The sequence below is a fragment of the Quercus suber genome, unplaced genomic scaffold (assembly GCF_002906115.3).
Source record: "Quercus suber isolate HL8 unplaced genomic scaffold, Cork oak 2.0 scaffold_209, whole genome shotgun sequence".
NCBI lineage: Eukaryota > Viridiplantae > Streptophyta > Magnoliopsida > Fagales > Fagaceae > Quercus > Quercus suber.
This window is the reverse complement of record NW_027069667.1, coordinates 689,575-761,663: the sequence shown is the minus strand read 5'-3', so window position 1 is coordinate 761,663 and position 72,089 is coordinate 689,575. Positions and strand designations below refer to the sequence as shown.

The 72,089-nt window shown below is 33.9% G+C and overlaps 3 protein-coding genes, 3 long non-coding RNA genes and 2 pseudogenes across 6 annotated transcripts in view; 2 read left to right on the top strand and 6 right to left on the bottom strand.

The window, feature by feature from the left end:
- LOC112010900 (nudix hydrolase 16, mitochondrial) overlaps nucleotides 1-7,559 on the top strand; it is a 62,075-nt gene extending 54,516 nt beyond the window's left edge. The window contains exons 2-4 of the mRNA XM_065779473.1: nucleotides 4,571-4,685; nucleotides 6,411-6,494; nucleotides 7,036-7,559. Coding sequence (XP_065635545.1) covers nucleotides 4,571-4,685; nucleotides 6,411-6,494; nucleotides 7,036-7,281 — 445 coding nt within the window. The 3' untranslated portion in view covers nucleotides 7,282-7,559. The remainder of the gene's footprint in view (nucleotides 1-4,570; nucleotides 4,686-6,410; nucleotides 6,495-7,035) is intronic.
- Nucleotides 7,560-17,188: 9,629 nt separating this feature from the next.
- Nucleotides 17,189-29,858, top strand: LOC112019970 (mannosyl-oligosaccharide 1,2-alpha-mannosidase MNS1-like; annotated as a pseudogene).
- Nucleotides 29,859-31,025: 1,167 nt separating this feature from the next.
- On the bottom strand, nucleotides 31,026-32,100 carry LOC136070102 (G-type lectin S-receptor-like serine/threonine-protein kinase SD1-13; the record flags this gene model as incomplete). The annotated part of the gene is made up of 3 exons (XM_065779490.1): nucleotides 31,026-31,511; nucleotides 31,617-31,767; nucleotides 31,859-32,100. Coding segments are annotated over 3 exons (702 nt in total), but the record flags the coding sequence as incomplete, so codon positions are not given.
- A 3,796-nt stretch (nucleotides 32,101-35,896) lies between these two features.
- On the bottom strand, nucleotides 35,897-39,534 carry LOC112026034 (G-type lectin S-receptor-like serine/threonine-protein kinase At1g11330). Its single transcript, XM_024058707.2, has 7 exons — nucleotides 38,154-39,534; nucleotides 37,846-37,953; nucleotides 37,570-37,763; nucleotides 37,284-37,494; nucleotides 36,833-37,070; nucleotides 36,591-36,741; nucleotides 35,897-36,485 (listed from the first exon to the last, which is right to left on the bottom strand). The coding sequence occupies exons 1-7, from the start codon at nucleotides 39,415-39,417 to the stop codon at nucleotides 36,177-36,179; spliced, it is 2,475 nt and encodes an 824-aa protein (XP_023914475.2). The 5' UTR covers nucleotides 39,418-39,534; the 3' UTR covers nucleotides 35,897-36,176.
- A 22,331-nt stretch (nucleotides 39,535-61,865) lies between these two features.
- The window catches only part of LOC112026035 (agglutinin-like), a 16,007-nt pseudogene continuing 5,783 nt past the window's right edge, over nucleotides 61,866-72,089 (bottom strand).
- Nucleotides 63,482-63,879, bottom strand: LOC136070093 (uncharacterized). Its single transcript, XR_010631335.1, has 2 exons — nucleotides 63,822-63,879; nucleotides 63,482-63,709 (listed from the first exon to the last, which is right to left on the bottom strand). It is a non-coding gene; the product is annotated as an uncharacterized LOC136070093 (long non-coding RNA).
- Nucleotides 63,933-64,582, bottom strand: LOC136070094 (uncharacterized). Its single transcript, XR_010631336.1, has 3 exons — nucleotides 64,531-64,582; nucleotides 64,334-64,441; nucleotides 63,933-64,212 (listed from the first exon to the last, which is right to left on the bottom strand). It is a non-coding gene; the product is annotated as an uncharacterized LOC136070094 (long non-coding RNA).
- LOC112026036 (uncharacterized) lies at nucleotides 64,820-65,573 on the bottom strand. Its single transcript, XR_010631337.1, has 3 exons — nucleotides 65,415-65,573; nucleotides 65,063-65,304; nucleotides 64,820-64,963 (listed from the first exon to the last, which is right to left on the bottom strand). It is a non-coding gene; the product is annotated as an uncharacterized LOC112026036 (long non-coding RNA).

The following is a 72,089-nucleotide window of genomic DNA, read 5'->3' as shown; positions in this document are numbered from 1 at the left end:
TTGGTATTAAAAATAGTGTAAAAATAACTCGTTTGTTTTTTAATTTTTTAATTTTTTGATGAAACTTGTTTGCTTTTTGGTTAAGGGTAGACTTTTGAAATTAACATTTCTTTTAGAGTTACAATTTCTAATCTATCTATACTACTAATAAGAAGATTCCTCTAGTTTGTCTTCAATTTTTGGCATACCAAAATATTCTCATACAAATTCTGAAATAATATATGCTTTAGTTTATTTTTTTTTTCCTACAAAGAATGAAAAAGGTTAGAAGAGTAATACTATCTTACGTACAAAAGAGGAAAAAAAAAACCATTATTCTCATTTGTATTCAAATATTTGATACTTATCTAAATTGCAAGATTACTCCTTCCAAAAAAAAAATCCTATTATCTTTCACTTTATTTTAATACAAAGTGAGCTAATGATAATTATCATTATCTCACTTTGGGTGAATTAATCAAATTAATAAGTAAAAATTAATAATAGATTTGAAATTAAATAAAATAATTAAATATTATTTAAGTGATATTTAGATGTAAAAAAGTCTCTATAAAATTCTTGCCTTAAGCCTCAAACAATCTTGGGCTGGCCTTGGTCTCTAGCAATGGCAACCATACTCTCTCTCTCTCTCTCTCTCTCTAATTTTTCACTCCTAAACCCTTTGATCTAAACCAAAGTGGTTGATATTGTACCAGTACTGGCCGTACTGATTGATATGTACTGTACCGGTACATATATTAGTATCGAAATGCCAATGTTTCGTACCGGTTTAAATACTGGCCGTACTAGCCATATACCAGTTGATTTCAAGCAATATTGGCTGGTACAGGGAAAAAAAAAATTTTTATTTTTTTTATTTTTAGTTTTGTAATTTTTGAATTTTTGTAAGGACAGAATGGTAACTTAATTGTATTAACTTATTAGTATTATTTATTTTCTTAGTATGCAATGAACAATTTAGTTTTCTATTTTTTATATTTTGTTTTTTTCTTTCTTTTAATTGATGCAAAAGTTTAAAATTGAATAATTTGTTATGAATTTAGGTAATATTTTATGGTAAACTTTTATATTTATTATAACACACACACACACACACACACACACACACACACACACACACATATATATATATATATTTATAAATATAAAAAATAACAGTAAACCTGAAACGGTACATCGATATTGACAGGTACTGAAATATATCGTTCCACTGGTTAAACCGGTACAGTCTCCGGTATGAGATTGACTCCCTTAATCTAAACCTCCATGGTTGACCATGAAAGTTGCCACTCACTACCACCATCATGGTGGTCCCCATGTTTAAACCACTAACGTTTTGGGAAGCATTTTACCAACGTGGTCGTGTCTTTTGCATTCAGCTCAAAACCAAGTTTCAACATTTTGGCTCAAAACTGTGTATGGTACCCCCATTATATTCTCATGGTTTAAGCTTGGGGACCAATGGGATGGTGACGGTGGATAGTAGCTCTCGTGGTTAGCCATGAAGGTTTAGATCAGAGAGAGAGAGAGAGAGAGAGATGGATGAAGCTTGATGGCTTGATGAGTTTTAATTGGATGTATCACACTTTATTTATTAGTGTGTGCAATTTAGAGATGGCATGTTTGGATTGTTGATGTGGTATGTTTGGATTGAAGGGAGTAAAACAAGAATTTTACACAACATCCATATTGAATTTAAACTCATACATACATATATATATATATATATATATGTTTGAATGTATGTATGTGTACATATGTGTATATTTATATGCATATGAAAAGAACAATGTTTTACTTAGTATGGTTAATAAGCAACAAAACCTTAGTATATTGAGATAGTAAGCACTTATGTTGCCATTCAAATTTGATTAATATTAGTTGACTATATAACTCAATCTTCAATTTAAGTTGGTACCCTTCCTAAATGTTTCAAGAAATGGCAGTTCTTTTGGAAGATTGTATAAATGCAATAAACAAGATCATGCCCACTCACACTATGAGTTTGACTATTCTAACAAATATTTCATTTTGAAAAAAATCATTACCCAAACTATGCTAGAAATAATACTCTCCCTTAAGGTTTGGGGGTGCATTATACAATGACAAAAAGTACTTAACAATATGCTAAAAATAGTCCCAGAGAAGCCTGAAGACTTTCCCAAAATTAAAATTCTTATGATTGGTTACAAAAGGAGACAAAATTCAGCACATAATGATACTAAGAAGAGTTGGATAATAAGGGGATCATTAAAAACCATCGAAGACACGAAAAGATGATAAAATTAAATAAATGTCAATTCAAACAATTTTTGGGAACAAAGCACACATCTTTCTGAATTGAATTCGAACCCATAATTATTTAAGACAAGTACTCCACAACTCAGCGCCGGCTCAAGGCCTGGGCAACTTAGGCCTAGGCCTAAGGCCCCACAACAAATAAAAAATTTCCCTACTAAAAAAAGGCCCCATCTCCCTTAGTAAAAAGCCCAAAATTTTATAAAAATATAACATTTTTTAAATAATTGATACTTTTTTTTAAGAGCGATGCTAAAAATACCAAATTTTATTATAGATTTAACTGACATATCACCAATCACATAAAAAAGTAATTCAAACACAAATAAATTAAGTTGTTGAAATTCATCAATTACATTCATAATCACATTTATTGTGAATATTTTGTAGTATTTTTAGTATTTTTCTTTTTCATTTCTAACATGGATTTTAAAATAGGAGACCAATAAAAATTTAACCCAATCGAAACCCTAAGATGTTTCAAATAAAATGCTGCAAACGTGATAAATCACCAATGATGACTAATTTCCTACTAAGCCACACACCAAATAATATCTATCTATCTCTTTCTCTTAAAAAGAATATATAAAATTAAAATTTAGATTACAACTGTACTTAACTATGCATAGTCATATATCCAAGTTAAAGTAAGTTCCTTTTGATTCAACTATAATATTCAATCTTCTATTTGAAATTAACCTTAGTTGAGCTAGTATTATTTATCAATTTCTATATTTACATCAAATTAATCTTAATTTAATTAGTATTATATAATTTTATTTAATTAATGTTTACATATAAAAAGGCTCCATATAAATTTTTTGCCTTAGGCCCCAAATTTTGTTGGGCTGGCCCTGCCACAACTCTAACTAAGAGAAATATATAAAAAGACACAATATATATATATAGATAAAGGGTATAACTAGTACAATGTTGTAACTAGTTTACAAGTTTACATATAAATATGATGAAGAAAACTAACGATACCCGGAAAGCTGATGGGGACTTAAAGATGCGATCTTTGCGTAACCTCTGGACTCTTTGTGCGGAATCTTCGTAATGACTTGGTTGATAGCATTTTATGAAATAAAACTATTGAATTGGAAGTAGTAGGTTACCCTAATGGTTATTCAACTTCATAAACAAGGTGCATTTGGTAAAGGTAAGATTCTCACCACTGTTAAGCGTGATATAACCTTTGAGCGGCTTTTTAGTGAATTTGGGTGACATTATAGTGTAGATGAGATTCTTAGTATATTATTTGATTGAGGAATGAATACAATGTGTTATGTCCTAGGCAAAACACTTGAAAAAATTTTCTGAAATTTTTTTTTTTATAATTTTTTATAATTAACAAATAATTTTCTGAATTAAAACACTCTCTACACTTCTCATTTCTCATTGATATTTATAGGCAAATACAATGCATGATATTCATACAATAATGGTTGGACTACTTCCAACACAATAGGCAACTTCCTACTTCCTAGGTAGATAACCTCTGATATCACTTGCCAATGGTCTACCACTGTAATTAGCGCTTATTGATGAAGGCTGGGGCCAGAAGGAATATAATTGAGGAAAAGAGAATCGATCTGTGAAGATTCTTCAAAGCTTCTTTCAAGAGGGAGGTTGAGGTTGGTCTTGATAATCCTTGATGTCTGCTTAAACAAGTGCCTAGTCTGTCCTTGATATCTGCAGTAGTTTCTGTGAAGTAGCTCTAATGAACATGGAATAGACAGACATTGGAATGCACCAAACACGGTTGATGTGAGATGCCTGTGTGTGCCATCTTTTCTGGGGTTGAGCTTGGGTGCACTTGCATGCATTTGTTTGTAGGCCATTCATGATCAAACTTATGCCTTATGTGGACCATATGGAAACAGGTTTAATCACATATTCATTGATGTGGAGTCATCTACTCTGTGAGTTTTTTTTATGGCAATCTTTGTATCAGTGGGTCGCAGGTTTTGGCAGTGTTTATTTCAGTTCCTTTTTTAGATTTTGTTGAGTATTTAAACTTTAATGTGTAACTTATTTTAGGAATTCAATGCATACTGGTTGTAAGTATTGATCTCCTCTTTCTAATAAAATAGTTTATCTTCTTCTTAAAAAATAAAACTTGTAACAATATAAAAAAGAAGAAATTTTTATCATAATGTATATATTTTTTCAGTTGGGACTTATATTATTGGTTGTAACATTAGGGGTATCGGCAAAAGATTCCTATTATGTTTGGTGCACTGAAGCTAACTGAGCAGATTTTTTACAGGTGTATTCCATTTAGGTATAGAGATTCAGATGTGAGTGGCAATTCGAATTCTGAGAAGATTGTTGAGGTGCTTATGATTAACTCAACTAGTGGGCCAGGTCTCCTGTTTACAAAGGTAATAAGCAATTTTTTTTTTTTTTTTCCTGAAAATTTACTTTGACGAGAATTGTTATATATTTTTGGTTCACTTCTCTGCTAGCTTGGTCATTAAAATGTTATGGACTCTCTCTGTCACACACACACACACACACTGGAGATTAATATTTAGGCCAAGTGCAGTACAAGTGGAATTTTTCAGTAGGAAATGAACATGCTTTCAAATCAATTTACAGTCTCCAAATTCTTTGCAGAAGTTGACATGGCAACTTCTTGCTTTCCATTTTCCTTGTGTTTTTTTTAGCTGCTTGGTTAGTCCAGTTCTTGATTATATGTCCCCTGTCAAAACTTTATTCTGTATGGCTTATGGCAGTTCTATTTGCTGGTAAAATTACAAGGATAATATTATGTGTTTCTTGGGAAGTGTGAGTGGAGTCCCTGCATATTTAGCTTTCATGCATTATTAGCTTACACTTGCAGTCCCTATAAGCCGAAGCTTTAATATTATAAAAGGTTGTTCCATTTGCAGGAAGGCATCAATTTCATTTGTTCCATCCATAGCTTATTGGTGACTCCTAAATTTCACTATTCACTCCCAAAATAATGTGCCAAGTTGAATTTTGTGATGCTTTGAAGTTATTTTAGGACCAAAAGTTAATAGGGATGGTTGATAGTGTAATATTTACTTGGAGGTTGATAAGATTGTTTGTTTGGCAGTATATCAATTTTTAAGAGTATAATTACCCCTTAGTTATCACAAACCTCTTGGGAGCAATCTTAGGACAATAGAATTTTAGGGCATAGAGATGGACTAGAACTGAAAAAGGTATATCCTATTGGGTACTTGTAAATTTCAGTTTAGCAAATATTCTGGTTTGTTCTGACAGGGTGAATTGCCTATGAAAAATTTCAAGGAATTTTCCAGTCAGTTTTGTATGAGGCAAAGGACCTTACCAGCATTAGGTCACGGTCCATCGCCTTCATGAAGATGGTACACTGGAAGTGATCAATGTCAGTTAAACAGGAGAAGGATGTGGAGATTTATGATCAGCCATGCATGGATTCTATTATGCTTGGCAAATATGCAAGTTCTATTTAATAATAAATAAACCATATTAGAAGGCATTCAGGCGATGACACCCAAGCACATGAGTAGAGGAATGGAAATTGTGGGAGATTTGTAGATGGTTCACGGTTGCCAGGCCAACTTAACTATAGGAGAAATGCATGGAGGCCTGTGGCAGTTGATATAATTATATGTCAACATATGTCAACACTCTAGCTTCTGTCATAGCGTGCTGTAGAACTATATTTTGGAAGCTATTGGGCAGGAAGCTTTTATTCTAAGGAAACTAACTGATCTTGAACTAAATCTCAATTTGCAGCAATGCAATTTAAATTAAACCAATACCAAGATTTATGCCAGTGCATATCTGATTCATCATTGATGGTCCTAACTGATGACATGTGTGTTTTTGACAAGTAATAAGAATTTGGGAATTCCTTAATTGAATTCAAAAGTTTGGATTCTTTTTTGGGAAGCAACATGAGATATTTATTTGCAGTTTTTATTGGTAAGTCTTTTTCAAATGTAGTGCAAATTAGCTAGTTTATGACTACTCGGGAGATTTTGTTTTGTGTGGTTTTTATAAATTTCTGTTTTTTGCTTTACCGACCATCATTTAGAAAGTGGGAGGTGATAATTACACAATTGTTTTCATGAATTGTTCTTTTCCTTTTATAGGGTGGTTGGGAGAATGATGAAGCTGTTCAGGAGGCAGCAGTAAGGGAAGCTATTGAAGAGGCTGGAGTTCAAGGGGAACTAATGGTGATTTTGATTTTAATAAATTTGATGTTGTCCTTGTTTTTTTCTTCTTCTTTTTCCATTGAACTTGTGTGATATTGTTATAAACCCTTTGAATTATTTTATAGTCACTTAATCTTCTGAAGGTCTTGAAGTTGATCTGATTTTTAGGTTTCAATTGTTGCATTATCAGTTTGCTTAATTCTCCCATGTTTATCTTGGACTGCTTTTGGAGAAGCAATAAAATTCTGTTTTTCGTTTGTGTATATCTGCCTTGTTAGTTGTGATTGTCGCTTTAGATGCCTACATTTCAATACAGATAAAACTTTGATTGCTGTTGCAATTATTATTTGTTTGTTTACTGAATTTTTTTAAAATACAATATTTGGCATCCTAGTCCTAGATTTAGCAAAATGCTGGACAGTTTCCACTCATGTTGTTGATGACATTTGCTACTGTTTAGCGGAAAGGTTTTAAAAAAAATACTGAAAGATATTGCTGCACTTGTTTTGATTATGGCATATTCAAGTTATACATTAAGGTTGCTTCTATTTCTTGGTTTTAGGATTTCTTGGGTTATTATCCCTTTAAAAGTAAAACCCACCAAGATGAGTTCTACCCAGAAGGTTCATGTAAAGCTGCAATGTTTGCTTTGTTAGTCAAGGAGGAGCTTGAGTCATGGCCAGAGCAGAGCACCAGAAACAGAACTTGGCTGATTGTACCAGAGGCACTGGATAGGTGCTGGCATCCATGGATGAGGGATGCCCTGGAGAATGGCTTCTCTAAATGGCCTGCAGGGAAGGACATCTGAGCACCATTGACTTGCTGGGGTGCACATGAAGTAAATGCAAAAGTTAAGGATTACATTGTTACTGTTTTTTCAAGTCTATTTTTCTATTCTTATGAATGCCTCTCTGATATTTTAATTCAGAGAGTATTCATGTGACTTTAGCTTAAGTTTGAGTCCCCTCCAAGATGTTCATTAATGTATAACTTGAAAAGTTTAGCCATTATTGTGCCTCATTCTCCATGACCGCATAATTAGAAAGTTAAGAAAGAAAGAAAGTACTACTAAGCTCTTTTTCCTACTGATCCACTTGTCGAGCATCTACAGTTGTGGAAAGTCAAGAATGTCTTGGCTTTTCCTCAATTTTTGCTTCTGTAGAGTTGGGAAAGTTCTAATGTGGTGTATTATTTATTTATTAATATCTTGTTAACATTGAAGGGATAGTAGTTTTATTTTTAATACTATATTTAGTTTTAAATTTTATCATATTTTTAATTATTGAATTCTTTTTTTTTTTTTTGGTACCTTTCCCTCATCCTTGCTTGAAGTTATGGTAGATTTTCTTAGTATTATCATACCAACGGGTGCTGGTTAAGGTGCAAAAAGGACAAAAAGAAGTCGGAAAAAAGTAAAAAAAAAACATCAAGCGGTACTTATAAAGCTAAACAAATAAGATAAAGCTATAAAAAAAGACAAAAAATTGTCATACAAATTTCAAAAAAGTTGTTAACGGGCACAAGGGCACCGCAAGGGGCCGTTAACACAGCCCTAATATAATAGAGCAATATTAATCGGCAAAGTTTTATGGGTTCTTATTTGGAGTCATCCACAACTGAAATCACTAATAAGTTGCCACAGCAGCTTAGTGTCAAATTTTTATCAAATTTTATGTGTCCATCAACTTTCTCTATGATATATGTGTCATCCTCTACTGGACATTGTTTTTTTGGGGTATATCTTCCTTGATAGACTAACCGAAGCCCTTTTTTATTATCAACCCAAATAAAGCTTCGGTACATGAAAATCAAATAACATATTCAATCTTTTAATTAAAATTAAAAATAAATAAATCAAACAGCCTCACTCTTTTTGGCTGTGGAAAATTTTACTTTTTTTTCCGCTCTATTTAAATCCAATAGTCCCTCCTATTTCTCAGACATTTTTTTTTTCTCTTTCTAACTCCAAGCACAAAAAATCACTTTCACTTTCTTTTTCTCTTTCTCCCCAAGCACAAAAAAGTTTTAAGGGAGTCCGGTTAGGGATTCTCAACAATTAGATTATTTATGCAATGGCCTAAGACCCCCAAATTGAAGAAGGCCCTCTAAAATAGACTATATTATATCTATTTATCTTATAGTATTGCAAAAAAATAATAATAAAAAAGAAAAGCCTCTTACCTAGGAAAGAGAAAAAAGAAAAAAAAAAAATCTTCTATTGGATGATAGAAGGTCTTGTTTACCTGTCAATGTAAAAATTTTAATTAAGGCCCCCAAATTTAAATAAAAATTATTCTTAAAATATTTTACTCTTTTTGAATGCTCAACATTTTATTAATACATTTTACTACATTTACAATAGTTTAAGAGCTATATCAAGATTAAAATTAGAATTAAAATTTTTTTTAGACAAATTTATTATTGAAAATCCATCTTTCAATAACTAAACTCTAACATTGCTAAGAGAGATGGTCGCCATTTAGAATATGATATTTATTCTCATATTAATTGTTTCAATATTTTTAGAATTAAAAGTTTTAATATACATTTCATAAATATATGAAAATAGTCCTATTAATGTATTAAATTATACAAAAATAATGTACTTTTTTTAAAAAAAATCATGTATCGATCGCTTATAAAATATTAAGTAAAAATACGTTTTACATTTGCTTCTAACCCAAAAATGTGTTGAGTCGGCCTTAGACTAAGCTCTATTTTTGCAGACTGTGAATTTGAGCAAGATTTAAAAAAAAAAAAAAAAAATCTATTTGAATATGAATTAAGGTACTTAATAGAAAATATGCCATTTAGAATTTAAATATAAAAAATTTTCATAGAAATGTGGTTATATTTTGCATGAAAGATATTTAACATGCCAATAACATGGTTAATATTGCATAATTTTGGCATGACCATAATCGTATTAGTATAAAGAAACCAATTCAATCGAGGCTAAAGATGTTAAAAAGAAAAAAAAAAAATCAAATTGATGGTTTTTTGCAAAAGTGTGTTCAACAAGTACTAATATTAGGATATTGGAAGAAACAAATTAGGACTCCCTTTAAAACTTTGTTTTGCTTGTACAGGTGGCAACTTAAATTTGAAAGCTAATAAACTTTGCTTTTCTTGTAAAAGATATTGCTGTGTGTGAGAGTGCTTTTTTTCTTAACACACAGGCCCAAGTAGAGACAAGGATACCAGGTCCAAATACTTGTAGTTTTGGTAGATTGGGTGGTTCACCGCAGCTAAATGGGGCTGATTACGAACCAAGTTGTGCACAAGTCACATAAAGCTCCTCAAGATGAAAAATGCAATTCCTCCTAAGCAATAAAATACCATTATAAGTGTTTTAGTCTCGTAAAATGACCATTTACTCTTACGAAATAAGTAAAATAAGTGTTCATAATATTCACAATGAGAAGGAGATTGAAATAGAGTATTTAAGGCTTATATTTTATTGTATAAACATTTAAAAGAGTTCCTTCACTTGGTATCCCGAGGCGTACTGTCGTGGGATCCCGAGCATACTGTCGTGGGATCCCGAGCATACTGTCGTGGGATCCCATGGCGTATTAGCCCTGTAAGAACCCGAATGCTGGTTTTCTGAACTATATGATATTTATCCGTGTTTATTCTGCAATAGAGTTTTGTCCTTTCCCTTTACCTTTATGGGTGCTACATAAAAACACACTACAAAATACACATATCTTTAAATAATTGTTAGTTTCTTATATTAGGATATACATTTTAATACATATACATATATGTAAATGAGTTTCATAAGAATGATTCAGCCACGAGAATCCTGGCCCCAATTCTCACAGACTTAGTGCTTTTGCACAAGACTTGTGGGATTTGGAACTCAAGTCCGAGTGGCTTTGCTTGGGCTTTGCCTTCTAAGATAGTTAGGTGAGAAGGATTTTAGCAAGAAACAGTAAAGGAAGATAATGTAATAAAGGAATACACCAAACAGTTGTTAGAGATCCTCAAATCAATATGAGGTATTTCATTATTTTTCTTGATTGTGGATTACAGTGTGCTCACTAAGACATGATACAAGGTTCAAATTAACTCAAAAATTGCAGACTTTGATGGCTATTCAAACCTCTAAGACTTGCAAAGTTTGAATCCTTTCGAATCCAAGTATATGCTATAGTGGCTATTTTCTAAGATACCGGGAGACAGTCCTCTGTTTTTCTTTGGGTTTTACAGAGTTCTTTCTATGGGTTTTACAGAGTTCTTTCTATGGCTCTGTTGTGATATCTTTTCTCAGATCAAAATGGTGATGAATGAATGTCCCTCAGCATGGGTTTTCTCTTCCTTTTATAGTGCGACTCCAGGGCTCCGGGGTGTCAGCATGGGTTTTCTCTTTTGCCCCTCAAAGCTCATACTGTGTCAGTTACCCAAGGGCTGGTCCTTTCCTTTTTTTCTCATAATTTCTTCCTTTTGGTCCGACCAAGCTGAAAGCCCTTAGTTAACGTTCTATTCCAAGGTCCCTTCAAGTTACTGATCCTAGCTATTTTGGCCCTGTTCACTTTTTCAGCTTTTGGTTGCCTTCCATCCTTGTCATTTTTCCCAAACAATCAGAATCTTTTACTGCTGGGTTGAAAGCTCCTCCCCAGCCACTTCTACTTATGGTTTTCTCATTCTTGGTTCCTTGAGGTGCAGCTCCTTTGTTCATGAATGGTTCCTTGACTGGGCGCTTGAGACCTGTTTGTCCTTCATCCTTTATGCTTTGAGTCGTTTCAATCTTACTTAGAGCATGTTGTGCGTCCTGAGGATCCTGAGCCTCTAGCAGCCTCTGGGGATCCCGGCCCAATTCTTTCACTGGAATTTGCTGGACTTTTTAATGGCTTTTTTTTGTTGGAAATTTGAACATACATAGGGCCTTAATGTCAATTCTTCTTGCTGCATGAATTGGGCCTTCTTTATTTTTTATGGAATGGGCTTTGTTGTGAAATTTTGGACCTCAACACTGTGCTTGTTCTGTTTATGGCATATTCTAAGATCCAAACAACTTGGTAGGGGTAAAAGGTGTAAAATTTCTAGAAGACTCTCTCTAAATAGAACTAAGATTATTATTGATGAAAGCAAATGAATAGAGAGTACAAAAGAATGAAAAACTATACAAGGCCACTACTTCTATATATACATGAAGCAAGCAAGCTAAACTCTATAACTAACTCCCTAAAATTATGGAAGGAAAACTGTTATGAAACTTGATGATGCCGAAAAAACCACCAGTGAGCCACACGGTCCTCGCACACTCGAAACAACACCTGCACAACACAAAAGCTGAAGGCCTTAAGAGGAGTACCGGTATGGTACCGGCCAAATACCCTCCGAAGGTCAAGTTAGAACTTCTCACAACTCTAAAGTGCTAGAGCGGGGTCAATTATGCGTACCTTGGCTTGTGAGGGTATTGGGGTTTTTATAGTAGTAGAGGGTGGACCTCTCTTCCTTGGAGTAGAAGTCTTTTCCTTATAGGAATCCTTATGAGCGTAGATTACGGAATCCTTTCCTTATAGGACTCTAATATTGAACGTGGAAAGCAAGTCATCTTTTTATCATTCATGCGTGGTGATCAAGTCAAGAATACATTGGAGTCGTCAGCTTTAGAGCCGTCAGCTTTGCCTACTCCCTCATTAAGGTCGTCAGCTTCGCCTACTGCCTCGTCAGGGTCGTCAGCTTCGCCTACTGCCTCGTCAGGGTCGTCAGCTTTGCCTACGACCTCGTTAAGGTCGTCAGCTTTAGGGTCGTCAGCTTTGCCTACGACCTCATTAGGGTCGTCAGCTTTATTATCTTCAGCTTACTGCCTTCAGCTTACCCTTCAGCTTACTACCTTCAGCTTACTACCTTCAGCTTACTATCTTCAGCTTACTACCTTCAACTTACTATCTTCAGCTTACTACCTTCAGCTTACCCTTCAGCTTACTACCTTTAGCTTACTATCTTCAGTATGCATAATAGAGCTGACGGGTCTTTGGAGATCAACTTTTATTTTTTCAATTAAAAATTCTCCTTATCAGTTGCCCCCCACTCCATAACCTCGTCAGCTTTAGCTGCCGGGTTATGGAGTTAACATTGTCAGAAAGGTCACTTATGTGTGACGCCTCGAGCAGCCTTTATTAAATGCTTGAGCATGTGGCACGAATTGATCTGTTCTGTTTTCGGATGAGCCTCTACAGTCAACACTCGTGGGCGACACTATTTTTGAGGAAGGTGACGATCTTACCAACTTCGTGGCAGACCTAAAAGATGATAGCGTCGTCCTTGCCCAGCCTGTTATGGATTTGTTCACAAATCCATCCATTTGTGGATAATGGCATTAGCTTGCTTTTACTTGATGGACTCGTCCATTTGTGGGACAAGTCATACATTCATCCACTTTGTGGATAAGTTCATTCATTTTTGAGGGGTCATCCGCTTTGTGGACTTAGGCTCATCTACTTCGTAGACTTGGTAATATGCCTGTCCACTTTGTGAACTTAGGCTGATTTGCCTTATAGACTTTGGTCAAGTTTGTGGATTTATATTAAACTCGTCTACTTTGTAGACTTGGCAATAGGCCCGTCCACTTTGTGAACTTACGCTCGTCTACTTTGTAGACTTGGTAATGAATTTGTCTATTGTGGACTTAGCAGTAGACTCAATGATAAACTCGTCCACTTTGTGGACTTAATAACTTTTCATTCTCTCAGTTTGAGGCCGTCCACTTTGGACTCATCAATGTTGTCCACCTTGTGGATTTAATAGGGTCATCCACTTTGTGGACTTATTGAGGTAACTAAGTGTTGGTACCTCGTCATCATTTTGGTCGTCCACTTGTAGGCGACTTAGTATGGTGATCATCTACCCATAGTCGACTTCGGTCATGCGTCTACCCGTAGGTTACTTAACGTAATGACTATTCACCTGTAGACAACTTTAACCACGCGTCTACCCGTAGGTTGCTTAGCGTAGTGACCGTCTACCCGTAGGTGACTTAGCGTAGTGACCGTCCACCCGTAGGCGACTTTAGCCATGCGTCTACCCGTAGGTGACTTAGCATAGTGACCGTCTACCCGTAGGTGACCTGGCGTAGTGACCGTCCACCTGTAGGCGACTTAGCGTAGTGACCGTCCACCCGTAGGCGACTTTGGCCATGCGTCTACCCGTAGGTGACTTAGCATAGTGACTGTCCACCCGTAGGAGACTTTAGCCATGCGTCTACCTATAGGTAACTTAGCATAGTGACCGTCTACCCGTAGGTGACCTAGCGTAGTGACCGTCCACCTATAGGCGACTTAGCATAGTGACCGTCCACCCGTAGGCGACTTTGGCCATGCGTCTACCCGTAGGTGACTTAGCATAGTGACTGTCCACCCGTAGGCGACTTTGGTCATGTGTCTACCCGTAGGCGACTTAGCCATGTCTAAATAAACTCCTCTTATTATAATAAATCATGCATTCATAGAAAAAGTAGTTCTTAAAAAGAAAACAAAAACCTGCCCTTTGGGCTTTGTAGCAAAAACTAAAGTAAATAGAAAAACTGAGGAGTATAACTAAAATTCACTAAGGTAAACTAGAAATAAAGGGGTGCCGCTCTTCATGCCATCCTTTCTACTAGTAGTACTTCCGTAGGTGCTTGGTGTTCCATGGGTGGTGTAGCTTCTGTCCGTCCAGCGTCTCCAGTTCTTGCCATCTTCCACCCTTTGTCCTGTTGCGTATCTTCCTGTCTTTCTCTCTTCTCTAGAGTCAGAAGCGCGTCTTCAGCATTTATGTAGTTGGTGGCCCTGTAGAGTACTTCCGACATGGTCTTGGGGTCGTTTTTGTATAGTGAGAACAAAAAGTTACCCTTTTGCAACCCATTTGTGAAGGCTGCTGCAAGTATTTTGTCGTCGGCTTCGTCGATCGATAGCGCTTCTTTATTGAAGCATGTTATGTAGGATCTCAGCGTCTCGTCCTCTCGTTGCTTGATACTTATCAAGCATGCCGTGGACTTCTTATACCTGTGTCCCCCAATAAAGTGTGTAGTGAACTGAGCACTTAGCTCCTCGAAAGTGCTGATGGAGTTCGGTATCAGTCGGCTGAACCATACCCTTGCGGGGCCCTTCAGCATTGTAGGGAAGGCCCTACACATGATTTCGACCGCTACCCCTTGAAGGTGCATCAAGGTCTTGAAGGTCTCTAGGTGATCCAAAGGATCCTTCACTCCGTCGTAACTGTCTATATGCGGCATGCGAAATTTATGTGGTAGGGGGAAGGAATTGACAGCTGCAGTGAACGGCGAGTCGGTGCGATTTACCAAATCGTCAAGGTCGCTGGATACCCGTCCTTTGAGGGCATTCATCATGACCTCCATTTGTTCCTTTATTGCCTGTATCTCCGTGGCAATGTGTGGTTGAGTTGCATCCGTGAGGGATGGCATGCTCAGATTTTGACGCTCCGGTCTACTAGGAGCATTACTGCCTTCCAGCCTTTCTCATTCTCTTCTATCGGCACTGGTGCCTTCTTGGTCTTTTTCTTGAGTGCTATGAACTGCATTTTTCTGGCATAATTGTTCCTCCAGATCGTTGTTTTGCTTAGTGAGGCGTTCCACGATTGCAATGAGAGTCTGCACCTGTCTCTCGAGTGCAATTGGGCGTGGTTCGTCTCCTTGAACGTTGTTGGTGGTCGCCATCGAGCGAGTAAGTACCATGCAACTCTTTGTCCAGGAAGCGATAATATGGCTTACAAGTTGTAAAAATCTTTCCCACAGACGGCGCCAACTGATGATGCCGAAAAAACCACCAGTGAGCCACACGGTCCTCACATACTCGAAACAGCACCTGCACAACACAAAAGCTGAAGACCTTAAGAAGAGTACCGGTATGGTACCGGCCAAATACCCTCCGAAGGTCAAGTTAGAACTTCTCACAACTCTAAAGTGCTAGAGCGAGGTCAATTATGCGTACCTTGGCTTGTGAGGGTATTGGGGTTTTTACAGTTGTAGAGGGTGGACCTCTCTTCCTTGGAGTAGAAGTCTTTTCCTTATAGAAATCCTTATGAGCGTAGATTGCGGAATCCTTTCCTTATAGGACTCTAATATTGAACGTGGAAAGCAAGTCATCTTTTTATCATTCATGCGTGGTGATCAAGTCAAGAATACATTGGAGTCGTCAGCTTTAGAGTCGTCAGCTTTGCCTACTCCCTCATTAGGGTCGTCAGCTTCGCCTACTGCCTCGTCAGGGTCGTCAGCTTCGCCTACTGCCTCGTCAGGGTCGTCAGCTTTGCCTACGACCTCGTTAAGGTCGTCAGCTTTAGGGTCGTCAGCTTTGCCTACGACCTCGTTAGGGTCGTCAGCTTTATTATCTTCAGCTTACTGCCTTCAGCTTACCCTTCGGCTTACTACCTTCAGCTTACTACCTTCAGCTTACTATCTTCAGCTTACTACCTTCAACTTACTATCTTACCCTTCAGCTTACTACCTTCGGCTTACTATCTTCAGCTTACTATCTTCAGCTTACCCTTCAGCTTACTACCTTCAGCTTACTATCTTCAGTATGCATAATAGAGCTGACGGGTCTTTGGAGATCAACTTTTATTTTTTCAATTAAAAATTCTCCTTATCAGATAGAATGATAGAAGGGGAACCCTTTTGCTTTCTCTATTCTCTTCCACACAATGAACAACAATAAAAACGTTGTCATAGCAAGAGATGGCATGCGGTAAAGCTCACCGCTGTCCATGATAGGGGGGGTGGGATAGAGATGCAGTAAGACAAGATTAACAAACTTTTATTTAGGGGACCATACGTGTCCTTGTAATTAACAAACTTTTATTTGTGGCTCTCTCTTTGGTTTGTGTGCAATTTACATTTAGTATTTTGCATTTGTGAACCTTTGATTCTTTGGTTTGTATTTGTGAGAAAGAGCTATTTGAGTATATTTGGAATTTGGGTTTGTAAGAGTGCTTTTACACCAATTTGTACTATCCCAAATTTGATATGATGAAATTTGTTCGTCGTCGCTTGTAGATGTAAGCTATTATTGAACCACGTAATTTTTCTTCATTCCTATTAATTAGTTTGGATATCTTTCTCAAGCATAAAATATTTTTGTAATCAATCTTGATAATTTTGAGCTTCCACTATTTTACAATGGTTTCCACCTTCACATCCTTTAGTCCTGGAACAAAACATGAACTTTGGGAAACAATAACGACCAAACCTCTTACGGCGTTATTTTCACACAGGCACCAATGGCATCTACATTATCACCCGCACGACCATGGAATCCAACAATTACGCCACCCTCCATACGGTGGGAAAATGGTTGACCGGTCACAGTTCCATAGGGTCCATACTCAGTCCTATTTGTTTTAAAACTTAGAGAACGAATTACAATCTGGGTCCCAACTTTCATAGTTGTAAAGCTAAAGGATGTCAGGTACTCTTCAGGCCAGTTGAGTGATATCTACATATAATGCACGCAAAAAAAAAAAAAAAAAAAAAAACGTTCAACTTGATTTTATGAATATTTAATTTCTTGTTTCACAAAAATGCATGATTAATGTAACTGAGTAGTCTCATACATACTTTGATACTATGTTGTCTTTTGCCCTTGGGTTTGACTAGAAACAGTTTCTTTCTTTTTCTCTTCTATTCTATGTTTCGGATTATTCATTTTCTAGCTTGATAGATAGATTGTTTTGTTTGGTACTACGTCGTTGTATTGTGTTTGGGGTTTCACATGGCGGAAATTACAGCTAAATTACGGTTGGTTCGGTGTCCAAAGTGTGAAAATCTTCTCCCTGAGCTCGCTGATTACTCTGTTTATCAGTGTGGTGGTTGTGGTGCTGTTCTTGGAGGTAAATTCATCTCACACTGTTTACTTTTTCAGACTAATTTTAGCTGTTTCCTAATCAAAATGTTTGAAAGTTCAAAAAGCGTTGAAAACACTATGAACATTTAGACCCCCAATAACAAATTATCAATTTAAGCTTATTATCAAACAATTAATGTGCGGAACATAAACATAAGCCAAACACAGAATTGATAAACAATCTAAGCCAATTATAATCACTTCCACAACAGAAAATAAAATGCAAAGATAAAGGGAAGAGAGATGCAAACATAAGGACAACATGCAATGTGTTATCGAAGAGGAAACCGAAGCCCTCGGCGTAAAACCTCTTCGTCGTCCTCCAAGCAGTCAATAATCCACTAGAAAATGTAGTTGAGATACATGAACAGCAATAGACCCTCTAAACCTAATCTACCCAGGTACCTAAGCCCTCCAAACTTCTTGCTCCAACGAGGTTGCGCTGAACCTTTTTCTTTGCTAGCTTACCGGATTCCGCTACAAAGCATAGCATTAACTAATAATCATTGATCCCTTCCAAATTCCTTCCCTTAGCACCAAAAGAACATTCTCATCAATACAAAAATACATTTGTTAAACATTTTCAATTTAAGAAAAAAAATACCATTTTGGTCCCTATATTTTAAAGTCACGGTCAATTTGATCCCTACATTTTGATAGTAATCAATTTAGTCTCCGTTAAATTTGCATCAATTTAGTCAATTTACTCCCATTGTGTCAGTTTTGTCAAGGACTCAATAGACTTCCAAATTTTGGGACTAAGACTTGGTNAACAATTAATGTGCGGAACATAAACATATGCCAAACACAGAATTGATAAACAATCTAAGCCAATTATAATCACTTCCACAACAGAAAATAAAATGCAAAGATAAAGGGAAGAGAGATGCAAACATAAGGACAACATGCAATGTGTTATCGAAGAGGAAACCGAAGCCCTCGGCGTAAAACCTCTTCGTCGTCCTCCAAGCAGTCAATAATCCACTAGAAAATGTAGTTGAGATACATGAACAGCAATAGACCCTCTAAACCTAATCTACCCAGGTACCTAAGCCCTCCAAACTTCTTGCTCCAACGAGGTTGCGCTGAACCTTTTTCTTTGCTAGCTTACCGGATTCCGCTACAAAGCATAGCATTAACTAATAATCATTGATCCCTTCCAAATTCCTTCCCTTAGCACCAAAAGAACATTCTCATCAATACAAAAATACATTTGTTAAACATTTTCAATTTAAGAAAAAAAATACCATTTTGGTCCCTATATTTTAAAGTCACGGTCAATTTGATCCCTACATTTTGATAGTAATCAATTTAGTCTCCGTTATTTTCAATTTGCAGTCAATTTAGTTGACCATTGACCCTAATTTGTCAGTTGAGGACTCATAGCAGATTCCAAATTTTGGGACTAAGACTTGGTTGTTGTTGTTGGAGTGGATTATGAAACTAACATTTTAGGATGACAATATCAGGAAAGAAGGGTTCTTTTGGTGTTTCAAAAATATTGCAGCAGTGCTATGTCATATTAGAGAGGAAAAGAGAAAATAAAAAGAACATGATGACATTACAGGAATTAGAGTTAAGGTTAGAAACTTCCCTTAGTCGTAGAATTGCACTAGACAATTCCCAAAGAGAGCTCTCTATGGCTGCTAATTTTAAATTTTTTTTTTCCCTAATTCATAATTTTCTCAATGTATTGTAAGGGTTATCTTCATATAATAGGCTTCAACTGCTCTTTGTTGGTGGTTGCTTGGGTTTGCTGGGATGTGAGATTTGGAGGCTCAAATTTCATTTTACTGGGTTTGAATTTAATTTTTTGGGTTTTAAATTTGCTGGGTTTGTGTTCTTGTTCAAATATATAATGTGTTCATGTTTAATTTATCAATTTTATCTAGGTTTGTCAAGAATGTTGGCATAAATTCTAATTCTGGGTTTCTGCTCTAAGGTTTTAATTTTCTGGGTTTTAAATTTTGTTTTTATGTTTAATTTCTTGTTCATGTTTAATTTGATGTGGATTTATAGTTTAATTTTGTATTCTTATTTTCTGGGTTTTTTATTTTTGGATTTTAATTTTGTGCTCTTATATCTGGGTTTGTGTTCTTGTTGTTCTTGTTCAAGACACACTTAGATTTCAATTAATGTGATTTTTAGTTTTTAATTCTTTTTAAAAAAATTTTATTTAGTTAAAATTAATAAATTAATTTTTTTTTTAATTTAGATTCTGATGTGGCATTTTTAATGCCAAATAACATTTATTATTATTATTTTAATGGTCACGTTAGCTTTTAGTATGCCAACAGTGCACTCTGTTTGCCACTTGTGCAATTTTCGTCTCTAATGTAATGACAGTGACAAAAAACAAGACACGTTTTCCAAGATAGGGATTAAAAGTGGTGGAAAAAAAAGTTAGGGACCAAAGTGGAATCGTGTGAAAATGTGGTTTTCACCTTTAAAAAAAAAAGGTCATTCCTAATGTACAAAGCTCCCACTTTTGCAGGGTTTGGGATGGCTAACCCACAATTTTTTGGAGAGGCTTATTCCTGGACTTGAACCCATGACCTGTTGTTTTTGGTGGATGGTAGATTTTTGGCTGAGAGTTGTTTCTTTTCTTACCTCCCTGTAGTTACTTTTAATGAAGGTTCTATTTGCTTTGTTGCCTATAATAATTAACTAGCCGTGAGCGCATTGCACGTAATAATTATTTTTATGGTGGTTTTATTAAAAAAAATTTTACAATTTAAATTAATATAATAATGAGTAATGTATTTCATAATTATATTTGTATTTATTATAGGAACAATCATAAATGTAATAGAGGAACAATCCAAAACACAAAAAAAATTGTAAACTAAAAAATAAAAATAAAACTTAACAATGATTAATTGAAGCAATATTAGGATAAAAGTTTGTTTTTGATAATCTATTAAGATTATTTTCTTTGTAGAAATTATAATTTCGGCCACCCAAAACATATTATCAAATAAAAAATTATTAGCAAAATCTAAGAATTAAATTTCTATACATGCATTGTTATAAAATAATAATAATTAAAATAAAATTGCAAAAGTTAAAATTTGTCACCCATCCGATTATTTTCGTTTGGCTAACTATTGCTTTTCTTTAAATAAATGGCATTATAGAGTACTTCTAATACAACTATTAAAAGTACTTTGTCTACCACAAAGGATTAGAAAATAAACAAAAATTAGTAAAGTCTCATAGTTTAACATCTAAATTGAGGACTATAAAAAATCATGCTATGTAATAGAATAAATACTAAATTATCCAAATCATGCTATTTAATAGAATAATATTATATTTTCATATGCTGTATTTAATTCTTTAGAATGCAATAGGATAACATTTAACAATTAAAGAGAATAAAAAATAAAATAAAAACAACAACAATTTTAAAAAACAAAACTAAATCACATTAACTGAAAATAAAGTTTTAAAGAATATAAAAAATCCACCAAAAAATTTAGAGAGAGAGAGAGGGAACCTTTTTTTTTTTCTTTTTTCTTTTTTTCTTTTTTGTGAGGGAAAACTATGCATAGAATAGAAGAAATAGTGACAAATTTATAGTAAGAAGATGTGAATAAGAAGAGACAAAAATAAAGGAAGATAAAGGGAAAGAAGAAGAATGATAGTAATGTAGAGGGTAGTGGGGAGATGAAAATGTAAGGAAGGGAGAAAGATTGAAAAAGTAGTGGGATATGAAATGGTAAGAGAGAGAGAAAGGTTGGAGAAGCGTAAATATTAAAAATAAATAAATGTTAAAAACAATTATAGGAAAAAAAAAAAAAACCCTAAAGCTTGAAAGGCTTCAACGTTGTTGTTGGTTTTTTTTTTATTTTTTTTACTACTTTAAATTGAAAAGGCTCACACAAAACCCTAAAGCTGAACTGAAAAGGCTTTGGGTTGGGCTTGATAGTGGAATTAAATAAATAAGGGGTGGACTGGATTAATTATACAAATTTATTATAAGGTGATAGTGGAAGTAAATAAATAAGTAGTGGATTGCATTTATAGTGTTGAAAATTGTAAAAACCATTTTAAAATTATAGGACAAATTATATTTTAAAAAGAAAAAGAAAAAAAAAAAGAATGACGTGGCAGCCAATCGATGTGGTGCAACGTGAGAGTAGCAGCAGCATTAAACGCTACGCTTCAGCTTTTAGTAATATATAGATATAGATGAGTAATGCCCAAGTTGTGGAGTGGTAGCTTGACCTGAATTAACTTTAGTTTTCTACTCTATTAGGCGACTTCCAGCATCTGTTTGATAATATTCTTCAAGTAGAAGTTGTATGGTTGCAAAATAGCCAAGTAGCTTTTTTCTAATGTTTATTTTTATAATGGCCTATTGTTCCTTGGTTAAAAATTCAAATTGGTGAAGAACATGTTGATTATGCTGTGGTTAGAAAATGTAAGGTGGCATGGCATAGCTTTTAGTATGTAGTAACTTTTTATCCGTTTTTAAAATGCTAGAGATTTGTACTAAGAGGAAACTTTACTTTCAGTTGGAAGATATAAAGAATGCTCATGGTGATGCACTTGGGAAGATTAATATGGTGGTGAGCTCCCCAGGAAAGAGGTTCCCAAAGATCCAATAGAAATTGAGCGAAGACAGAAAGTAAAAGAAGCCATGCTTCATGCATGGAGTTCATACGAGCAGTATGCTTGGGGCCAAGATGAACTTCAGCAGATGAAGCTTTTCATTTTTCCTTTCTTTCCTTGAGCTATGCTTTACTGTTTTTCCTGATCTTCAATGGGTAATCTGTGTCTGAAGTTTATCCTATCAGCACCTGGTCAGTGTAGTGTATAAAACATATGTTTTTAGGCTCTTAAATCAATAAAGTATCTGTCAAGAATAAGATTCAGAATCAATCAAGTACTAGCGTCCAACTTGAATCACCATCATACCTGTGAATGTACTATTTGCTTCCTACTGAGTTAGTCTTCATATCATTCCTAATACACCATATTTATTTTCCTATTCTTGCTCAACAATCCTTTTTTGTTTTTGGTTTTTTTTTTTTTTTTGTTGGGGGGGTGGGGAGATAAAATGGAGCATTGTGACCTGAGGGAACCGCAGTGATTCACAGATTAGAGATACCTTGAAGGCTGAAAGTGCGAGTTTGATGGAATTCTTTTGACTTTCCCTACTATTTACGTGTCATTTTATTTTATGCTTTATGCGCTCAACATTAACAACCATTTTATCATTTTGTTACCAGCCACAGTCAAAGAATGGTGTTAATAGCTGTTAGATTCTAAAGACTTAGGATTTAATGTATTTAGAACTATAATATGTATTGTTGGCAAACTATGATCAAAACAGGTTGTTTAGTCTTGTTTAGACTTGCTCAAAGTTGTAATATTTATGTAAAGTTGGGACAAACTGATGCAGGAATTAATAGTGCTTCTCGGCCTGGTTCAATCGATCGAAGCTTATGCTCGATTAATCGAAAATCAGGTCAGATGCATTTTTTCTGCAGAATTTCAACTCAGCCCTAACTCCTAAAACGTTTAGGGTTTTATGTTTTTGCCCTAGGTATATAAGGAAAACCCTAGTCACGTTTTAGTTATTGCTCATATTGCTGTTTTGTGTAAATCTCTTGTAAGATCTAGAGGAGCTTTCCTTTACACAAAGTTTAGGGTTTTCAAGGAGGAGATGTTATCTACCTCTTGATGATCAACTCAGTTGCTGCCATTGAAGCTTAAAGATACATAAACGGATGTGCTTGTATTTGCTGGAGAATCCAAGAAAGAAGGAGTCCGTGATCTCGGAGCTTACACGAGGTAGTGTTAGTAAGTTCTACTGATGGGTAGCAATAAGAAGTCGAGCGTAGGGACTTGTAAATCTTATTGTCTGAACTTTGATTCTTTCAAGATAGTGGATTCAAGTTTACCTTGAGGATAGTTAGGTTAAATCCTCCCCAGGTTTTTACCGTGTAGTTTCCTGGATCATCATATCATCGTGTTATTTATATTTCCACTGCTATATACTTGATATAATTGTTTGATTGTGATAACCTAGATTTGCATAATCTGACTAAGTTAATCACTTGGTTAATTAACTAGGTTAATCCAGTTGTGTTAAGGGGTCTAAAAACTATACAATAGCTTTGGTGGTCTTAGAGCAACTCTAATAGACTCACTTGATACATTGTATATCATGGGTCTTACAGGAGCAATTCCAGAAAGCAAGGGAGTAAGTTTAACCTTCAATTTTTGTTATTCTCATGGACCCTAGTTTACATTCCTATTATATCATACTCCATTTTTCTTGGCAGGTGGATTGCAAATTCATTGGATTTTAACAAGGATTATGAGGCTAGCGTTTTTGAGACAACCATAAGGTTGCGTTATAAGGTTTATGTAGTTGAACATAAAAATTCTGTTTTCCTGTTGACATGAAAAGTTATGGGGCTATATTACTTTTTGTGGTTTTAAAAGCAACTTAGGGTGAGAGTCAGCTGTATTGCATCTGCTGAATCGTGTCTATTTTCCTGGAATTCAGAGTTGTTGGTGGACTACTTAGTGCATATGATCTTTCAAATGACCAAGTTTTTCCTCGACAAGGCTAAGGATATTGCTGATAGATCACTTCCTGCATGGGATACACCTTCTGGCACATGGAAGGCAACACAACCCTGGATGGACGGGGGTTGGTAGTTATTTTTCTTCATGTAGGCCATACAATTAGTTGGTCTCACCCAGGACAGGTTTATCTCCCAACCTCTCAAACTGAGGTCACTTGTGAAGCTAGGCGATTACCTTTGGACCTAATTGTAATTGCCAGCTTCAGGGAATGTTTTTTCTGAATCTACCGCTTTAATAATTTTTTAAGTATTAAAAATTTGTTTAGCTGTCGCTTTATCATCATATGATGGTTATTTAGGGCTTGTTTAGATTATATTATTTAAAGCTTTTCTTTTTCTAGGTAAAAATTTACTTTTTCTCAACTTATTTTTTTAAACCCAAAAAGCCAATGAAAATAAGCTCTCCCAAATGAGCACACTGATTGATGAATTGTATAATCTTTGGCTCTTCCCTTGGACAATATCTCAAGTATCTACCTAAGTTTAAGTCTGAATTTTTCATGTGCATAAATAATCTATCAAACTTGTTGAAGTAGTGTCTTGCAATTGGTTAAATTATTTTTATATATTTGATGACATAATTTTCTTGTTCCTAGGGGGAAAGTATCCTTGCAGATTCTGGCACAGAGCAGCTGGAGTTTATTGCTCTATCTCAGAGGACAGTAGACCCAAAGTATCAGCAGAAGGTAGTTGATCATGTTTATATGCACTTGATTTTCAATTTTTTTTTTTTTTTTTGGGGGTGGGGGTCAAAGTATCAGCAGAAGGTAGTTGATCATGTTTATATGCACTTGATTTTCAAATTTTTTTTTTTTTTTGGGGGGTGGGGGGAGGGTGGGGTTGGTGACATGTGCATGTGATGGAATGTAGTGTTTGCTGTTTTATTGGACTTTGGCCCCCAGGAGTAAAGGGTGGGGTTTGCATAGGTCCAAGTCTTACAAAACCAAAGATATTGTCTTATGTTCAGTTTCTATTTGTATTATTTAAAGGTCTAAGTCTTGTGAAAATTTTCAATCATAAAGTTCCTTTGTAGGCACAAAGAGCCTGACTTGTATGAAAAGCATATTCAGTTAAGGAGTTATTCTAGGGGTTGCACACTTCCAAGTTCCAATATGGTTCTGATAAAGGAACTTTTCTAGGCATTGACATGCTGACAGTGAATTGAATGGCTTGCATATTTTCAGGTGGAGAATGTTATAGCACAGATTAATAAAACTTTTCCTGATGATGGCTTGTTTCCTATCTATATTAGTCCACAAAGAGGAAAATCACAATACCATAACCTTTGGTGCTATGGGTGACAGGTATTCATCATATTGAAATTTTGATGTGATTTATACTACCTTTTGTGAGTTTCAGATTTCATTTTTAGTTAAGTCTAGGTCCCCTAAACGAATACCTTACATTTGTTACCTCTGTTATGTTGTGGTTAACGCAAAAAAATTGATTGCAGCTTTTATGAATACTTGCTCAAAGTTTGGATACAGGGGAATAAGACTTCTGCTGTGAAGCTTTATATGTGAGAAGTCTTTGCATAAGACTGCATTTTAATCACCCTAACTAACTAAATACCTTCTCGTTTTTATTTTATTTTATTTTAATTAATTTATTTATTTTTTAAATCATCTTGATTCAAAAGCTAAGAAAATCATATTTGCTTCGAAAAATAAGACTTTTCATAGAGCCAAACTCATTAATAGTTATAGTAGGTTTGGTAGCAGAAAGAAACTGTCATTTTTACTTGGATTCAAAGGAAAATAATTTTCTTTTATATTTGACATGATTTTTATTTAATATGGTGTGCAACTTATATTTGTCTTTCTGTTTGTCAAAAAATTTAGATTAAGCTGAATATCCAGTTTAATATCATCAGCATTCTTCCCCTTGAATTTCATCTTGATGTTAATAATTCTTGTGGGATCTTGGAAGCAGAGAAATGTGGGAGAAATCAATGAAAGGTTTATTAAGCTTGATTAGGAGAACAACACCATTATCTTTTACATATATCTGTGAGAAGAATGGGGATTCTCTGTCAGACAAGGTAAATTTATGTGTACAGTACCAGTAATATCACATTAGTGATTTATTATTTGATGTTTAATTTTTTTTTTCTCCCTTTTATCTAATTTATGTGCAGATGGATGAATTAGCCTGCTTTGCTCCAGGAATGTTTGCTTTAGGATCATCTGGTTATGGTCCTGATGGCTCGCAAAAATTCTTGTCACTTGCAGAAGAGGTATTCTTAATTGCTCACAACTTTTGAATCATTTGTGATTGATCAAGGCCTTTTTCCCTCTCAAAATTTAACATCAATTTTGGCCTATTTATCATTTTTGGGAGAACTATAGTCAGGGAAATTGTGGAAGAAGAGAATCGATTGTGTTATGCCCTCAAATTGGAATTAAAGGTAGTCAAAAGCAAGTTGTTAACAAATGAGCTTTGTCAAGTTCACATGAGCAAACTCTAACACCTATAGCATATAGGAATGCCCAATAAGACTCAAACCACATGCAGACTGTGTAGGCTTTGGGAGCATGTTGAAAACCATTAATCCCAAGAGCTTAAGCTATTAAGAAATTGACATACAATGTGTGTCAAGCTCACATGCAAAAGCAGAAAATCTTAACAGTATTTTTTGTATGTGTATGTGCATGCATGTGTTAAGCTCACATGCATGCAGAAAATCTCAAATTTATGTATATGTATTATTGTATTGCATTTCTGGCCTCTAAAATATGGGTTTTTGTTTGATTTGCTCACTCAAATTTAAAAGCTTGAATTCACTAACTTAAATTTGTGAAGGGAACAATATTGGTCCTCCATTTATTTTCAGTCCATCTTGTTGCTTGGTGGCTAACGGCATGCTGAGTCAGCATTATTTTATCTCATGTGCTAATTCATTTAGTTGTGTCTGTCCAAAGCATCCTGGGACCCAACCAAATTGACATCTCACTTCCTTTCTATTTTTTCTTCTCATCACTCTTCATCTCTAGATGCTGGTTGATGGCATGAAAAGGAAATCCGGAGGTCTTGGCTTAAATGACATAGGCTGGGTTTTGGAGCTTTTGGTTATAGGTTTGCTGGGTTTGTGATGGGTGTTGCCATGGGATTATGGGAATGTTAGGTTCATGGGTCAGCTTTGGGTTGTGGAAATTGAGAGGGAGATTACTGATAGTGGAGGTCAGTGGTAAGGGGATAAACTTGGGGGGTTTATTTGTTTTGGTTGGGTTCATCCACAGCGTGAATCGGAGGAAGACGAAGTGGTGTCATGTGCTGAGTTTTGTAATTTTTGATAGCAAAAGTTCTTTGATGGAGGGAAATCATGCTGATGTGGTAGCTTGGTGGTGGCTTCCAATAAGTGATGGTTTTGAGAGAATGTGTATGACTGGACCAGTATAGATGCTGGTTGGTGGTTGAACTGGCTGGTCCAGTCCAGTTTTTAGAACAATTCTTATAAGTGATTCTCTGCCTTTAATACCATATTGTCTATGAGACATTTTACTCCAAATTCAAATTTACAAGAAGATATTGAACAGCTGACTATACATTAATGGAACTTTCATCTACAATAAAAATCTCTTCCATATCATGATCTGGATTTCTGATATTGCTATATATCTCAGATATTTTGCACTTCTCAGTTGTGGAAATGTAGCAAAAGTCCTACTGTCTTTTCATTCTTTTGATCAGTGATCAAGAAATCTTCTATGACTTTTGCATATTTCCACTTCAACTCATGCTTTTAGTTTTGTACTTTATTTATTTGTTGAGGGCATATTCAATCATTTGTTTCCCTGCTTTGAGCCTTTGGTCAAGAAGCTTCTGCATGGCTTTTAATCTAATATTTGTTTGGAGATTTCAAGAATCTAGAGCGTTCATGTGCTTTGATAAAGGGGCAAGAGATCAAGATGAGATACAGTATAGTATTTTTAATTTCTTATCCTTTTTTGGGGGAGGGGAGGGGGATGGTTGGTATTTCCTTGCACCATTGATCCCATTCATTCCACTATGTCATGCCTTGTACAGCTATCACTCTTTTGGCAGTTGACTAGATTCTATTATTTCTTCTTTTGCAGCTTGCTTGGACCTGCTACAACTTCTATCAGTCAACACCAACAAAATTGGCTGGGGAGAATTATTTCTTTCATTCTGGGCAGGTGAGTTATCCCTATTCTTGTGATATACAATGTTTGTGTGTGTGTGTGTGTGTGTCTTACACTACGTCCATAAATACCTGTTTTAGGACATGACTCTGGGCACATCATGGAACATTTTGAGACCCGAGACAGTTGAGTCACTCTTTTACCTCTGGCATTTAACTGGCAACTAGACATAACAAGAGTGGGGTTGGAATATATTTCAAGCATTTGAAAAGAATTCCCGCATAGAGTCTGGATATGTTGGATTGAAAGATGTAAGCCCTCCTCAAATTCACAGCTCAACATTTGCATTTGTGCTCAAGTTTTCTTATTCATTCCTTTCAGATTATTTTTTGATGAAAGCTTAGAAGTATTATCTTGGTCATTCTTTTGTTAAAGGGTCTAAGTTTACTATGGAATATTTTTTTCTGACCAATGAATAAAGGGTCTTTGTTCAGTTCTTTCTAATATTGTCTCATAGATTCTTTGATATGTTGAAAACTATGGTGTTATCCTCAGGACGTATGTTCCTTGATTGTGTTCTTGCTTACCAGCCCCCTTGAAAGAGCTTAAAACATTTGCATATAGAAGCACTGCTAGCAGTCTGTCACTTGTTAAAAAAAGAAAAAGTAAAATGCAGTTCATGGTGGCAAATTACCATTGACATAAACTTGGTGGAATCATTTGATCATTGTGTCAGCGCTTGGTTGATAGTGAGCTGGAGAACTTGGAACTGTGTAATTTAATCTTATGTTCCTTTTTGATGATTTCTGTTCCTGAATTTTAATGGACTCACATAGATTACTCACAATATAGTGGACCATATCAATGCACCTTTCTTACATTGTGGTTGAGTTTAAGATAGTACTAGGTTATTACTGTTTTCTGGACCTAATGGACTCGAGACTTCTTGAGTTGACAGAAGTATAATTTTTTTTTTTTTTAAATACTAAATACTGTTACCTCGAAAAAAAAAGAGGGCATGTCATTTTCTCATGGGATATTTGATGAGTATGTAATTTTGATCACTTTGCATAATGTAGTTTTAAGACCTTGGTTTGTGATGCCTTTCTTTTCCATTTTTCCTAATTGATGTTTTAGCCACAATTTAGGCTGCCAATTAATTTTTAGTTGATGCTTTGTTGATTTCTTCAAACTAAATCTTTCCAAAAAGTAAAGTTTACTGCTACTACTGGAAAATTTGAAGTGTTCTGTAAGAAGCGTACATAATTTTCTATAAATGCAAATTGGCTGTTGTTCTTCTCAGGTTAATACCGGTGTCAAGGACAATATGATGCAAAGCTTCTTTCTTGCAGAAACTCTCAAATATCTGTATCTCCTTTTCTCACCCCCATCAGTCATCTCATTAGATGAATGGGTTTTCAACACTGAAGCTCACCCTCTGAAAATTGTGGCCCGGAATGATGCTGGAATTGTTGGAAAATCAGATGGGAATAATATACTAATGACTAGATTTCGTGGCAGGAAAGAAGGTCGATCAGGCTAATTATTAGGAATCATTAATAGTTTATTATTTTCGGTTGAACCATTTCTGTAATTTCAGGCTCAAGGAGGTGAAAGAGCCAAAGGGTTCGATGTCAGCTATTCCTATTAGGATATAATGCAGCTCAACAAATTTCACGTGTAGGTTGAACTTGTACTGTACAGTAAAAATATGCGGGTGCTCTTCTTTTACAATGATGGATTTGTAACATAGGAAATAGGTCATTCTCTACAGTTACAGTACTATTATCTGTTGTAGGAAAAGGGGTTTTTGCCCTAAAAGCCTTTTTGCCTTTTTAAGATATTTGGCCTTTTTTTACCCTTTACATTTGGGAATCATTGTTGAATTTTAAGTTGCTCAGTGTTAATTACTCCGAGTTCAATAGCATTTTGTTAATCTCTGAGCATATCCTAGTGGGCAAAAATAGCTGTGTCGTATAAGGGGATTGAGGTAGCTTTAGAGTTCTTTTATTTCCCGAAAACCCATAGAAATCGATTCTAGACAATTAAATTGATCCAGTGGCTATTGGAACAACGAGTTCTTTAAACTCAAAAGCAAATTGAAGTAGACTCAAAATCCAAGCAAAGGATCCATGGCTTTGATACTTGTTTGTTGAAATAGCAAAAGCTATGATACCAATTCGTTGTTAGTATAGCTAATTATGGTGGGATTGTACGAAATAGAAAGAAAAAAAAAAAATCACATAATCACAGAAGAAACACAGATTTAGGCGGTCTAGTCTTAAGCCTACGTTCTTGGATGGAATTGAGGAGAGATTCTCACTAATAATATAAGATTATCAAGGTGATACAATGGCTCTTTCCACAAAAGCATATGGCGGTGAGATAACTCATATTTCTCCCAAGAAAGTTGTAACGTGTTGAACTCTCTTGATGGCAATAAAGTATCAAGCTTAATTGTTGCATGTAACATTCCTCTTATATGTAGATAACGTTAGAGGGATGTTACGTCAAAGGTTACACTAAATGATAATCCTTGCTAAGTTGTGGTATCGAGTGAAGACCCCAAATATATATAATATCACAAAGATTTGTGGGATTCACCTCTATGTGAGGAGGCAATCTCGTGCAACACTAGAACCTTATTCAAGACATATCTCAACATTTTAAAATGAAAAAATCAAATGCATCTTTACCTTTTGAAAATAATGCAAACAATTCTATATAATTTCTCTTGCAATCTGGATTTCCTTTTGGGAAACATTTTCATCTCCTCTAGCCCAATTTCTGTGGTTAGCTTAATAATTTGAGGTAAATAAACAAGGTTACATTTGGGTATCATTGTTGAATTTTAAGTTGCTAATTGTTATTTACTCTGAGTTTAATGCATTTTTGTTAGTCTCTAAGCATTTTGCTATAGTTCTCTCTTATTTCCCAAAAAGGGCCCTCTCAAAAAAGCACACGAGACTGGGAAAAACTTGAATTTCTCTAAAGAAATGTCATGTCTTGAACTTTCTCGATCATAAGATAATATCATGTGTAATAGTTGAATGTAATATCCCTCTCATTTGGAGGTGGTGTGAGACAGAGATATTGCTACAATGTTACACAAAATAATTAATTGTTGCTAGTTTTATGGTTACACAAAGTGAATATGTCAAGAACACATGCTAGCTATCGACTTTGAACCGTTGTCATAGTAACATTGTTAATAGAGAATATACTTTTTCTGCGTTGAGAAGACTCTGTATCTAAGGCAATCAACCTTTCAGTGAATGCTGGTTTCTTTGGACGAGGCATGTCAACAATCTCACTTTTAAGCATGGAAACAACAACTGATATAGTCGGCCTATCTTTAGCAAATTCTTGAACACACAACAGCCCAACCTGTATGCATCTCAAAATCTCCATTTCAAAGAAGGGTTCAGATATCATCGGGTCTATCAATGCTACAGTGTTGTCTGAATTCCACAATTTCCATGCCTGGAGAAATGAAAACATGATTGAAATTGTTAGCACCAATACCAAAACTTTAAAGAACAAAAAGCAATGGAGGCTTTCAAAAAATGAGGCAATGAGATGACTTACAAGTCCTAAAAGGCTTAGGAACTCCTCATCATTATAAAAGCCAGTGTTTCTTCTTCCACTAACTATCTCTAGTAATAACACTCCAAAACTGAAGATATCTGATTTCTCTGAAAATTGCCCTTCTATTACATATTCAGGGGACATATAGCCACTGAATTTTAAAAATAAAACACATCCAAATCTTGTCATCAAAAATATTTGTATTACTAACAAATTGAATTAGGCAAACCAATGGTACTTACTAAGTTCCGACGACCCTTCTAGTATTTGCTTGGCCTTCATTGCCTTGAAAAATCCTAGCTGTACCAAAATCTGATATTTTTGGATTTAGCTCTTTATCCAACAAGATGTTACTTGCCTTTAGATCTCTATGAATAATTCTTAATCTTGAATCCCTATGAAGGTAGAGCAAACCTCGACCAATTCCTTCAATAATGTTAAAGCGCTTTCTCCAATCTAGCAGTTCATATTTGCATGGATCTAATGAATTTTATCAAAAGAAAGTGAGGATTAATCTTACAAGGTAAATGAACATGAAGTCAGCAAAAGAAGTTCATATGGTGAAAGTAATTAGAAAGCTATGTTTCAAGTGAAATACCACAACAAAGTCATAGCATACTGACAATAAAAAAAAAAAAAAAAAAAGAGGGCATGTCATTTTCTCATGGGATATTTGGTGAGTATGTGATTTTGATCACTTTGCATAATGTAGTTTTAAGACCTTGGTTTGTGAAGCCTTTCTTTTCCTTTTTTCCTAATTGATGTTTTAACCACAATTTAGGCTGCCAGTTAATTTTTAGTTGGTGCTTTGTTGATTTCTTCAAACTAAATCTTGCCAAAAAGTAGAGTTTACTGCTACAGCTAGAAAATTTGAAGTGTTCTGTAAGAAGTGTACATAATTATCTACAAATGCTTTGACAAGTATGTTATGATAACTTTGTGGCTGCTTGTTTACTATTGGCTGGTGTTCTTCTCAGGTTAATACTGGTGTCAAGGACGATAAGATGCAAACCTTCTTTCTTGCAGAAACTCTCAAATATCTGTATCTCCTTTTCTCACCCCCTTCAGTCATCTCATTAGATGAATGGGTTTTCAACACTGAAGCTCACCCTCTGAAAATTGTGGCCCGGAATGATGGGGGATTTGTTGGAAAATCAGATGGGAATAATATAATAATGACTAGATTTCGTGGCAGGAAAGAAGGTCGATCAGGCTAATTATTAGGAATCATTAATAGTTTATTATTTTCGGTTGAACCCTTTCTGTAATTTCAGGGTCAAGGAGGCAAAAGAGCCAAAGGGTTCGATGCACTTGAAATTTGATGTCAGCTATTCCTATTAGGGTATAATGCAGCTCAACAAATTTCACGTGTAGGTTGAACTTGTACTCTACAGTAAAAATATGCGGGTGCCCTTCTTTTACAGTGATGGATTTGTAACATAGGAAATAGGTCATTCTCTACAGTTACAGTACTATTATCTGTTGTAGGAAAAGGGGTTTTTGCCCTAAAAGCCTTTTTGATGGATAGCCATTTGTAGTTTTAAGATATTTGGTCTTTTTTTACCCTTTACATTTGGGAATCATTGTTGAATTTTAAGTTGCTCAGTGTTAATTACTCCGAGTTCAATAGCATTTTGTTAATCTCTGAGCTGATAGGGGTGTTCGCGGTGCGGGTTGATGTGGTTTTGGGCTATTTTTAGCATCACACTTTGCGGCGCGGTTTAGCTAAAACCATAACTGCACCACACTTTATTTTTGCAGTTACTTGTGTGGTGCGGTGTGATGCGGTGCGGTTTAAAGTTTAAGTTAAACTTTAAACCGCACCGCACTTTATTTTTGCGGTTATATATGCAGTGTAGTGTATAAGATGCTGTTTAAATGATTTGAAGTTGATATATTTTTCAAATTTTAGACTTTTTCTACCTAGCCCAAAACTAATTTTTCCCTTTGTTTTGGTCCAAGTTTTAAACTATTGAGTTAGTTTTTCTTTATTTTGGGTTGGCTTTCCTAATCAATACTTGTTAGGGTTATCAAACTATTTTTTTTTTTTTTTTAACTAGGGTTATTAAACTATTAATAATATATTTAATATTAAATAATTAAATATATTAATATATAAAGAGGGTGCGATGTGGTGCGGTTTGTGCGGTTTTCTTATTATAAACCGCAAACTGCACTGTACCATTGTGGTGTTGTGCAATGCAGTGCACTATTACTTGCGGTACGGTGCGGTTTTGTCATTTTGTGAGGTAGCTTTAGAGTTCTTTTATTTCCCCTAAAACCCATAGAAATATCGATTCTAGACAATANGAATTGAGGAGAGATTCTCACTAATAATATAAGATTACGATTACGAAGGTGATACAATGGCTCTTTCCACAAAAGCATATGGCGGTGAGATTACTCATATTTCTCCCAAGAAAATTGTAACGTGTTGAACTCTCTTGATGGCAATAAAGTATCAAGCTTAATTGTTGCATGTAACATTCCTCTTATATGTAGATAACGTTAGAGGATGTTACATCAAAGGTTACACTAAATGATAATCCTTGCTAAGTTGTGGCATCGAGTGAAGACCCCAAATATATATAATATCACAAAGATTTGTGGGATTCACCTCTATGTGAGGAGGTAGTATCTTGTGCAACAGTTGTATGCAATCAATGTCTCATAATATGTGGAGTCTCGTAGGTGTGTTCTCACCAATTGCGAGACATCGGCAGCATGCAATCAATATATGAGATAATAAACTCAATGTGAGAGAAATGTTACATGCAATGGTTACATAAAATAGTAAGTCATTACCAGGCCGTGTAATTGCGTGAAAGACCCCAAGTATATATAATATCCCATAGGTAATAGCCAAGTCTGACGGCACTGATCTTGTCGCCGCTTAACAACAATAAATAGAAATTGAAATCAAATATGAAGTCGGATAGGAGTGAGAGTGCCCAACTTTCTAGGGGTGTGATTCTATGTGACACAACTTGTGCAACACTAGAACCTTATTCAAGCCATATCTCAACATTTTAAAAAGAAAAAAATCAAATGCATCTTTACCTTTTGAAAATAATGCAAACGATTATATATAATTTCTCTTGCAATCTGGATTTCCTTTTGGGAAACATTTTCATCTCCTCTAACTCAATTTCTGTGGTTAGCTTATTAATTTGAGGTAAATAAACAAGGTTACATTTGGGTATTGATAATGCAAAAAATTGTTAGAAAGTTGCACAGTCAAATACCCTCCAAAGGTTAAGTTAGAGAACTTTTGCAACTCTAGAACGTTAGATCTGGGATAAAATTATGCATACCTTCGTTTGTGAGGGCTTTGGGGTTTTTATAGTAGCGTAGAGTTGACATCCGTTTCTTGGTAGAGAGGGTCTTTCCTTGTAGGGAAGATCCTCATAAATACATGTATTTTGCGGAATCCTTTCCTTATGGGGATTTTCTTGATTAGGGTTAATCATGGGGTGCAAGATATTTCTTTTTATAGATATTCGTGGAGGTCATGCAAGGCCACACTAGACTCGTCAGGTTCTTTACTCCCGCCGGCCTCTCTCTTCTCGTCGGCCTCTTGTTCTGCTTGAGGATTCCCGTTGTCTCATGTATACGCCGTCGGGTATTGAGGTGAGGTTGTCAGGTATTGAAGTGAGGTCGTCCGCTTATAGCAGCGCCACTTTCGCACTTTTCTCATGTATATGAAGTTGACGGGCTCAATGGAGTTGTCGGCTTCATCTATTCTATTATTTAAGGGGTTTCTCCTATTTGGATTCCTTATTTTTTAGTTCAAAAATGCCCCTACACTCCTATGTTTAAGTAGAGACAAATTAAAGGACAATCCGGTAAAAATGCAACTCTAACTCCTACTAAAACATTGCCTAAAAATTAAGACCATTCTCCTATTAATTTTCAAATTGATTTATTCATTTATAAATTAAATTTTCAAAATGAAAATTATATATATAAAAAAACACAGTTTTTTTCCCCCTACAAAATAGGGCCACTAACAAAAAAAAAAAAAAAAAAAAGACTCATCACATGCACTTCATGCATGTGATGAGGCTAGTTGTATGTAACTAGTTTACCTCTTCCTAAAATTACCCTTATCAGGTATCATTGTTGAATTTTAAGTTGCTAATTGTTATTTACTCTGAGTTTGATGCATTTTTGTTAGTCTCTGAGCATTTTGCTGTGGTTCTCTCTTATTTCCCAAAAAGGGCCCTCTCCAAAAAGCACATGAGATTGGGAAAAACTCGAATTTCTCTAAAGAAATGTCATTTCTTGAACTTTCTCGATCATGAGATAATATCATGTGTAATAGTTGAATGTAATATCCCTCTCATATGGAGGTGGTGTGAGAGAGATATATTGCTACAATGTTACACAAAATAATAAATTGTTGCTAGTTTTATGGTTACACAAAGTGAATATGTCAAGAACACATGCTAGCTATCGAGGTGGTGTGAGAGAGATATATTGCTACAATGTTACACAAAATAATAAATTGTTGCTAGTTTTATGGTTACACAAAGTGAATATGTCAAGAACACATGCTAGCTATCGACCTTGAACAGTTGTCACAGTAACATTGTTAATAGAGAATATACTTTTTCTGCGTTGAGAAGACTTTGTATCTAAGGCAATCAACCTTTCAATGAATGCTGGTTTCTTTGGACGAGGCATATCAACAATCTCACTTTTAAGCATGGAAACAACAACTGATACAGTTGGCCTATCTTTAGCAAATTCTTGAACACACAACAGCCCAACCTGTATGCATCTCAAAATCTCCATTTCAAAGAAGGGTTCAGATATCATCGGGTCTATTAATGCTACAGCGTTGTCTGAATTCCACAATTTCCATGCCTAGAGAAATGAAAACATGATTGAAATGGTTAGCACCAATACCAAAACTTTAAAGAACAAAAAGCAATGGAGGCTTTCAAAAAATTAGGCAATGAGATGACTTACAAGTCCTAAAAGGCTTAGGAACTTCTCATCATTATAAAAGCCAGTGTTTCTTCTTCCACTAACTATCTCTAGTAATAACACTCCAAAACTGAAGACATCTGATTTCTCTGAAAATCGCCCTTCTATTGCATATTCAGGAGACATATAGCCACTGGATTTCAACAATAAAACACATCCAAATTTTGTCATCTCAAATATTTGTATTACTAACAAATTGAATTAGGCAAACCAATGGTACTTACTAAGTTCCAACGACTCTTCTAGTATTTGCTTGGTCTTCATTACCTCGAAAAATCCTAGCTGTACCAAAATCTGATATTTTTGGATTTAGTTCTTTATCCAACAAGATGTTACTTGCCTTTAGATCTCTATGAATAATTCTTAATCTTGAATCCCTATGAAGGTAGAGCAAACCTCGACCAATTCCTTCAATAATGTTAAAGCGCTTTCTCCAATCTAGCAGTTCACATTTGCATGGATCTAATTAATTTTATCAAAAGAAAGTGAGGATTAATCTTACAAGGTAAATGAACATGAAGTCTGCAAAAGAAGTTCATATGGTGAAAGTAATTAGAAAGCCATGTTTCAAGTGAAATACCACAACAAAGTCATAGCATACTGACAATATTCCTATGAACAAAGAAAATATGTAAAATTCTTTTGTATTAAGAAAGAATATCAAAATTAACTAACCAAAGAGAAATGCATCAAGACTTTTGTTTGGCATGTATTCGTAGATCAACATCCTTTCTTCTCCTTCAACACAGCAGCCAAGGAGTCTAACAAGATTCCGATGTTGGAGTTTAGAAATTACCACTGCCTCATTCATAAATTCTTCGAACCCTTGTGCAGAGGTTCTGGAAAGTCTTTTTACTGCAATTTCTTGTCCATCTGACAGTTTTCCCTATAAACAAAACTCAAATCATTAACTATACATTCATAGTATTTGATAATAAATCTTTAGAGGAGCAACCATTACCTTGTATACGGAACCAAATCCACCTTGACCAAGCTTGTTAGATAGATGGAAGTTGTTTGTTGCACTCGCCAGCTTCTCAAAATTGAAAAGTGGTAGTTCCTGGACTTTAACTTGGTTCAGGTTGTCAATAGGAAATTTTTTATGTGCTTCCCCTCTGTTGAACAATAATATCTCCTTTTCTTTCTTTTTCCTTGCTGATTTCCACTACAGTTGTGAGTAATCTCCAACATAGAGCAAAATTTCCAAGTCCATTGTGTTATTTAGTTAGAGTGTTACCTTTATGTTTAGCCATCCACCTCCAAAATAAGTAAGTGCAGATTGAAATCAAAACCGTTCCTATGATCACAGTGGTTGTGACAATTTTTTTCATGTCTAGCTTTGTAACTGTAAATCAGAAAAAACTTATTACACTAATTCAAAAAAATAGTTAACTCCCATAAAAAAAAAAAAAAAAGTTAAACTAAATATGTTTTCTTTTCCTCTCTTTTTTGGTCCAATAGATTGTATTTTACGAGGATTTCATTAGCTTGGGGAGTTGAGGTGTTATGGGGGTTGGGTTGAAGTGGAAAGATAAAAAAACTCACCAAGATCTGAATAGGCAACACGAATGTAAAGATCAACTCCGGCGCTAGAGAATTCCTGTGCGTCAATTAAGCTTCCAGTCCATGACATACAACCAATGCCAGTATCATATGCATAAGCTATACAAGAACAACTCTCTAAACACTGCTGTCTGCAATCGGCTTCCAGAACTTGTGACCAATCTGCAAAGTCTGGCACTTTCATCATTTTCAGATTCAAAAATCCATCCATTTTGCTGCCTTTGCTAGTGTTCACCCTCTCACACTGCAACTGTGTCCTCCTAACACATCCACTTGTCCAATTTCCGTTATTCCATTCTTTTGTGTTCTTTGGCTCAAACCCCTGTAAACAGCTGCAAATTGGTGTATTCTGTGAATTACAGCTTCCAAATGCCCCACAATTACCATAAAAATCACACTCACTCTGCAGAACTAACATGACCTCCCAACCCTCCTTCTCATAATCCCAAAATCTTTGCTCTATATTTCCATGCGTATTGAGTGCAAAATGTACCAAAGAATCGTTCACATAAGAAAAACTCAAGGAAATGGTTCCTTCATGATCATTCAAAAGACTAAATCCGTCCATTAATTCATAATCCATAGTTGGTACTCCAATGAAGACCCGATTGTTCCATGGACCACTGCGCCAATACGGGCTACCATATTTCCAAATGAATGCTTGAGGAAGATTAAGAGGTTGAATATTGGCAGAGAAGATTCCAATGGATGGATCAGAAGGGCTTTGCCATGATGTCAATTGCACCTTGTTACCTGTTCTTATGTTAGTACTAATTTTCATCTTGGCCAAGAGTGTATCACAAGGAAGTTGGAAACTCTCCCATATGACTGTCCCTGTAGTTTTTTCTTGCAGTACAAGGTTCCCTGAATCCATAAGCTGGGCACTCGAATTGGCAACAGAATTTGTAACATTTGATGACCAAAGAATCTCACTTTTTCCATCTAGTACTACAAGATTGCCATCCTTAGATATAGTAAGAACCCCGGAAGAATCATTGAGTGGTGTCTCTCTGTTAGCTACCCATACGACAGTGAATACAGAAATGTTGCTATACCATATTCCAATGTAGCGATTGGTAGAATTTACAGGGCTGAAGAATCCCAGTTTGAAAGCACTCCCATTGGAGACTATGTTGCCAGGGTCTTTGATGGATTGAGAAGATGTGATGGTGTCTATAGCAACACCAAGGTTTAAACAAAAGCAACAAAGGAAAAACAAGAAGTTTCTCTTGCTAAGAAGTCTCATAACTTGATCAGACTTCAACCTACTAAGGGTGTGAGAATGCAGGACAGTGGAGCCTTGTTCTTATATTGGTAGTTTTCTGTTAGGCTATCCAATCCAAGTTCCTTTGACTTTCAAAAGTCTTACTTAATGCTAAGGGGGACAAATATAAAAACACCTTTCAAAAGTCTCACTTCTCAGAATATTAGAAATCAAAGGGGTTTGTTACGTGCGGTGGAATAACAAGGTTTATCTGTCGTTGCAAGTGTAGAAGTTGCTATAACTGTAGAATATACTGCGGATCAGAAATAGAATTGGTCAGCTAGTCAACTGGCCATATGTCGAGAGCAAGACCAACTCTAATTTGAGGTTTAATATTGTGGTGAGTTTCAAAGCAAGTCTATGGGTCCAATACAATTTACAACTGTTAGATCTATGGGAACAATACAATTCACAATTGTTAGATCTACGGGTCCAATACAATTCACAACTGTTAGATCTATGGTCCAATACAATTGAGGTATAATATTGTGGTGAGTTTCAAAGCAAGTCTATGGGTCCAATACAATTCACAACTGTTAGATCTATGGTCCAACACAATTGAGGTTTAATATTGTGGTGAGTTTCAAAGCAAGTCTATGGGTCCAATACAATTCACAACTGTTAGATCTATGGGAACAATACAATTCACAATTGTTAGAACTACAGGTCCAATACAATTCACAACTGTTAGATCTTTGGGTCCAATACAATTGAGGTTTAATATTGTGGTGACTTTTAGAGCAAGTCTATGGGTCCAATACAATTCACAACTGTTAGATCTATGGGAACAATACAATTCACTTAGATCTACGGGTCCAATATAATTCACAACTGTTAGATCTATGGGTCCAATACAATTCGCATGTTCCAATACAATTCACAATTGTTAGTTCTATGGGTCCATTACAATTCACAACTTTTAGAGTTGACTCACATTTGTTATTAGGCCACTAAGGATCTGTTTGGATACAGCTGAAAACTGAAAAACATTGTAGCAAATAATTTTTAAATGTGTAAATAGTACTGTGGGACTCATTTTTAATGAAAAAGTTGCTGAAAAGTGAAATTTGTGGATCCATGAACAGTGCACACAGTGTACTGTTCACGAAAAAAAAAAGTCAAATATTGCAGTTACTGTTCATGAACAGTAGCTGCAACAGTGAATGAACAGTAAAAAATATTGGCTAGAAACATGTAAAAAAGAAAAAAAAAAAAAAAAAAAAGCTGAAACGCAAATGCGCGTTTCAACTGTTTCAGCCCAATCCAAACGGGCACTAAGTTAGGGACCCTATGTGCTTAGTGGAGTGGAGCGCAATAAAGGGTATATCCCAAAGACTTGTGGAATTCACCCTTATGGCCTTATGCGAGGAGGTGGTATCCTGTGTAATGTTTGTATACAACTAATGTCTCACAACATGTGGGGTCTAAAAGTGTGTGGTTCCCATCTACTATTAGACATAGGTCGCATGCAATCGATGTATATATTAGATAATATTTAACCTTATTTGAGAAGAATGTTACACAAAAGAATACATCATAGCTAGGCCTAGCCATTTTGTGAAAGACCACAAATAGACATATGAAGGTTTTAGCCAAGTGTGACAGCACTAAGATTGTTGTTGCACAGAGAGTGGAGGAACTACTAATCTATATATTACTAAAAGCTGAAGCGTAGTATTTATTACTGTTGAGCTCTTATTGTGCCACCTCATTGCCACATTATTTGCCACATAATTATTATTCTTTTTTTAATTCTTTTTTTTTTACAAAAATATATAAAAATAAATTATTAACTTTACATATTCATCTTTGTCGGTTTTAACATATATATATATATATATCCTTTTTATTTCCTATTTTCCTATAATTTTTTTTTGACATTCACTTTTTTTATTTATTTAAAATTTACATTTTCTTTAATCTTTCTTCTTCTCTTACCTTTTTTATCTTCCCACTACCCTCTACTTTAATATCACTATTCATCTTTCCCTCATCTTCCTTTATTTGTTTCTTCTTATTCACTCCCTCTTACTATAAATTTGTCATTCTCTCTTCCATTATTTGCATAGTTATCTCTCACAAAAAAGGTTATCTCTCTCTCTCTCTCTCTCTCTCTCTCTCTCAATGTTTTGGTGGATTTTTATTTTTATTGCATCTTCAATTTTTTGTGTTTTTTAGAACTCTAATTTAGGTTGATACGATTTAGTTTTGTGTTTTAAGTTATTATTATTATTATTATTTATCTTTGATCGTTAAATTTTATCCAATTACATTATAAAAAATTAAAGATAGTAGATAAAACTATAATAGTATTCCATTACATAGCATAATTTAGTGTTTATTGTTATATATATATATATATTTTTTTTTTTTTTTTCTTTTCTTTTCTTTTACTTAAATTCAAATAAAAGAAAATTGTGCTCATCAAATTGTACTCATTTTTTTAACATTTGCACTTTCTCCAACCTTTCTCATTCCCTTTACCTTTTCATCTCGCTAAACATTCTACCTTGATATCATTCTTCCTCTTCCCTTTTATCTTTCTTTATTTTGTTTCTTTTTATTATCATTCTCTTAGTATAAATTTGTCATTCATTCTTCTATTCTTTACATAATTTTCTCTCACAAAAAATGGGTTATTTCCCACTCTTTCCCTCTCATATTTTTGGTGGATTTTTTTTTTTATTTTTCTTGCATCTCTATTTTAGCTTGATAAAGTGTTGTATTCTTTAGAATTCTATTTTGGTTGATGAAATTTAGTTTTGTGTTTTAAGTTTTTTATTTTTATTTTTTTTATCACTTTGATTGTTAAATGTTATCATATTGCATTTTAAAGAATTAAAGATAGTATATAAGAATATACTATTATTATATTACATAAAATGATTTGGATAAGTTAGCGTTTACTGTTATATATTTTATTTTTACTTTTTTCTCATATAATTATATTCAACATTTAAATTCAGCCACATCCCCCATATATATCATTAAATTATTTATATTTCCTCTCCTTTTTAATTTTAAAAATTTAAAATATAATATTTTGCCTAAATTAAATAAATAAAATTGTCCTTATTAAGTGAAGTAATGCTAGGAAAACACTCATTCTCACACCCAATGCATCAAAGGAAAAATGAAATACAAAACAAATCAAGTTAGAAACGTACTAAATAAAAAAAATAAAAAAACTAATGATGCATATTTAATGTCATAGAATCATTATTGTGCGGAGAACATTAAAAACTTTATAGTGTAGTAAAATAAACTGTTAAATTCACTTAAAAAATTAAATCAATAATTAAATACAATCATAGTACTAAATTTAAATTTAAAACTCATCAAACTCTGCCAAAGGTCTTGTAGCTGAATTGACACTTCCCCATGCACAAAGTGCTTGGGGGTCTAGGGGGGAAATAGTTCGAGCTGTGGAGCTAGCAACAAATTGTAATTATTTCTAAAAAAAAAAAATCAAACTGTAATTATGGAAACCATATTAATCATAACAAAATATATATATATATATATATGTTCTTTGGTAGTAGTAGAGATTACATAAGAAATAAAGTTAGAAAATTTTAAAATTTCTTTTTTGATCTTTCATTTAACCTTATTTATAATATATATATATATATATACACATATAATTTTCATACACTATTACTTTTGAAAATCTAATGAACAATGCTACCTCTCATTTAATGTCTTTGTTATGCAAATCATCAGTTAGTAAATATACGATAATGGTAAAAAGCGTTACAAATGAGATCACTAAAAAAAAAAAAAAATTAATTAGCCACTATCATTATGGAGTAGTGGTTTATAACTTTATGTATCCAAAGAAATTGAATATATAGTGTTTTCTTAAAGGTATCACTACAAAAAAATCGACCTGTCCCAGCGTTTTTTTCCCGGCGTTTTTACAAAACGCTGTAATAGATAAACCTGTACCAGCGCTCAAAACCGGCGCTTAACAAAGCGCTGCAATAGGAGGCATATAGCGGCGTTTTTCAAAAACGCTGGTATAGGATGTTCAAAAACGCTAGGATAGGGTTACTGATTTCCCTTATGGGAAAGACCTATCCCAGCGCTTTTAAAAGCGCTGGGACAGCATTTTTTCATAAGGGAATGAGAATGACCTGTCCCAGCGCTTTTAAAAGCGCTGGGACAGGTACCTCCATTTTGTTATGGGAAAAACCTATCCCGGCGCTTTTAAAAGCGCTGGGACAAATCTTTCTCCATAAGGGAATGAGAATGACCTGTCCCAGCGCTTTAAAAGCGCTGGGACAGGTCCCTTTATTCATGATCTATCCCGGCGCTTTTAAAAGCGCTGGGACAGGTCCCTCCATTCCGTTATGGGAAAGACCTATCCCGGCGCTTTTAAAAGCGCTGGGACAGCTCTTTCTCCACAAGGGAATGAGAAAGAGATGTCCCAGCGCTTTTGAAAGCGCTGGGACAGGTCCTTCCATTCCCTTATGGAAAATGACCTATCCCGGCGCTTTTAAAAACGCTGGGATAGGTCTTTCTCACACGAGAATGGAAAATGACCAAAAAATGACCAAAATACTCCCGAAACCTAAAAATGATCAAAATACTCCCGAAACATAAAAAATGACTGAAATACCCCCAAAATCCAAAAAATGACCAAAATACCCTCGAAACCTGAAATGACCAAAATACCCCCCAAAACCCAAAAAATGACCAAAATACCCTTGAAACCCAAAAAAATGACCAAAATACCCCTAAAATCCAATTTAATGACCAAAATACCCTCGAAACCTAAAAATTACCAAAATACCCCCCGAAATCCAAAAAGTGACCAAAATACCCCCCCGAAATCCAAACAACTCTTTCTCATGGTTATTTTGGCAATTTTGAGGTTTTGGGGCATTTTGGTCATTTTTAAAGATTTTAGAGTACTTTGGTTATTTACACTTTAGGGGCATTTTGGTAATTTTGATTATTGGGTAATTGGGTGGGTCGGGGTTTGCCCATAATAATTGGGTCGGGTTGGGTTTGGATTAAGCAATTAGTTAAATGGGTTTTATATACCTAACTCAATTAAAATATTAAATTATATTTTAATATTGTTGGTCCTTGAGTCATTTTTTTAGCTATTACATTATATTTTACTAATTTTTAGTGAGGAATTATATTTTATTAATTTGAAGTATTAAATTAAAATATATTAAATTAGTTTGAAGCAATAAATTAAATGAAATTTTGTTAAATTGAATTATTAAAAAATATTTTTATTAATTAATATTGTAGGTTTAGTTTTTGTTGCCCAAGCCCAAAAGATATGGGTTGAAGGCCCAGCGAATCCAGGACAATAAATTTGTAGAGAGTAGGCGAAAGAGCTAGGCTGGTTATGAAGTACAGGGTGTACTAATATTTATAAAATACAATAGTCCTTAACAGGGTGTACCGGGCCCATTAAGTAGCTCTGGGCTTTTTCCCCCCACAAATATAATTTATTTTATTAATTTGTACTGTTAAATTATATTTTATTAATTTGAAGTATTATATTTAATCTTATTAATCAAGAAAATATTAAATGATAGATTCAAAGGAATTCTAAGGAATCAATGGGCTGGAAAATCTCCGAATGTTCTTGATCTAGTAAAGTGAGTCCTGAGAAAACAAAGAAAATCAGCAGAGAAGACCGGTGGAAGCCGGCGTTTAATTCTCCGATGGTAAAGTTAGAAAATTGAAGGAGAGAAAAGCCCTCAATGCTTAACTTCTCTAAAATTCTCTACCAAAAAGAAAAGTCCCCTTACCTCTGCACTGAAAGGCCTTTATATAGCGTCAGAAAATAGTTACTTCTCTTAATCGTCGTAGAGTTTGGAGGATTCAGAGGGTAACTTCCTTAACTGCCACAAAGGTCACCTCTTCAGGAACTGCGTTGAGATTCGATATATATATATATATATATATCTCTCTCTCTCTCTCTCTCTATATATATATATATATATATAATTTTCATACATTATTACTTTTGAAAATCTAATGAAAAATGATACCTCTCATTTAATGTCTTTGTTATGCAAATCATCAGTTAGTAAATATACGATAATGGTAAGAAGCATTGCAAATGAGATCACTAAATATATATATATATATATAAAATTGATTAGCCACTATTATTATGGAATAGTGGCCTATAATTTTATACATCCAAAGAAATGGAATATATAGAGTTTTCTTTAAAGGTATGTATAAAGATTCACATTATATATATGTGTGTGTGTGTAAAGGTAAAGAACAGAAGAAGAATATTTAAGGTTTATATTAACTTAAAAACAAATGAAAAACCAACGGTTAATAATTAAAATTATAGTATTAATAAAATATTTAATGAGATCATCCTAAAAAAATTATTAAGCACAACATATGAGTATGCGACTAATTGAAATTAAGGAAGTCAATTCTGTATCGTATCAGCCGGTACGGCCGGTATATACTGTACTGGCCAGTGCACCGGTACAGATACCCCCCTTGTTTCGTACCTAAAAAAATACCGGCTGTATCGGCCTCGTACCGGCCATACTGGCGAAATCCTGTTGTTTTAGCTGGTTAGTGGATATCGGACCGGTACCTTTTCTCACACCACACTAAGCTTTTCTCTCTTTTTGCCTCCTCTTTATCACACTGTTGACGATGAAATACTGATTGGTGGTGAGGAGAGGCGTCGGTGATTCATGCACTGGAAATTGGTTTGAAGTGAAGAAAAAAATAGACGGGACTGATGCTAAAAGAGTTAGACTGGTGTTAATTGTGTGATACTCTGAGAGAGAGAGAGAGAGAGAGAGAGAGAGAGAGAGAGAGAGAGAGAGAGATCTGTAACTAATGGGGAAGAAATGAAATGAAAAGTGAAGAGTGAAGACAAAATTAATTTGAAAGAGGAAGAGGTAATGTGTGGTTGTAAAGAGATAGCGTGTGAAGCTATGGTGTGTTGGAACTTGGAAATAGGAATGATAGGTTGGTAGGCAACTAGCTTCAGGCATGCAACAATAGAAAAAAATAAATGAAAGAATAAAATAAATGTGGGACAAGGGAAGAGGAAACTAGAATAAGAAAAGCGTTGAGCTTTTTTCTTTATTTTCTACACGTACTCAATATTTGGAAAGGCAATGTGGCTCTAAATGTTAGTTTGGTAGACATGATTCTTGTTGTACTGACAACATCATTAACCGTTTTTTTTTTTTTTTTTGGTGTGTGTATATAATATAAAATAGCGATAAACTCGAAACGGTACACCAGTATTGACTGGTATTTGAAATATATTGTACCGGTGGCCAAACTGATACAATCTCTAGTACGGTATTGACTTCCTTAGTTGAAATAAAAATCAAATACAAAGAAGGAGTGACCAACATTCAGTGTGATTCCATATGACACATCTAATGTGTAATACTTGGACCTTATTCAAGCCATATCTCAACAATTTTAAAAAGAAAAAAAAAAAAAAATTCAAATACATCCTTACTTTTTGAAAATAATGCAAAAGATTTATATACTTTCTTTTGCAAGCAATATTTCCTTTTGGTAAACATTCCCATCTCCTCTTGCCCAATTTTTGTGGTTAGCTTATTTGAGGTAAACAGACAAGGTTACTCCCCTCTTTTTCTTCATTAAATATACTCATTCAATATAAGGAATATGAGTATTTCTTGTCAAAAAATTAAATATAATTTAATTAAGTTGCCCTCATTTAAAAAAAAAAAAATTGGTTAGAAAAATAATGTTTGTCTATTTGTATGAGGAAGCGAATATGTACTCTTTTTATTTTTTATTTATGGTCTAAGTTTTGCAGAGAAGATACCACAATTGGCATTACAAAGGTTCAATGGTTCCACACTTCCACGCATTCAGATTCTTTTTATTTTTATCTAGTTTCTGCCTTTGCCTACTCTTTACGTTTTTACTTCCATTGACACTGCACTTGAGCTTTGAGTTGCTGGATGTGTGCCCTTATCTTAGTTCTTTTGCTGTATTGTTTTGCTTTGCAAGACACTGCACTTGAGCCTTGGAGTTGCTGGATATGTGCCTTTATCTGAGCACTTTTGTGTAATTTTGTTTTTCTTTTTGATAATTCAATAGTTGGGCATTTGATCCATGAATGTCTTCATTGTAAACACCAAGAAATGCCGATTGAGTTACAAAGTTTTGTGTATTACTTTTGCTTTGCAAATCTTGTCAACAAGAATTGGTTTAGCTATTGTGCTTGTTTGGTATAGCTTTTTTTAAAAAAAAAGAACATTTGGTAAAAGTAAAATTTAGGTATAGTTCCTTAAGTACTACATTTTATATTCTCTAACAAGTACCAAATCTAAAAGCAAACATAATAAGTAATAAAATAAGAGAATGATATGGAAATAAAGTGATAAACTAATGGATAACATCTTCAATTCGGTTTGATTAGTAAGGCAAAATATTTCGATACTGGTTGATACTGAGATCAGTGGCGACTCCAGGAATTTTGTCTATGGTGTTCTTATTCTACTTTGAAAAAATTTCAAGTTATTTCGGTCTATTTTGGGTGTTTTGGGACGTTTCGGTAAATACCGGCCGAAATTCAAGATTTGGCCGGCATGAAGTTTGTGCTTAAAAAAAAAAAAAAGTTCTTAAAACCAAAACAAATTTGCATTTTGTACACCGAAAAACCTCAAAAGGAAAAAAAAAGAAAAGAAAAGAAAAGAAATGAACAAAGGTACCTATACAATAAACTATGAGTTCATTTGAAATATTAATAAAATTATTAATTATTGTTGTTTAGTTGTTTCATTAATTTGTTTGTCTTTTATAAACTATAATTTGTTATAATGTTGTTTCATTAATTATAAAATTATTAATTATTGTCTAGCTTAACTTAATTTAATTTGTTTGTCTTTTATAATGTATTGGACTTAATTTAATTTGTTTGTCTTTTATAATGTATTGGTTAATTATACTATTTTAATTATTGTTGTTTAGCCTAATAATAAACTATATTGCTTTAATTTATTTGTCATTAATTATATTGCTTTAATTTGTTATATTGTTTAGCCCCATGTGCAGATTACACTAAAAGAGCCACTGATGTGCACATTACACATCCCATGTGCAACACAATAATTAAAACACTAAAGCAGTATAATGTGCAGCCTGGCCCCCCATGTGCCCATCTACCCCTACCCCACTCAACACACAAGCATGCCTGATGCCTGATGCCCCTGTCAATCAGAAAATTTTACAATCACACATTCACACATTACACTAAAAGACAATTAATATCTCACCAATACCAATACCAACACACTACACACACCAACACCCACGGATAAGATAAACTGATAAAGCCAAATTCAAAAAGTCAAAAACAGACAAAATATATTAATAAAGCTAAATTCGGCCAATCACAGACTCGGTTCAAAAGAGAGAGAGAGAGAGAGAGAGAGAGAGAGAGAGAGAGAGAGAGTTACTCTTATTAAAGAATACCAATCTCTATGCTTCGATGACGATGAGGGTTAGCAACAAGCGATGACGACGCGGAGGGCGAGCGAGTGACAACGACGATCTGGACTGAGCCGATCCTCGATGAGTGAGCTATGACCTATCCGATCTCCGTCTGTTGGCTTGGCTCAAGCAGCATTGCTTTGAGGGACTGAATTTAGGTTTGCTTTAGGCCTTTAGTGGATTTTTTTTTTTTTTTGATAAAGCCTTTAGTGATTTCTGATTTAGACCTTTAGGGATTGTGGCGTTTTTTTTTTTTTTTTTTTTTTTTTTTTTTTTTTGGAGAATCCGTGGGTAATGTGGGTTTGCTACCTCTGTAATTTGATGGGCTTGCCGTGGGCTGTGGGCTTGGCTCTGTTACAAAATTTTTTTATTTATTTTTATTTCAGATTTTAGTTCAATTTTTTTTTTTTTGGCTTGAAAGTAGAACATATAATTTTTTTTTAAAAAAATTTGAGAGTGTTCCTAATTTTGTGGTTGAGGGTGTTCCTAATACAGAGAAAATATAAAAAATTTTAAAAAAATTTCAGGTTTTTTTTTTAGGTCAAGGTGTTCCTGGGAACACCCTGAGTTGCATGTGGCATCGCCATTGACTGAGATGTACTGTTTCATGTTTACCACTATATATGTAGATATATAGATATAGATAAATTTATTTATTTGTATATTCATTAGTAAAAATTTATATCATTTATTAAAAACATTTAAAATTATAAGTTCAGTTTTTTTTTTTTTTTTGAGAAGAAGTTCATATCTCTCATTCAATATGCTAATTACTAACTAAAATGTCAATTTATTGATAATAGTAGACAATTGATGTTCATGTACTTAAATGATACTCTAATAATAAAAAAGTTAAAAAAAAGAAAGAATTTGCCATGTTAATAGCATATAAAAATATTGGTAAGTAAAAAAGTAACACAAGTTTAGTTAGGTTTAACATCATGAACATGTGGAGGAAGATCTTCTATCCACACCATTAAATCATTTATATGTCTCACATGTTTAGTTAGATTATAATTTATAGAATTTTCCAATCGATGATATGTGAGAAAATAACATCGCTAAAGGTATCTGTAAAGGACTTTGCAAAAGTGAGCAAATGTTTGGAAGGCTAAAGATTCATCCTCACTTCTTAAGGCTTTGATAAATTCAATAGATTTGTTGAGGCAATTGACATCAATGTTTAATGAAAGATGCTAGAGCTACAAACAATTTTTTTATTTATTTTACAAAGAGTTGATATTGTGAGTGACTATTAGTAAGTAGAAAAAATGATATAAGTAATGAGCTCAAATGAGAATCAATAAAAATTTCACATTAACAATGTATAAAAATTTTGTATCTGTAACATTACTCATGTTTAATACATGTGAATCATTTAACTTATTTAGAAAATGCTAATTTTTGGCCATAAAAACCAATAAAAAATTTGGCCACAAGAATTACTTATAAAAAAAATTTGTCTAGTTCAGCCCAAAATTTTCATTTATTTTGCTTGCTCTTTCTCTTCTATAAATAGATCACATTGTCACTTTAGAAATATTGCATTGGTACTCACCCTTCTTCCTCTACTTCCTCTTTTCGCTCTTTCATTTTTTTCTTCTCTCCTTTCTTGTTCCCTTCCCCAACCCTTACCTTCTCCTCCAGTGAGATCCTTAGCCAAAGCAATATTCTCTGTGCTCCACGGCCTATCCTTCATGGCCAAGCCTCTCTCTCCAATCCGTGCTTAGAACACTCGAGGAGGATATAGAAAATGACGTCCTTGCCTTTGCGGTATTGATGTTGTTGCTTTCATTTAAACACTAAAGAGGCTTTTTTTTTCAACACCTTAATTTTTTTTTTCAAAGCTAGTTTTTGTTATTTCTTACACTTTTTGTTATTTTAGAGATTGTCCAGTTTTTGGCCAATCACAATCACTTCGTTTTTAAATTCCCTTTCAACTTCCCTCACCATATTGTCTAGCTTCTTGTCAGCAACATATTTGTTATGACTTGATGCTAATACCCCTTTATTGTGAAAAAAAAAAAAAGTTTTATCCAGTACTTGAATTCTTGAAAGTAAAGTACCACGCCTTCAAAAAAGAAAGAAAGAAAGTAAAGTACCATATAAAAAAAAAGATATAGATAAATCACACCACAATGATCCACACTCTAAATTATAATTGTTATCTTAAATATTTATAATCAACTTAATAATATAAAATTTACAAAAAAAAAAAAGTGAAAAAAAAATTTACCCGGTACTTGATTTCTTGAAAGTACCATACAAAAAGAAAAAGAAAAAGATAATCACTTCACAGTCCACACTCTAAATACTAATTACTATCTTAAATATTTATAATTCACTTAATAATATAAAATTTACAAAAGAAAAAAAAATGATTTTTTTTTTTTTACCTAGTACTTGATTTCTTGAAAGTATCATACAAAAAGAAAAAGAAAAAAAAAGATTGAGACAAATCACAGTCTAAACTCTAAATACTAATAACTATCTTAAATATTTATTATCCACTTAATAATATAAAATTTATAGAAGAAAAAAAATTATCCATTACTTTATTTCTTGAAAGTAAAGTACCAGACCAAAAAAAAAAAAAAAAAAAAAGAGAAAAAAAGAAAAGATAAAGATAAATTACTTCACAGTCCACACTCTAAATACTGATTACTATCTTAAATATTTATAATCCACTTAATAATATAAAATTTACAAAAAAAAAAGTAAAAAAAAAAAATTTATCCTTTACTTGATTTCTTGAAAGTAAAGTACCATACAAAAAAAAAAAAAGATAAAGATAAATCACTCCATGATCCACACTCCAAATACTAATAACTATCTTAAATATTTATAATCCACTTAATAATATAAAATTTACAAAAGAAAAAAAAGCTTACCTAGTACTTGATTTTTAAAAGCAAAGTGCCATACAAAAAAAGAAAAAAAGAAAAAAAAAATCACTCAACGGTACATACTCTATAAAATAATTACTATCTTAAATATTTATAATCCATTTAATAATATGAAATTTAGAAAAGAAAAAAAAAGTGTAAAAAAATTTACCCAATACTTGATTTCTTGAAAGTAAAGTACCATACAAAAAGAAAAAGAAAACAAAAAGATAAAGATAAATCACTCCATGGTCTACACTCTAAAAACTAATTACTGTTTTAAATATTTTTAATCCACTTAATAATATAAAATTTACAAAAGAAAAAAAATGTGAAAAAAAATTACCCAGTACTCGATTTCTTAAAATTTAAGTACCATACAAAAAGAAAAAAGAAAAAAAGATAAAGATAAATTACTTCATACTCCACACTCTAAATACTAAATACTATATTANAGAGAGAGAGTTACTCTTATTAAAGAATAAAGAGAGAGAGAGTTTCATAATTTTCATTCATTTCAGTTCAGATAGAGAGAGAGAGAGAGAGTGAGAGACTAAGAGAGAAAATGAAATACGTTGAGGAGGGAGCACCGAAGCAGTACCATCTATATTAAATATTTATAATTCACTTAATAATATAAAATTTACAAAAAAAAAAAAATCTCAGTACTTTATTTCTTGAAATTAAAGTAACATACAAAAAAGAAAAAAAAGAAAAAAGAAAAAAGAAAAAATCACTCCACAGTCTATACTCTAAATACTAATTACTATCGTAAATATTTATTATTCACTTAATAATATAAAATTTACAAAAGAAAAAAAAGTAAAAAAAATAATTTACCCTGTATTTGATTTTTTGAAAGTAAAGTACCATAAAAAAGAAGAAGAAGATAAAGATAAATTACTCCATGGTCCACACTCCAAATACTAATTACTATCTTAGATATTTATAATCTACTGAATAATATAAAATTTACAGAAGAAAAAAAGAAAAGAAAAATCACTCTATGTCCACACTCTAAAAACTAATTACTATCTTAAATATTTATAATCCACTTAATAATATAAAATTTACAAAAAAAATTGGAAAGAAAAATTTACCCAATATTTGATTTCTTGAAAGTAGTGTACCATACAAAAAGAAAAAGAAAACGAAAAGATAATGAAAACAAAAAGATAAAGATAAATCACTTCACAATCCACACTCTAAAAACTAATTCCTATCTTAAATATTTATAATTCACTTAATAATATAAAATTTACAAAAGAAAAAAAAAGTGAAAAAAAAAATTACCCAGTACTTGATTTCTCAAAAGTAAAATACCATACAAAAAGAAAAAAGATAAAGATAAAAATAATTACTCCACAGTCCACACTCTAAATACTAATTACTATCTTAAATATTTATAATCCACTTAATAATATAAAATTTACCAAAGAATTTAAAAAGTGAAAAAAAAAATTACCCAATACTTGATTTCTTGAAATTAAAGTACCATACAAAAAGAAAAAAAAAAGATAAATCATTTCACAGTCCATACTTTAAATACTAATTGCTATCTTAAATATTTATAATCACTTAATAATATAAAATTTACAAAAAAAAAAAATGTGAAAAAAAAAAAATTACCCAGTACTTTATTTCTTGGAAATAAAGTAACATACAAAAAGAAAAAGAAATAAAGATAAATTACTCAAAAGTCTACACTCTAAATACTAATTACTATCTTAAATATTTATAATCCACTTAATAATACAAAATTTAGCTACACAGAGCTTTAACCTTTTTTGAGGATAAGCGGTAGATACAGAGGTTTAACCTTTGATGTACACAACTGTGGAGGTATGTTAGACCTTATAGGTTTTGAGCTACACATGGTTGGAGAGTTTAGACTTGGGTCATAAATCATAATGGCTGGGCTTAGGCTTTTTGTCTATTTTGAGAATCTAGTCATCTGTTTTTAGAGAATCTCATTTGTTTGGTCTAATTGTCAACCTTAGCCCATATCAATAACTAATAGTAAAAATAAGTTTCTATAAGTTATTAGGCAATGGTTTAAAACTTAATGAAAAAAGTTTTAAAAAATTAAATGGAAGCTTAGAGTGCCACATGACAAGACCCTATGCATTCCTACATGAGGTTTCTACTTATTTATATATATATATATATATGTTGATTAGACATAAGAACAATATTATATTTGCCAAGAACAATTAAAAATGAGTTGTTTGAAAAGCTGTATCTAAGGGGGAAAAAAAAGTGGAAAAAATTGGAACAAACCCTAGTAGTGCTTGTATTTAAAGAAATAGAAAGTCTTAAGCAGCTTGTTATGACATATATTACAATATCTACTTTTGGCTCAAGTGTATATAAACTAATAGCAAAGAAGTAGAAAAAAAAATGAAAAAATTGTACATTTTTTAAGAAATAAGAATCAGCTTGGGTCCAGTGCTATTATGCATTTGACCCATTAGAATTTTGATACATGTTAGATAATTGTCATGTGACTACATCTCAACAGCTTCAATACACAAGAGCACTAGACCCAACTCTTGCCCTAAGAAGTATATGTAATTGTACATAATTATAAGAAATTCCTCATAAGCAATGTAAAATTGCAAATACGATAGACGATATCATGGAACCGGAACTCCACTCAACCTAGATTTGGAAGTATCAATTCAAAAAGATCTAGATTGAATAATTTTGTAATAAATGGATTCAAATTTGGACCCTTTGTATGGTTTTTGTTTTGGGTTGGACCTATCAGGATGGGTTCTATTAGTATATCTTTCGAGAATAAGATAATGGGTCTAGGCTTATTGAAAAGCATATGAAAAATTGGAGTACAAGGTTTTTTAGTAGGCCCAATAAGCTACATCAATAACACAGTGATTAACCCGGTCCATCAATATCTCAGCAGTCTTTTCTTTAGCCACTTGGCCTTTAGGCTCAAAGTGGGGGTGAGAGAATTTGTTTTTGTTTTTGAGAATAATGTTTAGGATATCAGGCTATTTTGTCAAATTTCCAATAAAAATATCCAAAATTTAAATCTTTCAACTCATAATCATCAATATATCAAAGACGTCAATGATATCAATTTGTATAATTAACATAAAAAAAGAACAAAGAAAAATTTTACATATAAATTGGTGTGTTTCATCTCTATTTGTGGTGATTGAAACTTGGTTCTACCAATGATATTGTGGTTTAATAAATTTCTTTTAATAAGAAAGCCTATGATTTATATGGATTTATGAGATCATACTTGAAATTTAAATGGGGATTGAATATAATTCACATAAAAAGTAAAGTATAGACATTTAAAATAAATAAATATTTTTTTAGAGAGTTTCAATTTATTGCGTCTACTTCTAATGATGCTCTTTATCATCAGACCAATCGGTTTTTGGTATAGACGGAGATTGAACTCCAGATCTCTTATTCAACCATCAAATACTTTACCAGTTGAGTTAACTGAAACCCACAATATAAATGAATATCATTTTATTATTGGAGAAAAAATATTAATGAATATTCTAATTAACGTTGGATTGGTCAAACTAAATAAATGTTTTTTTTAATTAATAGGTTGGAGTCATCAAATACATTTATTGGACTTGATTAGTAATATATTAGGTATAGTAGCAAAAAAGAAAAAAAGAAAAAGAAAAAAGAAAGAAAGACATGCTAGGCTTGCTAGCTCTACTAATTTATTCAATTTAATTAGTCTTAATCTAAATTAAAATTATGGTCAATTAGGTCGAAGGGGTAGGACAATTGAGTGGAGACCATCCTGATAGTTGGATACTTTTCTTCTTCCTCCTTGTAAGCACCAACTAATTGAGTAACTTGCATGTATGTATTATTTATTAATTTCCTCATTCAACATTTCCTTAAAAAAAAAAAAAAAAATCCTCAATCAACAATTGAATCTCTCATTCTTCCTTCCTTGAAGATTGAATGTGCTGAATTATAAAAGCTCTTCATTTATTTGGTTGACTCATATGCACTCTTTATCAATTTCTCAATTAACATATCATTTGTCACTTTTACCCATGTTATTTTAGGCCTCTCCTCATGTTCCTTTTCATTCCCCAACTTGAATTGAATCATTTTTTTTTAATACATTGATAATTCCCATTGCACATGGCTAAACCATCTTAAATCTCCCCCATATTTTAAAAATACAAGCTAAATCTACCAAACAAATAACTTCATTTGTACATAGTAAACCATATTAACCTCTCTTTTATCTTTTTCAACACAAACCATCCCTACCCTTAAACTATTGGAACATTTTAATATTATTTAATTAAAATGAATAAATATGACAATATAAATATAAAGATGTGGGAGTTAATATAGAAGATAAGGAATTAGTAGAATGTTTAATCCTATGTTGAAAATAAGAGAGACTCTTTTATTCTTTTTAATTGTGGTGATTAATAGGCTAATATGTATTGATTCAGATATTGAGCTAGATACATGCGCAAGGAGAGGTGAAGGGAGGAGATTCTAGCCATATGACATTTGTTAGATTGTAGTATCTTAGGGGAGGCAAGTCAGAAAATGTTTTCACCGGTTACAAAGTTTAGTCAACTAAGGTCTTAAATCTCCTTAAAGAGAGCGAGTGTTATGTCTCAGTCCAAATAATATTGTGTATTTTTTATCTTCAAATTAATAATATTCAGAAGTATTATTCAATTTCTCTTGTGTTTCTTCCATTATTTTTGTGTTTGCACCAACAAAAACAAATAACTTCAATCCCAGTTTTATATTTTCAAACACCCTTAATTAGTCTCTTTACAATATTTTTTTATTGTAGTTTTCAGTTAGGTCAATTGGTAAAGTTTAATATTATTAATGATGCACAAAATCGTCAATGAGTTAATTGTCCACACACGCGCCAATTAGGGTACCTGAAGAACAAAATGAATGAAGAACCTACAGAGAGCACCAGTGGTGTGCCAACCAAAAGCTCTCTAAAAGTTAAGTCAATGATAGAAGGATCTCCAATAACTTAAGAATGCAAGAGTTAGGAGATTTCACATACCTCAAGAAAGATAAGGTTTGATGTTTATATAGTCGTGAAGAGCAAACCTGAATCCCTTGATTTTGGGAGGTTTTTTGTAGAGAAGATATTGCTTCGAGATTATAGGGCTTTCCATCCCATATTGGAAGATATGTATGTGGAGAGGAATCTTTGGATGTGGTGTGCAAGTCATTTCCATATAGGGATGTGTAAGTGGAGGACATGTAAGTGCCTGTGGGACCCATCGCATCTGCACGTCGGTGTGTTGTATCACCTGTCGGGTCAACATGGACCATCAGTATCTCGAGTTCGCAAGTTACCTGGCAGATCTAAAGACACCGTTGATTAAGAGGGGAGGGCAATGATTACAGATGGACCAAAGAAAATTCATTAATCTTCCCAATACATTATGAGGGGATGCCTGATGGATCCAAGAGCTTTAACTGTGGAAAATGCCCTTATGATTAAAGACCAATCATTACAGAGAGAACACACAAAAGTATATATATATATATATATATAGACATACACAAACGCACTCAATTGGTATATATTTAGTGCGAATTACTTTTTTATTTTTATATCTTAAACTATCACTTCGATTCCATATAACCCCATAACTATTGAAATACACCTTTAGTCCTCCAAAATTATGACTCTATTTCAGTGTTTCTCCTACAGTTTTTTTTTGATGTTAAGTGTGATAGAATTTAGCATTTTTTTTTTGAGAAAGTCAGAATTTAGCATTTAAATACCAATTTATCCCTTTCTAGAAAACATATAACTGTAGGTAAATTGATCTTCTAATATTAAATTTTAGAATTAATATCAAAATAGAGGACGTGAAGTATTTTTGAAAATGGGGAATGGAGGGACAATCGAGCATTCCAATAATTTTGTAGGTGTAGTGTAATTTGGGTTATAGTTTATGATAAAAAGTGAAATTAGCCCATTCATTCTTATTCTTAAAAAATGAAATTAAAAAAAAAAAGAGAGAGAGAGAGAGAATAAAAAGTGAAATTCCTCCTCCTCCTTCTTCCTCCTTCACTTTTCCTCTTTTCCAAACAAAGAATCAAACTCAAAAGCTCTCTTCATTACCTCATTTTATTCCAAAACCCCACAATTCTCAAGCTTTTTCAATTTTATTTTGACCCTTTAAAAAAAAAAAATGAAAAATAAAAGTAGCAAAAAACACTTGTTAAATAAAAAACAGCAGACTCTGTCTCTAACCAATAATACTAGGCAGTTGTTGTCTCAAATACAAAACATAGTATGCGGAGAAAATCGCAGCCATGCTTTAATCTCCTCCTCTCTCATCTCCGCCGTTGCTCCTCTGATCAACAACACTCATATTTTCACTCCTTTCGTCTTGTAAAGCTCTCACAGTTTTTACTGTTAAACCCTTCCTCCGATCATCACACTCAATGTCAAAGTCATAGGATTGGTAGCTCTAAACTGGGTTCCTCTTCATTCTTTGGTTCTCATTTTCGATCGTCTAAACGGTTCGTTTTGTTGGGCTTGGCTTCCTTGGACGACAACAACAAGCTTCACCGTCATCACTGTTCCTCTCAACGCAGTAAAGTTCTTTACTCTCTTTCTCTGCGTGTGTTGAAAATTTTATTGATTTTTGGTGGTGGTGGCAGATTTTTTTACGAGGGCAAAGCAAGTGCAGAAGATTGAAATCCGGGATGAACACAGGTAAAGATGTATTTCTTATTTGTTTTCGTATTGTTTGTTTCTGTTTGTTAGAGATATATATTAAACATATATTAGCCCAATGTAATAGGCCCAAGCCCAGTCCTACTTGTACTAGTAGTCTAGGGTTTAGTCGCTTATATATACTCATGTTAGGGTTCATTGTAACACAGGTTATTGTACTACACTCCTATACAATAAAGATGTAGCTCTTAAGGGATTCCTCCGTGGATGTAGGCCGTCAAGGCTGAACCACGTAACCCTCGTGTTCTCAGTATTCTTATTCTATGCTTTCCCCTTCCGCATCCACTCTAACATACACAAAATGGTATAACACATTGTGTTTGATAATATTGTCCATTTAACATGGTATCAGAGCTAATATTTAACATGGTATCAGAACCAAACTTCATTCTTGGCATCAAACAAAATCTCTAGCAAGCAAAGAAGATTTTAATGTGCACATCACCATCAGAAGTCACACATGCTTCTCTGCTGAATCAGGACTCCATGGCATCTTGCAGCCACCGTGGCTCAGTGCTGTGTCCAAGATCCACAAACTCAAGTGAAGCCGTGACTCAACTTCTCAGATCTGTGCAAATCCAAGCCTCGCCTGATGAAACCAACACCACAGATGTGATCCACGACCTCCCGTGACCAAAACCCAGGAACTCGGCCACCAAAGGAAGCTTCACGCGCCACCACGCGCCGCCAACAGCTCCGGAACCTCCCACACGTGCCGCATCAGATTCCTGACATCCAGATCGTTTTCTTGGTACACGCGCCGCCCTGACGGCCTCCTCGTCCACCGATCTACAGAACCTGAGATTCCAGCCATCATCTGTGCTTACACGTGCCTACACACGCCTCACAAGCTTTTGGCTTCTTCTCCATGCGCCGGTGAAAATGCACGCTCCTGCCACGCGCGACCACAACTGCTGATGTCATCTGACGTCATCTTGACACGTCAGCGCCACGCAAGCCGTTGCCACATCAGCTCTAGTCCACGTCAGTGACATGTTATAGGATGACGTCAGCGGCTCTGCTGCCCGATCCGTGACCCGACCCAGAAACCCGTAACCGACCTGAACTAGTATCCGTTGACTTTGACCCTGGACCAGTTGACTTTGACTTTTGCGTTGACCTTTGACCAAAAGTCAAAATTTCCGAAAGGGCCTATCTTGCTCAGTTTTTCTGCGTAGATTCCAATTTTGGACTCCGTTTCTTCATTTGAAACTCCAAATTTGGTCAATTGGCACATTCTTCATTGCGGTTTCTTCAAAGGCATTCTTCAAGGCATCTCTAAGTGATCTTCTCATGCTTATCCAACCTCAAGTCTTCATCAAGCTTCCGCCTTGAGTTTGAGGGAGGGTGTTAGAGATATATATTAAACATATATTAGCCCAATGTAATAGGCCCAAGCCTAGTCCTACTTGTACTAGTAGTCTAGGGTTTAGTCGCCTATATATACTCATGTTAGGGTTCATTGTAACACAGGTTATTGTATTACACTCCTATACAATAAAGATGTAGCCCTTAAGGGATTCCTCCGTAGATGTAGGCTGTCAAGGCTGAACCACATAACCCTCGTATTCTCAGTGTTCTTATTTTATGCTTTCTCCTTTCGCATCCACTCTAGCATACACAACATGGTATAACACATTGTGTTTGATAATATTGTCTATTTAACATGGTATTAGAGCTAATATTTAACACTGTTTTTACCTTTGCATTTGGGTCTTGAGTGTTAGGTGAGGATTCGAAATGTTAATGCGTGTGTGTGTCCGTGTGTTTTTTTTTTTTTTTTTTAATTTAAATTTTGTGAAGGTGGGGTTTGTTGTTTTTTTTGGAAAATGAATGTGGCAAGGAATTGTGTTATGTACTTTTGAATTTCATTCCCAGAGTGCACAAAGTTTATCTGAAGCCTGGAGGAGTGCATTGTGTCGCTTGAAAACATTTTTTCCAGATAGAGATTGTGCATAACATTAAAAGGTAGTATTACCATGAAAACCCAAGTTATCAACTCACCACCAGTTTGTATTGATCGGAGCCTCACAGAGGCATGAGAGATGCAGAGTGAGAAGACCCAGGAAGAGAATGAAATAAACCACCATAGCCGCCACCCTTGCTCCAATCTCCTGAGAACTGGTTTGAGAGAGGGAGAGAATATGAGAGAAGACGTGGACAGATTTCGAGAGAGAGAGAGAGAGAGAGAGAGAGAGAGAGAGAATGTCTGACTGGGCGTTGAGTGTTGAAGCAGAAAAATAATATAAAAAATAAAAGTTTGGCTTTGCGTGAAAAGTTTCTCGCCAAGTGGCATAGGAGTGTGGCATTTTAGACCAATTTGATGGGACGATGCGTGGTTTTTATTTTATTAATTATTAATTTTTTTTCTTTAGCTATATATTTGCCGAAAAATATTTTTAGTTATATCTTTCATTACAAATCTGTGAAGATAAAGAATATCTAAAAAAATTCATTAAAATCATTATTCCAAATCTCAAAGTTCTACTGAAATCAAGTTTCAAAAACTTTTATCTATCAAAACTTCATCTGATACAAGCTTTGAAATCTCGAAGAACTTTCATCACAAATTTTCAAAGATCAAAAGTATTCGAAGGGCACACATAGAACGCAAGGAATGAGAAATTTCTAACAAACACAGCCAAAGAGTCATCACAATTACGTTTCAAAGCCCTTTCAATCCACTTTCCAATCCAACTGGAGGCCATTGTGTTCGAGTCAAAACTACATTGACGCAAAACTTGAATTGAATAGTTATCCAAGGAGGTCAAATAAGATGATTTTTTTTTCTATTGTACTACAATATAAATATGTAGAATTGTACCTACAAATTCATCAATACAAAAATACATTTGTTAAACATTTTCAATTTATTGATTTTCAAACTTGAGATTTTTGTTTTACAGTCACCTATATCTAATTAATTTTATTACCAAATTTAGGTTAAGAAAATGTTAGCTTTCCCAATTTAAGAAAAGACAAAGAAAAACCGTAAATCAATTATACAAATAAACAGACGGATGAGCAGCTTTATTTCATTCAAAACAAATTTTCAAATAGATGAGACACTCAACTCAACCAAACAGGACAACAACAAATCAACGACAACAATTTTCAAATAACACATAGAATCGGGCTATTATCCCCCAATTCAAAGAAGAGGAAATGTACGTCACACTTTCTTTAAGTAGATGATTTTTCCCCATTCAAATATTCCTTTCAAAACCAATATTTAAAAAGAGACATATTCATGTAGTAGATTATTTATGAACGCTGCTCATTCTCTAGTAACAAGTTCAGTAGTATTCCATATGCACTCCTATGGCATCTAAATAGACACCACTTCTTCCATGGAAACCAACAACCTTTCCTGGGGCAACGCTTGATGTGAAAGCATGACCAATCTCAACACCATAGGGTCCATATTTGGCTTTGTTTGTGTAGAATGTAATGGACCGCAAAGCTTTGAAGCTATCACTCCCTTTAACAGACCCATAAAATCCCGCAATACAAACCAAGAATTCCTTTGATACTTCCAGTTTTATCCACCAAACCAGAATACAAATAGGATTAGCAAAATTTTAATTAGAATTAGAATTATATATGAAAGCTTGTAAAGTTTATCATATGTTCTACGTACACAGCTCAACTAACAAATCAAAGTAACATGCATACATGGTATTGTAACATCTAATTTGTATTGTGTTTCAGAATAATAACTTCAAATTTTTTCATATGCATGATATTATTATATTTATTTACTGGATTAATTTTATCACCGCCTGCTCCACTATGCTTCTGTGACCAAACAAGATTCCTGTCTCTGCTTTGATACAACACAAAAATTGCGTGAATCACTGAATCTCCGAAGTTCAAATGCAATTCACGGATTGCTGGAAAAACTCCATCATCCCATTCCATCCCGCCTTGCCCACCCACGGCCCAGGTCCTCGAGGAAAAGGTAAAGCCATTTTCAAAGTATTTTCCTGCTATTAATTAAACAAGTACAACAATTTGTAAATGAAAAACATCATATCCTTTAGTCCTCGAATAAAACATATATGCGTGAACTTTGGGAAACATTAATAACGTCGACCAAACCTCTTTCGGCTGAATTTTCACATAGGCTCCAATGGCATTAACATAAGGACCCGAACGACCATGGAATCCAACAATTACGCAACCCTCCGTACGGTAGGAAAATGTTGGACCGGACGCAAGTCCATAAGGTCCATACTCAGTACCCTTATTTGTTTTAAAACTTAGACACTACAAGAAAATGTACTTTTAGTGACGAAAATTTTCGTCACTAAAAATCCAAATTTTCGTCACTAAGAACCTTTAGTGACGAAATTGGACTTTTAGTGACGAAATTCGTTTCGTCGCTGTAGCCCCGTCACTAAAAGTCCTGGCGACTTTTAGCGACGAAAAATTTCGTCACTAAAAGTCCAATTTGGTAATAAATAAAAAAACTTTTAGCGACGAAAACGTTTCGTCGCTAAATGTTTTCCTCGCTAAAAACAGTATTTAGTGACGAAAATATTTCATCACTAAAACCATTTCAGTTTATTAAATCATATTTAGTGACGAAAAATTTCGTCACTAAAACTATTTTCGGGTACATATAGTGACGAAAATATTCGTCACTAAAACTATTTTTTAAAAAATCCATGCACATATAGTGACGAAATTGTTCGTCACTAAAACTATTTCTTATAAAATTCCACTGTATTTAGTGACGAAATAATTCGTCACTAAAACAATTTTTTGTTGCCATATTTGTGACGAAAAAATTCGTCACTAAAACATATTTTCTGTTTTTATTATTTTCATGACGTTGATACTAACCTGCAACCTATCATTACATTATTCAAACCTCAAATTTGATTAACACAATTATTTCAACAACACATTTATAAAAAATCGATCCATACATTCCACAAGTTAAAATTAAAACAAGTATCAAATTCAAACTCCTTCCATACAATAATTGTTTGCAACACATACAATAACTTAAAATGTTTTATAACAATACAAGAAATGTAGCATAATATAATTAAAACCTCCTAGAGCCAAAAGATGTCCTCATATGTCTTCAAACAATGCCAAAAGTAATCCCCTAAAGCCACCAATAAGAAATCTGCACAAATATAAAAATACTATTACATAAAATCGTAAAGTAAAAACATTAACTATGTTATAAAAAATTTCTAACAATTAGTTTCAAATGATACATAAAAATGAAGTGTTACCTATAAGTGATTTAACTTGAAGATGAACCACCCCATAGTTAAAACCGTCATCATAACCTTGCTCTCAAAAAATTAAGAATATTCTTTTGGATCTCATCTTGCTTAGCTCGTGCCTCTTGCTCCTTAGCTGCGCCTCTTGCTCCTTAGCTCGCTCCTCTTCGTCCCTAACTCTTGCCTCTTTGAGCTCAAGTATCTCATTTTCTAACCGATGAATATACTCTACCGAGGCACTAGATGAGGCAGTGGTTACTAGAGAAGAAGAAGGTCTCATGCCAAGTCCTTTTACAATACCAGATTTTTTCTTAAAAACCAAGTTTGAGATTTCTTCTTGTGTAAGGGGAATTGCATTAGGATCTTGACAATGATCCTCTTGCACTTTGAGAATAGTTTCCTACCATTTGAGAGAGGAAAAAAAAAAAAAAAAAACAACAATCACAACATTAATACTACATATGTAATAACTTTACAAACATGATAAGAATGGAATAATAGGGATGGAATGATACACATACATATGTCGCTTCATCGTCATGGTGTATCCACTTATTTGTGTTTGGATTAAAATGAACATCTTTGTAGACTTTTGCCAATTCAGGAACTTGACCGCCATTATTATTTGTCTAATTAATTAACATTCGAGTGTTAGTTATTTATAGTTAATTAATCACATGTAATATACTAAGATTTAAGAAAATGAAAAAACACGCACCTCCTCATCAACCCTAACAGCAAGTGCCTTTGTCCCGCATCTATGTTTGCCTAAGTTTTGCTTCTATTTTCAGAATTAATTCTTGATTTTTCCTAATAAAGAACATTCAAGATATTTATTAAATATTAATAAAACAATATAAATTTACTTCATCATTTGACAACATAATATAGTAAATATGGATAATAATAATATACGCATAAATAATTTACCAGCCAGTCCTTATTGGTCCATCTCCCTTCAATAAGTCCAGTCCATTGCTCAAGTGTGACATTCTTTGGCGGTGAATTTTTGCATAGTCTTCATCATGAGATTGTACAAGCTTCTTATAAGTCTGATACAACTTGTTAGAGCCGCTACTCAATAATCTTCCACATTTTGTATTTACTGTTTTCGTTACTAAGTTGGAATCTCCTTCAAGCTCAAACTGATCCTGTAAAATGAAGTATATATGTATTATAAAAATATTATTATATGAATTAATATACTTAGTGACAACAAAGAGAGTTAAACGTTATTAATATAAATTTACCACGATATTTTGAAGCACCACATCTCTAGTAGCAGCATCAACACTTTTCCAATTTTTTACGTTGTAACTGGACAAATTACTTCGCACTTGTACCCCAATTTGATTGACAAGCTTGCACGCATTCTTCCCAACAGGAGCATCATACTCTGCAGCTATACGAACTGGTAGTTTACCACTTTTTTCAACAAGTGCCCGTACTGCTATACCACGTGTTGTTCCACGGGTATTTCTGCTAGCAGATCCTATTTAAAAATTATCAATGTTATAAAATTATACATTCTATATACATTAAGTATAATCTCAATAGTAAAGACAAGGTGCAGTTGCAATTAAGTATGTTCTATGTAATTACCAGTCGTGCTAGTTAATGCGTCGGTAGCCTCCGCACTTGAAGAACTTTGGGCAAGAGGATTTGCTTCAAGAGGTGTTTCTGTAGATTGAACTGTAGATTGGACCGTAGATTGGACCACCGGGATAGATGCCTCACCTCGCGAGCGTGTAAGTCGTCCTGGTGCCAAAAAAAAATGACACTCTTTAAAAAGTAGAATCATAACAATTTTAGAACAAGTCACACTTTCTAATAGAGCACCAAAGTCAACAAATCTAAACTAATAAAACCAACTAGGGATCAAAGTTTAATTTCTCCCCAAGAGATCCCATTGAGTCCTTCAGGGAAGGGGAAATTCATTGCTCCACCTGCTGCTGGTTTGGGGCAGGAAACATGACCCAGGTATATTCAAAAAAACATTTCATACATGTAATAGCTTTTTTTAGAAGAATACATGAGAAGTCACAATAATCAGTCATGTTTCCAAGCATTTCATCTAACCGTGACATTATCAAGCATTGGACTCAAAAGGAGAAAGAAAAAAAACAAAAAAAAAAGACCTGAATCGGTGAACCGTCACCGAACCGTCGCTGGTGGGAGTTGAGTGCGACACTGGGATCGTTGCCGAAGCGTCGCCGGTGGGCTGCTGAGCGCGACGCTGAGTGCGACGCTTGGATCGTCGCCGAAGCGTCGCCGGTGGCCGCTGAGCGCGACGCTTAGTGCGATGCTTGTTCGTCGCCGAAGCGTCGCCGCTGAGCGCGACGCTTAGTGTGATGCTTGGGTCGTCACCGGATCGTCGCCGCTGAGCGCGACGCTTAGCGGATCGTCGCCGCTGAGCAAGTCGCAGAGCAGATCGTCGCCGGTGAGCACGACGCTTAGCGGATCGTCGCCGCTGAGCAGATCGTCGCCGGTGCGTCGCCGGTATGCGTTGCTGAAAGTGTTGGGAAATTTATGTGGGTAGGCGTTGCTGAAAGCTGAAAGTGTTGGGAAAGTTTTTTTTTGTGGGTATGTGTTGCTGAAAGTGTTAGGGAAAGACCAGAAAAGATTAAAAAAAAAAAAAAAAAAGGGGCTGAAGCGTTGTCACTAATAGCTTTAGCGACGAACGTTTTTGTCGCAAAAAATTAATCTTTTAGCGACGAAACGGTTCGTCGCTGTAGCTTAACTGAGTTTGGCGGAACTCTTTTTTTTTTTGGCGCCTAGTTCATATATGTACCAAAGCTTTTAGTGACGAAATATGGTTTCGTCACTAAAAAAATCTATTATTGTTTTTAGTGACGAAATTCATATTTCGTCACTAAAGCATATTTTTAGTGACGAAATCATATTTCGTCACTAAAAAATCTATTATTGTTTTTAGTGACGAAATTAATATTTCGTCACTAAAGCATACTTTTAGTGACGAAATGTTATGTCGTCACTAAAAACATATAAGTGCAAAATCTTTATTTTTTTAGTGACGATTATTTTTCGTCTTAGTGACGAAATTCATATTTCGTCACTAAAGCATATTTTTAGTGACGAAATCATATTTCGTCACTAAAAAATCTATTATTGTTTTTAGTGACGAAATTAATATTTCGTCACTAAAGCATACTTTTAGTGACGAAATGTTATGTCGTCACTAAAAACATATAAGTGCAAAATCTTTATTTTTTTAGTGACGATTATTTTTCGTCACTAATACTTACTTATAGCGACGAACGTATTTTCGTCACTAAAACTATCTATAGCAATACTTACAGTGACGAAATATTTCGTCACTAAAAATTTTAACTTTTAGCGACGAAATATTTCGTCACTATAGATTAATTAAGTTGGCGCCAAAATTTCCCTCCATGGCGCTTATTTTTCAGATCACAATAGCGACGAAATTTATTTTTCGTCACTAAATGTAATAATTTTTTTCATTATTAGTGACGAAATTAATATTTCGTCACTAAAAGCTGTATTTTTAGCGACGAAAAATATTTCCTCACTAATTTTCGTCACTAAAAGTACATTTTGTTGTAGTGTTTCTTTCACACAAGCTTAGAATAATCAAGAAGGAGATTTGTTCAAGAATGATCATTCAGTTGTTGCCATAAGAGCATAAAGATACACAAGCGGGTGTTCTTGTACTTGCTGGAGAATCCAAGAAAGAAGAAGTTCGTGGTCTTGGAGCTTGCATGTGGTCGTGTTAGTAAGTTTTTACTGGTGGGTAGCAATAAAATGTTAGCGGTCTAAGTCTTATTGTAAAATTTCAATTCTTTCTATAGTGGATTCAAGTTTACCTTGAGGATAACTAGATTAAATCCTCCCTAAGTTTTTACCGGTGTGATTTCTTGGGTCATCATATCTTTGTGTTATTTATATTTCCGCTGCTATATACATTATATGATTGTAATAACCTAGATTTGCATAATTTGACTAAATTAATCAATTGGCTAATTAATTAGGTTAATCTTGTTATTGTTTAAGGGGTCTAAAAACCATTCAAATGTCAGTTTCAATATTCACTTCGTGGTGAGGGTCCTCATTTTTGTTTCACCACAACATGGTGAAGCTCCAACATCAAACACTTAAACCCTTAAAAAAATCAAATAAAAAATAAAGTCAGAGTTTTTTATTTATAACAATATTATTATTAGATGATATTTGTTCCACATCACTTAAAATTGGTACCCCCTTCAATGCATTTTGCTACTGTGTTTGTGTCTATGTGAGTGTGACAATATATGTGAGTTTCTAATTTACAACAAAGAAAACAATTAAATAAATGTTCTAAGGCATCCTATAAAGGAAGAGACAATCTTATACTAATGTAGCCTATAATAAGATTCACAAATAATAGATATAAAAATGGTTTATAACATAATCCTGCAAAGAGCTTTTGAACCTTCAACAGAGCAATATCTGATAGAGGACCTTATATTATCAAACAGATGAGAAATACTTGTTTCGATTGAAGGGGAGGGAATAAAAATCTTCACTCCTTGTGTCACCCTTGAAGGACCAGAACTTGTCCCACCAATCTTTACCTCTGTCTTTCCTGATTCTAGGATTGATTCTAGGGTCTTGATGCAGTGTGTTGTCTAGGAAATATGACATGCAGCCAGCAACAAAAGGTTCTGATCAAACATCATCTTCTCTGCAATTAGTTTTTGGGTTTTAGGTCTTCTACACAAACAGTTTTTAAATAGGAGAGAGTAGAGGCGGTGGGAGAGTATTATTGCATTTGGCTAGAAGTCTAATTTGCATTAGGGGTTTTTTTTTTTTTCATTAATTAATTATAATGTTTATATTTGTTGAAATATAGAAAAAGAAAATAATGATGACGTGAAAAATTGTGGAAGTTTCAGAAGTTTCGGTTATATATATATATATATATATTGATTAATGTTTGTTTTCTGATCATAATCATGCTATCTTGGGATTTCGTCATTTACGTTTATAACATTTTTTTCTTTTCTCATTAGAGTTTTCTTGTTCTATGGTTCGTAAAATTTTAAACATGATAGAGATATAAGTAATGTGTATTTGTTTTATCTTATAAAAAAGATTCTTTTTTATTATTTTTTTAAAATAGGTATATCTTTTTTTTTTTTGGTATTATAAATATTAATTTTCATATATTTTTACTAGCATTAGACATAGTAAAAGCATTTAGCAATAGTTAACTATTTGGTGTATCACATGGGTTATCAACTAGTTATATAATAAAAATTGGGTTTAAAAACAGTAATTTTGCTAAGTAGTTGCATTAAATTGCAACAATTTGCAAAATAAAAACAACAACATAATTATTCTTATCGACTTTTTCTCTATTGCTTTATCAATTGTATAGACAAAACCACAAAAACTTAATTATTGATATCAACAACTCTCTCTTTTGTTTTTGTTTTTGTTTTTGTTTTTGTTTTTGTTTTGTTTTTTGATTTCCAAGCTTGTTAAATCAATTTTTTTTAAATAGTTTTAAATTTATATCATATTTCTTTACAAGCAGAATAATTTTGGTTCTATATCTCTCTTTTAAAAAAATAAAATAAAATTCTATGTTTTGTTTGTTGATATTAACTTCTTCTTCTTTTTTTTCTTTTTTTCATTCCATCATATTTGGTTCTCTCCTCTCCGTCCAAACTAGCCATAAGTCAATTACGTTTATGACTTTCTTTTATTAATTTTCCCCCATCACTGTTCCTTTAATTTTATTCTATCCTGAAAAATATAACTTGAAGAAATTTAAAATGTTACTACCAAAAAATTCTATTTGTCATTGAAATCATATCTCTAAGCACAATCAAGATAAGATGTCCTCCTAATCCATATTCATATAGTTAAAATAATGTATTGTAAATCCGGTGTAAAACACTAATATTACTATTTTCGTGTGTGTTCTAATAAGTATTATTGTTTACTAAAAAAAATTTAAAAAAATAAATAATAAATAAATAAATAAATAACTTCATTACTCCCCCTAAGGAATCTATTCCTTCAAAAAATGATTACAGGATCAATTTGTGATACAGATTAGTTTAGAGGAATTAAGTTATTTGGCATCTTTCACATGATGGCGATGCTACAATAAAAAATTCAATGACCAATTTTTTTTTTTTTTTTTGGGTAAATATGACCAATTTTCATACTAGAGTACTACTAGACTAACTACAATTATTCAGCAAAAAATAAATTATTTGTTTATGTGTGTACGTGGAAGTTTGGTTCTTGGGACAATTTGGAGAAATAGTATTTTCGTACTCTATGTCTGATTTCGTGTCGCTGAGAGAGATCAGAAGTGGCAGATCAAGCCATATATTGTAAGAAGAAGAAAATGCAAAACACAAAAAATACATAACTTTTGCAACAATTTGACACGTGTCAAGTTATGAATGGAAAGATGTGAACCTATCATTTGATCTCTACCCTTCACAATATGCCACGAATTGTAACAAAAATTGTAAACTTTTTTTGTATTTTAGCATTGCTCTAAAGAAGTGGCAGACTCCAAGGTTCCTCACCCACCATGCTGGTGAGGTCCACAACATTCACGGACATATGTTTCCAATTGTCACCCCTTGGAAGCTTGGAGCGTTGTTGTAGGAGTGAGAACTCTAGCACTTAGGTGAGACACTGATAAGACTCGGATTTTTAATATATATATATATATATATATGATTTATCATTAATCTATCCATTATATTTTGCTAATTTGCTTTTGATATTTGTTTTTATTTTATAATATAAAAAAATGAAAAATCGGTTTTTGTCAAGAACATTCTCATTTGGTAATGCAGTTGATCATCTAAATGCAGTTAAGATGTTATTGTAGCTAAAAAAAAAACACCTCCATTGGGTTATGTATTACTGTAGCAAACTTTACATGTTACTGCAGTAACATTTAAAAATAAATGCTATTTTAGATGAACATGCATTATTTTATCTTATTTATTTATTCATTCTCAATTCTTTCTTCAAACTTCATCCTCTCTACTCTTTGTTCTCTCTCCCCATCACTGCAATCTCACCGTTAAACTGCTATTGTTGCCTTCGTAGACTAGCTACCGTTGGATCACTAGTGTTATTATTTTTGCATTGCTTCAATTTGGTTTTCAGAGCAGCAATCCAATATAGATTTGGTGGATCAAGTTGACGACGTGGGTGGATTTTGGTTTTTATTATTTTTATTTTGGATTTTAGCGATGCTACTGTTGTTGGTGGCGGTCTGCTGCAAATCTAGTTTTTCGGGTGGGCTTGGACTTGGCGATCCAATGCAAATCAGTGGTGTTGGCAGGCTAGGGTTGTGGTAGTTGTGGCGTTGTGGCTTTTTTTTTTTTTTTTGGCTATTGTCGATGGTGTAAAAACATAGATTATTTTACTATGATGGAGTGTAAAATTAAGAATAGAATATAGAGAGTATTGTTAAAGTGATAATATAAAATAAATAAATTAAATTTTGGTATAGAGACGGAATTTTTTGCACAAATTAATGTGAATATTTATACTATTAACCAAGTACCATTCATTTATGTGAAAACTTACAAAATTTTCTTTTGTAGAATGTTGTGGATACGATATTGACAAAAAGCCTTTTGTAATTTATGCGACCTTTGATCACTTGGTTGGAAATCTAAAATTTTGATTTATAGCCTAAGAAGTGGGGGAAATTTTTCCAAGTCAACTCCAAAACCATTTTGCANTCCGACATTTCATTATCATGAATGTTCTCGTTCAATACACGAGCCTCTCCATGATTGTACCAATTAATGTAAGATTGCATAATTCCACGATGAAGCAAATGGATACGCACAGTTTGAAAAGATTGTCGATAGCAATTCACACAGTAAATACACGGACACGGAATATTACCACTCACGTCCACAACTGCTCTTGCGAAATTAATAAATGCATTGACCCCTTCAATATATCCATGACTTAATCTGCCATCGGGTGTCTTACCCATTGTCATCCAACTTTTATCCATGTTTGACTACAATTACAAGATGAATGCTACTTTAGTAATACAAGGACAACTCATGCATAATGTATTCTAACATCTAAATCTATAAGCTACTTAGATAAAGTTCTATCCTATTCATGAATGCACAAGTTTATATTAATATTTAAATAAATATACATTGCACACACAAATATACACTCCCAATATGAATTTAAACCACCTTATAACACCATGCAAGCCACCCACTTGCTCCAACACAACAAACC

Excerpts from the sequence above, each read along its gene's own strand:
- LOC112026034 (XM_024058707.2), bottom strand. The coding sequence starts at position 39,417 with ATGAGACTTCTTAGCAAGAGAAACTTCTTGTTTTTCCTTTGTTGCTTT. Across the intron at positions 37,495-37,569 it reads GATTTGGTTCCGTATACAAG|GGAAAACTGTCAGATGGACA; the intron begins GTAATGGTTGCT and ends TTTTGTTTATAG. Across the intron at positions 37,071-37,283 it reads TCTTGATGCATTTCTCTTTG|ATCCATGCAAATGTGAACTG; the intron begins GTTAGTTAATTT and ends AAAATTAATTAG.